General features: G+C 37.3%; 4 protein-coding genes across 5 annotated transcripts in view; 2 read left to right on the top strand and 2 right to left on the bottom strand.

The window, feature by feature from the left end:
- Nucleotides 1–16,135: 16,135 nt before the first annotated feature.
- Nucleotides 16,136–25,888, top strand: LOC128231607 (leucine-rich repeat and WD repeat-containing protein 1-like). Its single transcript, XM_052944635.1, has 16 exons — nucleotides 16,136–16,326; nucleotides 17,760–17,988; nucleotides 18,269–18,388; nucleotides 18,925–19,077; nucleotides 19,264–19,406; nucleotides 19,541–19,730; nucleotides 20,962–21,085; nucleotides 21,320–21,508; nucleotides 21,706–21,828; nucleotides 22,151–22,226; nucleotides 22,401–22,544; nucleotides 23,174–23,271; nucleotides 23,460–23,621; nucleotides 24,586–24,689; nucleotides 24,971–25,042; nucleotides 25,373–25,888. The coding sequence occupies exons 1-16, from the start codon at nucleotides 16,250–16,252 to the stop codon at nucleotides 25,472–25,474; spliced, it is 2,106 nt and encodes a 701-aa protein (XP_052800595.1). The 5' UTR covers nucleotides 16,136–16,249; the 3' UTR covers nucleotides 25,475–25,888.
- An 874-nt stretch (nucleotides 25,889–26,762) lies between these two features.
- On the bottom strand, nucleotides 26,763–43,070 carry LOC128231608 (F-box/LRR-repeat protein fbxl-1-like). 2 transcript variants are annotated; one of them, XM_052944637.1, is made up of 20 exons: nucleotides 43,011–43,070; nucleotides 41,518–41,648; nucleotides 38,744–38,838; nucleotides 38,409–38,492; nucleotides 37,980–38,157; nucleotides 37,526–37,718; nucleotides 35,644–35,757; nucleotides 35,145–35,283; nucleotides 34,851–34,926; nucleotides 33,551–33,616; nucleotides 31,855–31,965; nucleotides 31,601–31,643; nucleotides 30,623–30,666; nucleotides 30,379–30,458; nucleotides 30,058–30,160; nucleotides 29,067–29,154; nucleotides 28,674–28,814; nucleotides 28,215–28,337; nucleotides 27,367–27,429; nucleotides 26,763–27,160 (listed from the first exon to the last, which is right to left on the bottom strand). In XM_052944637.1, exons 2-20 carry the CDS (start codon nucleotides 41,620–41,622, stop codon nucleotides 27,051–27,053), a joined length of 1,956 nt encoding a protein of 651 aa, XP_052800597.1. In that variant the 5' UTR covers nucleotides 41,623–41,648; nucleotides 43,011–43,070; the 3' UTR covers nucleotides 26,763–27,050. The 2 variants fall into 2 exon arrangements, with proteins under 2 accessions (XP_052800597.1, XP_052800596.1); XM_052944636.1 differs by lacking the exon at nucleotides 43,011–43,070 and adding an exon at nucleotides 42,916–42,937.
- A 1,908-nt stretch (nucleotides 43,071–44,978) lies between these two features.
- On the top strand, nucleotides 44,979–53,405 carry LOC128232299 (serine-enriched protein-like). Its single transcript, XM_052945779.1, has 6 exons — nucleotides 44,979–45,078; nucleotides 45,649–46,007; nucleotides 47,924–48,098; nucleotides 50,458–50,699; nucleotides 51,514–51,674; nucleotides 52,046–53,405. The coding sequence occupies exons 2-6, from the start codon at nucleotides 45,851–45,853 to the stop codon at nucleotides 52,160–52,162; spliced, it is 852 nt and encodes a 283-aa protein (XP_052801739.1). The 5' UTR covers nucleotides 44,979–45,078; nucleotides 45,649–45,850; the 3' UTR covers nucleotides 52,163–53,405.
- A 4,881-nt stretch (nucleotides 53,406–58,286) lies between these two features.
- The window catches only part of LOC128232521 (macrophage mannose receptor 1-like), a 17,294-nt gene continuing 3,491 nt past the window's right edge, over nucleotides 58,287–72,089 (bottom strand). The window contains exons 4-14 of the mRNA XM_052946111.1: nucleotides 70,730–70,854; nucleotides 70,372–70,541; nucleotides 70,001–70,128; nucleotides 69,671–69,801; nucleotides 63,862–64,019; nucleotides 63,409–63,533; nucleotides 63,095–63,225; nucleotides 62,729–62,928; nucleotides 62,373–62,503; nucleotides 62,056–62,201; nucleotides 58,287–58,550 (exon numbers count right to left, since the gene is read on the bottom strand). Of these exons, the coding sequence (XP_052802071.1) occupies nucleotides 58,486–58,550; nucleotides 62,056–62,201; nucleotides 62,373–62,503; nucleotides 62,729–62,928; nucleotides 63,095–63,225; nucleotides 63,409–63,533; nucleotides 63,862–64,019; nucleotides 69,671–69,801; nucleotides 70,001–70,128; nucleotides 70,372–70,541; nucleotides 70,730–70,854 (1,510 nt within the window). The 3' untranslated portion in view covers nucleotides 58,287–58,485. The remainder of the gene's footprint in view (nucleotides 58,551–62,055; nucleotides 62,202–62,372; nucleotides 62,504–62,728; nucleotides 62,929–63,094; nucleotides 63,226–63,408; nucleotides 63,534–63,861; nucleotides 64,020–69,670; nucleotides 69,802–70,000; nucleotides 70,129–70,371; nucleotides 70,542–70,729; nucleotides 70,855–72,089) is intronic.

The following is a 72,089-nucleotide window of genomic DNA, read 5'->3' as shown; positions in this document are numbered from 1 at the left end:
ACGCTTCTGAAAGCATATGTACGTGAACATTGCTTCAATATTTAGCTGCTATTTAATTGTCGGCCCTGTTTCTCAAGAGAGTTGCAAATGAAGGACATGAGCAATGAGATTGCAATACATTATAATTCTTTCTCCTGATGAAATACTGTAGAATGTGAACTACGTGAGTAACACTCTAAGGTTGGTTAAAGTCTGGATAATGTGACCATCGATGTTTGTCTTTTCCGAAGCAATGCAAAATTTCACTTCCTCAGTGTTGCGCGTATTAGTTGTTAGTGGGATGTTATCCTTAAGTAATCTAACCTAAACAAAACTACTATTAGTGTGTGATGACTCCGGCCTCTGCATAATAGCTCTGGGGAAAAAGCAGTACTAAAATCTTGCACCTAAAATCTGAGAGCTAAACCTCAGACCCTGCGGACGAAATAAGTAGGTTTCTTGGTAAGGGAAGCCAATTGTATAATGCCGCTTTGAAAGAAAGAACGGCAACAAAAACAAACAGTCTCTTCTGTATGCTCTTCGGTGAAATATCGATGTTTATCAGTGAAATTCAAACAATAAATATATCTTTAAGGACTTCTTTAATATCGATTGAAGTTACTGCCCTTGGATCAAACTTTACTTCACTTATGAAACACCAAAGCAATGCGGTGATAAGAAAAAGGATACAAAACGTTTAAAAACACATTTTTGGAAGCTGAATGTGCTCGATCACTTGATCTCGTCTGGCCAAAGTACAAATTCATTACAAACGAAGGAACAAATTCAGCGGACTTGATATATTAAAATGTGTTAATCCACACATGTTAAACTTGTTGCACCTATTTTAAATAGATAGTGGTGACATGCTTGTATTCTCGCACCGTTGAAATATGTTTTATCGTTTGTAATTTGAATCATCAAAATAATAAGGAAAGATGAACTGTCCAATGTATTTTTTATATAAAACAGGAATCAATAAAACCGAAACAGTCCGCGGAATATCATTTTGGTAGATGTTCCGGTAATGATGGGAGGCCCCCCACGGGTATGCAAGTAAGCAAAAACTAGTTAAATAAAAAAAAACAGATTTCCGAGAATAAGATTAAAAGAAACAAAACATTTCTTTACTTCACTCGAGAAAATATTTTATATGAAAAAGTATACGATCCTACACTGAAATTATCCTCTAGAAATGAACATGAATTTTGCTACATTTTGCCATTTGACACCAAAGTTCGTCTTACTTGCAAAATGTATGTCCAAAAACGCCTGTCAGTGTTAAAAGCATCAAAACACGGCGCTTATGGTTCGAGGTATGTGTAAGGTAGTGACAATCCAGACAAATGGCCATGCAGTTTTTTGTAGGTAGACATGATTGACGACAGGCTGAGTTCAATGACAGTCAATATTCGTTAGTGTTTTTATATCGCTACTGTTTATAATTTAACCACGTCTATCATTGGTTCATGAGTCCGATCACTTTTTAGACTTAATGGTATACTGCGGTGTAACAATATTGACTGTTTGCCATACCTCTTGGCGGCTGCGCGGGAGAAATTTTAAACGGACCCTCAAGTTAAATCAGTGTTGGTAAGTATTATATAATAATAGTATTGAGGATTATGAATGTTTATAACAAGGAAAACTACAGGGACATGTCATACCCAGAAGCCTAAACCTTTACTAATAACTTGTTTAAATACACAATGATCGAGGCCAACCAACCACAAGAGACCCAAAGCTGCAAGACGACTATCTAAATGTCGTACAGTTGGAACGGTAATTTTACTCTAAGTAAGAACTCAATTGCACTTTTACCGGTTAGTGGCCGATCTCAAAGATGGTTTAAGACTAATTCTCACAGATGAATATGGAATAATTCTTATTTAGTTATCGTTTGTAATAATTCATTACAATACACCGATGAATAACGTATTTGCTAAACGCACACCTCTGGCCTCGATGCGTCGATTATCTTTCGGTGCTAGAAGTGTGCATGCACCTGAACACCATGGAAGGTAGGTGTTGTCAGTTGCTGTGTATTGTCCAATATATGCTAAATTCCAAACTCATAATTCCACTTTAAAGTAAAAATAGTATCCATGTTTTCAATGGAATATGTAAGAAACTCCACTACTTCCTGCAAGTAGCATGCTCGAAAGTGCTTTGACTATGACGTAAAGTTATAAACGTAAGAATATATTTTAGCATTTAATTAATGTTTCCAGTGCTAAGTGGTTAAATTATTGCTGTAACACCAACTTCCGTTCAGCATGAACAAGAAGCGATCACAATCCCAGATAATAAGCTCATATTAACGGCACTTGACTTCCGGTGTCATTATTTAATGTTGAACAGTAACAAATGAATGGGATCAATATTAATACATGTATATCAGAAATGTACATAAAAAACTAAATATGAAAATATAGGAAGAAGCGAACTAATGATGTCGTCTTGGCACGAAAGTAGGCAGGAGTGTGACAAGAGTGTTTTCCCAACAATAGCATTTTGGATTAATTTATTCTTGGTTGTTATGAGATATATTATGAAAGAAAATGTTTAAGGCAAATTAAGATAAACAAATTAAATCTTCAATTTTATTTCTGAAACTCGCTTAGCATTCAATTAAAAGTCGGGACCTTACGACATTATGGCGTACACTCGTTAATAAGATGGCCTCATTGTCGATGCATACGTAAAAATACTAAGCTACATTACTTATACTGGCCCACTTAAAAGCTAAGTTTCGCGCAACGGTGACATTTACGGTGATATTGGAAAGTGGAACGAATTATTCTTAAAAACAGATGTCATGGTCAAATTAAAATAATAGATGAAATAAATAAAATATATGAAACAGATCTCAATTAACCATGCCAACCGTAGATAATTTGCGAAAATCTGGTTCGATACATCCCTGGAGTAGTCAATCCAAAAGCGGTTGAAATAGGGGACCCAAAGGTTCTCCTCCTTTAATGGAAGTATATATGTCTATACAAATTAGATTTGTGTCTCTCGATGATGTTAATGGCCATTTCGTTTGCACGTCAAGCCAACGGCTTTCTGATATTGTCGCTGTCTTTATTGTGGCAGTTCGTCTTGCGAGCATTTCCCAATAAAACTTCATAAATATTTGACAATGTCTCAAATTTTACGGAAACTGTGATATCGTTTTAAACATTTATGGGTTTTCAACACCACGCTTGTAATCTCCGCGAATTTCGCGTGACGTTGGACAATACATCAACACCAATGTGTATATAATTTCGGACATTCTCTCTCGGACGGTGTTCATATTAAGGATTTTCCTTTTTTATTTGACACCCGTATTCACTTGTGTCCTCCATAACATGGTATTATGGTGATGATATCTGATAATAAGAACCGTAGATAAGGAAGATTGATATGTCTTATTTCATTCAAAGTTTGCCCCGGACTGTGATTTATGACCGTCAGCCTCCGAAAATAGCTGTCTTGTCCACTGTCTTTGAGGTAATAAGAATGCTTTGATGACGCGTCGAAGTGACATTGATGTGAAAAACATAGTTTAAGCTGCAGATTTACTTTTTAATCGTGAATAATATGGGATTTATGAATATGATATTTGCATATAAACCTACAAACTATTGTTTAAAATGGAATCTCATACATTGACACCAATAAGTATTACCCACTAAACCAAGATTGGGACCAATCCAACTCCCAGATCCCATCTTACATGTCGTCAGCACCGATCGGTTAACAGATTTGAACTGGGCGCGAGCACCTGCAGTTTTATTAAACGATATAATGGGTTGTAGATATAATGGGTTGTAGTTTAGTACGTACTGTATTAAATTCTGCTTTTATTTTATTAGTACCACAATCGCGTATCTCAAATGATTTAATGACTTCAACCACACTATTTGATCTTTTATAGCCATTTTCTGTATGGGTCTTATATTCCGACCAAAATCCTTCGCGATCTAAAGGATAAACATAAAAAACGCAGACAAGAGACACATGCGTATCCCTAATCCTGTCGATTGTGCTATAGCAGTGGATTCCAGTGCCTGTGGACAGTTACCGTACAATCGAAAGAGTTGAAACTCAATGTATCGAGGAGTAGATATTATAATATATCGATGAAACTGGGGAATACCACTACAGTGCCAAGTACATTTTTATAACGAGGAAAATGGGGAATACCATTACAGTGCCAAGTACATTTTTATAACGGGGAAAGTGGGGAATACCACTACAGTGCCAAGTACATCTTATAACGGGGAAAGTGGGGAATACCACTAGAGTGCCAAGTACATTGCTAGATCAGTGAAACTCTGTAATACCTATATACTGCAAAGTGCACTGCTGCACCTTTGCGGGTCAGTCTTGGAATTATTTTTTTAAATCAATAAATCTTTATACAGTTTTACAAATATATGTATAAAACACAGATTAGAATTATTTCATAAGCTATCTTTATTAATTTTAAATTATGGTTGTGAGGTCTGGGGATTTCACAAGGCAACTAATACGAGGGTGTTCATACTTGTTTATTGTTGGAAGATGTTCCTTATTATGAAATACTGGTTTAACTTAGTTAATAAGGATCATAAGTATGTGGGCATTGTATATAAAATACTAAGAATTAACATACAATTGTTTCTAAATAAGAAATATTAGGCAAGTCTTTTACGTGACATGTAATCATCATTACGATTTTATGATGTTTGGTATTTCCAAAACCATTTTATATAAGCAGTGAATATATGTGCATATTTAAAAAATAAGTAAACATATTCCAGTATGTAGCACTTGTCTTAAGAAGTCAGAGCTAATCTTATAAATACACTGCCAAGTACATTATTATATGGTGGAACTGGGGTATATCATTACATTGCTAAGTACACCGTTATATCGAATGGACTGGGTATACTTCAATGACAAATACATCTTTTTTTTGTGAAATTGGTGAAAATCACTAAAACGCCATTTCTCTGGTCATAGAGCTTTATAGTTAATTTCCAACATTTGTGTGTGCTGATTCTAGATGGTGTACTGTAACAGGGTCGGCTTTTAGTGATTCATAATCATTATTAAAGGCGCACAATATAGGTTGATGCCAATTTTAATACATTTTCATGTTTAATCACCTTAATGTTTAAAACCAAAAAAAACATATGATTTACCACTTGACAGTCAGAATCCCACGTTATAGTGCAGAGTTCATTTACTATTGCACTAGCGTGATTCGTCGTCGAATGAACATATACACACACTATCCATGCAGTCTGTAGATATTTCCATAATCCGTTGCAAACTTCCTTAGACTAACAGTCATAAAGGACACCCTTTTTATTCGTATTTGATTTCGTTTTTTTATTATATGTTTTAATCACTTTCGGTTGGAATTAGAGAGAATATATAATAAAATAATTAAAATTCATTTTTATTGTTTTCGGAAATACTAATAGTTTGGCAATTAAGAAATATTTGTTTCTGGTTTTATTGGTTTTCGCAACCCGAAATATTATAAGCAATTTTATATCCTTTACTTTTTTCCTTCACAGTACGTTATACGTTTTTACCTTATCGCATGTAATGCTACGTTTTTCTGTTTTTCTCAGTTGTATTTTGATATTGCTTTACTTTGCTTACATTTGCATATACTGTAGAAAACATATCGAGTTGTGTTCACTTTGCAGTGGTGCTTGTCTTTAATTTATATGCATATCATATTATACTGATTGAATGTAGTCAGTATAGTGCTGGATTGTTTTGGTGTACATCGCATTTGTTTACATACATCTGGCAGCAGCACAGTAGTGATTTCAATATAACCATATTTTCGTGGCACTATGCATTGTACATATAGATATTCCGTGAAACTTGTCCTAAACAACTGGTTCACATTTCTTTGTCGGTATAGACAGGTTGTCGGTATAGATAGGTTGTCGGTATAGACAGGTTGTTACAGACAGGTTGTCGGTATAGACATGTTGTCGGTATAGACAGGTTGTCGGTATAGACATGTTGTCGGTATAGACAGGTTGTCGGTTTGAGGAGGTTGAATCACTATACAAAACAAAGTAAAGGATATATTAATGTTTGTTATTGCGATAAATGCACTTTTCCTTAAACTGGGGGTTAAAAAATGTCAAAAAGATTAAGGGAAGTCAGTCTTTACATTAACTTAAAGATACTGGCACTAAAGCTTCAGCCATATAGGGTACTAGTGGCTAACTTGAGATAAATAAATGAATAATATTTCGATTACAATGTTAAAGCAGTGAAAACGTTTTGCAATTCTTATATGATTTTGGAAAATCATATTTTTTTTTATTATTATTGAAAATATTTAAAATTTACTTGATGCTTCTTTTATATGAGCCCTGATGTTCTTCTAACATATGGAATCACACACTATCGTTAGAGCATAATTATAAATTTTTATACATATCCTGCTTGTATGTTTATAAAAAAGTGTTTACCATGTGTTTCGTCTCAAAAGACAGTACAGTTTGTTTAGACAGACCATTACATTATTGCTAATTGTTGAGTATACAATCATGTGAATTTTATTTAAATTGTCATAAATGCTCATTTATGATAATAAAAATTACTTTGCTCATTTGTTTTTACATGTCCCTTTAAAAGTTGAAGAGTTTAAAATTTTCCTTATTCGTCCAAAATTTCTGAACAATTAACTCATAACTAAAAAAATAAGCAATAAGTTTAAAGTTGTTAGTATTACATAACCTATGATTTGTATGCCCAAAAAGAGTGGCACATAGTTATCTTATCGTCTGTCCGTCCATCCCAGTCATGGCCAGTCATGACCAGCAAATAAAGCCGTCTGATTTTGAAGTCATTTGGTCAAAGGTGACTGCCGTGGTGACCTCAAGAATACCTTCAGCTGAAAATCAGTTTTCGATCAATATATGAAGAACGCTTAAGTTCAGGCATCTGAAATTTTCTAGGTAGGAAGGTAGGTCATGCCATGATGTGAACTCTTATTTTGAGGTCATTGGGTCAAAGGTCAATGTTGGGTTGACATTCAGTTGAAAATCAGTTAATATTCAATATCTGAAGAATGCCTTGGCTCAGTAAACGCAAACTTGGTAAACTGATTGGTCAAGAACCATACTAATTTTGAGGTCAGTGGATCAAAGGTCAAGTTGGTGGTATCCTTAAGTTGAAAATCGGTTCTGATCAATAATTCAAGATCGCTATGACGCAGTGACCGTTAAACATTGTAGGCAGATTGGTCATGATCAGTTGATGAACCCTTTTACGTTTGGGCTCATCGGGTCATCGGGTCAAAGTCGTGGTGATCGTAAGATGAAAAAAAGATGAAAATACGCAGTTTCCTATCAATAATTAAAAAACAAACATCTTAACTATTTTGACGTCAGTTGGTCAAAGGTCAAGGTCACATACTGACCATGAGCTGAAAATCCGACTTCGTTCAATAATTGAAGAATGTTCGTATCCAGGTACCTCAAACTTATGCTGGTATACTACATCTGCTTCCTATTAGTCATGTTTCAAAACAAAAACGCGGCTACTTAAGACATGGGAATTTCAATTTTGGCGGCAATAAATACATAAATATTTTCGGTCCTAGCTCATTCTTTTTTTATATTTAAATTTATATTACAGTAATATGTTGTGCAGAAGAACATCAATATGTACATTTCTTGAAGAAAATGATAATTGATTAGGTTGATATTCGAAAAACTTATTAGCTATACATTTTTCAAAAAAGGGCATTTGAGCATTTCACAATAAATTTTTCATAATAATATGAAAAAAATATGAAATATGTAGAACATAGTTTATCATAGTTTATTCTGTGTATTATAAGAAGAGAGAATTATGATCACAAAAAAGGGGGATTTGGGCAGGTGATGATTAAGACTCGTTAATATTAGAACGGATGTAAAACCATTTATTATCATGCTGCTTCGTTTTATCATTTATCAAGGCAATTTCTTTCTCTATATTATGTCTAATTATCATGTATTTCCTGTACTGAGTGAATTGAGGCGTTGCTTTTCTATACTTTGAATTTCTTCAGCACAATTAAGAAATTAGTAATCGCTGTGTGTTTTTCATTGCTGACTATTCCGAAGCTGATATTTTTTTAATGTTAAATTTATATTAATATGATTATCTTTTAAGAATTGGTTTAGTCTACTCCATTGCGGTTGTATTTTCGGGCACTCCCAGAAAAGGTGTTCCAGTGTTTCAATATTAGATTGACAAAAGTCACACAAACTTGTTTCATTGATTTTACATTTATAAAGGAATTAATTACAAGGAACGATTCTGTGTAAATATTTATATTGAAAACTTCTTATGTCTGTGTCATTGGAACATCTGTATTTATATTTTCCCACTCTTTATCTGTTATTTCATTTCAACCTAGTTTTTGTACCCACTTCTGTTTAATTAATATACATGTGTCAGTTGAAGGGATAGTCTTTGCATATAGAAACTTATTAGGTATTTTACTACACTTTAATTTGTACAATATTGATTTTGAGTCATTGGTAGGGATTTGATAATTGTCTGTAGATAAGTATATCTTTATTTCATTTGGAATGCTATGTATTATGGACATTTTTTTAGATAGTCGTGTTGATTTACTTGGTATATTGATTGAAATGTTTCCAAATCATACCATGTTTTTGACCGAAAATCAAATAGTTGCCATATAAATTTAATCCCTCTTTCATACCAAGCTTCATAAAATAGGCTTTCGTTATTAAGTTTAATGGACTCGTTATTCCAGATTATGACATTTCTTTCTATAGACTCCTGATCAGTTTTTGTAATTTGCTTCCATGCATTTAATATATCGAATAAAAAAGTGTTATTTTTTGAATTTCTTTTTATTAAAGCGTTGTCCAAGTTGCATTCAAAAATTAAACTCCCTCCATTTTTTATGAACCTTTTTCTATAGAATTCTTTCCAAAGACTTGTGTTTAATTCGTCAATATAACGCCTTATCCAGCAAGCTTTTAGTGAGTAGGACAAACTCTCTATGTTTGGAACTTTTATACCGCCTTTTTATTATAGGTTGAATTAATGTATCTCTTTTGGTTTTGTCTGTTTTTTTTATCCCATATGAAATTAAATATTTCCTTTTTAATTTCTGTTAATATTTCATTTAGTGGATTTGGCAGAACAGATAAAGGCATAATCAGTTTTGGTAGTGCAAATGTTTTTATTACAGTCACTTTTCCTAGGAGTGTTAGTTTTCTATGTTCCCATTGCTTTAGACAGTTTTTAAATGATTGTTACTTTGGTAGGAAATTGAGGTTAAACATATCTGTGTTGTAGTTAGAGAATACTGTTCGTAAAGTTTTTGCATTTGCAGATGTCCATTGGAAACGAAGTTCATCGCAGTGTGTCAAAGTTGTGCTTTTTGTTCCTAGCTCATTCTTGTCAACACATTTATTGTTTTGTTTTTGTAAAAGCTTTTGTTAAACTGGTTTAAATCTTTAATAACTCGAATTACAAACTCGCCCCTCATGGTACCAAGTCACCAGCTCTGTTCACTAGTCTAATTCGCAATGTTCCCTTGACCGGATACTTGAACTGGAACACTAGAAACCCCTGAAATCCTCCGGATATGAAAAGAGGTGGTATGGTATCTGTTATCTTTACAGTACTTATAAATTCAATTTATTCAAAATAATACCGGTTTTAGCACAAAATACGGGTATATCCATACAGAATCTTGAAAGTAATAACTTTTTATTTCATGTCATAAATTCAATGGTTTTGATCCAATCGGTATAAAACTTGGCCAGAATACTTATCGGCATGCTTTCTTGAACGATAAGTCACTTCTGGTAAAAAGTAAGTCACTAGGTCAGATCTTAGAAAGTAATTTCCCCGTCATAAATTCAATAGTTTTGATCCAATTGGTATAAAACTTGGCCAGAATACTTATCGGCATGTTTTCTTGAACGATAAGTCACTTCTGGTAAAAAGTAGGTCACTAGGTCAGATCTTAGAAAGTAATTCCCCCGTCATAAATTCAATAGTGTTTACCCATTTGTTATGAAACTTGGGCAGAATACGTGCCTGAATGGTGTCTTGAACAGTTATAAATATAGGTCACCACAGGTCAAAAACTATATCGCTAAGTCAAATCTTCCCTGGCATAAATTAAATAGTTTTAGTCAATTGTTATGAAACCTGGCAAGAATACTTCTCTGCATGTTATCTTAAACGGTTATGAATAAGGGTCACTTCAGATAATAAAAAAACTAGGTCACTAAGACAGATCTTATAGAAAATAATATCCCCGTCATAAATTCATAATTTAAAAAAAAAACATCAAACGTGTACATAATGCACGATTTTTGAATGTAGACTTAAAGGTATAATGCATAATGCATTTAAACCCTATCGAACGAACGAACGAAAGTTTATTCAATAAAAGGCCTCCAGCCCATAATACATGTTACAATGCAAATCAAATATAACAAAATACATTTACATGTAATTGAATAAGAGCTGTGTCTCTTGGTTAACAAAGTTAAGTGTTATCTATAGCTAACATGAGTTAATGAACGTATAGATCATTCAATATTGAACACTTAAAAAATACATGATATTCATCTTCAATAACAAGTATGTCTTCGTCGAATAAACAATAAATACAGAAGCGATCATATTTATCAATACTAAAAAATCGATCAATTTCAATATGGAGTTTATGACTAGAGGTTCTAAATCCAGCCAATGATTTTCGCACAGGAAACTGTAAACTGATATTAAGGTACCTTTATACATTCTATAAAGACTTAAAGCATTTATAAGTATTACAACGTGAGGAATTATTTACAGTCTCAAGCCAAGTTTGTCTACAACAATCAGCAGTTTTTGTTTTAAAATGATACATAAATATATTTATATCTCCAACATCCTGGGCAATCCAAGCATACCCAAAGCCATATGTAAACAATATTTCTTTGATATAGGTTGCCCAAGTACGCCTACCTATATTATCCAGATTTTTTATCATGATAGATGAATTTCTAGGGAATCTATTTTCAGGCATTTGTAGTACTTTGCACCAATATTTTACACATTTTGAGACATAAATAGTAATTATTGGTAATCTACCACATTCACCTAAAGCCACACAATTATTTACAGAACTCTTAAAGTGACACTTTTATTCAAAATCAATACATACACATGTATAACAAACATAGATTTTGACTGATCAACCTTAAACTACTTACTAAATAATGCATTTATGGAAAATATTAACTACTGATTTAGATTTTATAACCGTGAATTTAAAAGCAGAAAGCGCAAAAATATTAAATGATTGGTGAATGCTAAAAGATTTACGGTAGTCCACTATAGTCTCATGAGGTAGAAATACTGTGTTTTATGCTCATTTCTTTCAAATTAAACTCGATATCCTTCATAAGAACCATTGTTTTTGACATTTATTCATCCTTTTTGGAATAATAAAACAATATTATTAATTTATGTAAATCGTATTTGGGAGTAAGAGTGCATCTTTAACTCCTAGAAAATATTTACAAAAGAAAAGCTTAATATCGGGGAGACAATTGTATCAAAAAGTTAAAAAAATCATTATGGTTAAACGTACCAAATGACAACTGATAGTTTTAAATTGAAAACAATAGCTTTCATTGTCTGAGGTGCTAATTTAGAATTAGCTGCAGATCAGGATACTGTTGGAGTAAACAATAAACCCATATATTTGTACATCGATGTAATTCTGACGATGTTACCATTAAGTGTCCAATTTTCACAATGGCGTAATGGGCCTCTGTTTCTAAATACAATAATTTCAGTTTAATTCAGATTAATCTGCATCCTATATTCATTACAGAAGTCGGAAATAGCGTTTAATTGTTGTTGAAGGTTTATAGCACAATTTGCCACATCGTCTGCAGTGTGTGTATACAACGTGATAAATTGCGTCGTTACGTCGGAAGTCAATATTTTGCTTCGAATGATGACTTTAAACAAAGATATATTTCCTATTTAAGGATAATTTAAAATGAATCATAGCGCAGTCTACGCCGCTTACGGAGCCCCGCCGTCGGTCTTTTACTAGAGTTTGATTGAGAGTGTAGTTTCTTAAAACACTTCGACAAACCTTTCATAATTTACGGCCGTCTGACGGATCACTGTCAAAGCAATACTTTAGAAACAGGTTTGTCGAAGTGTTTGTTGAAACTAATCAACTTTTCAAACTCGGTAATAAAACGCAGGCGTGGCTCTTTAAGCGGCATACACTGGCCTTTGTTTCATTTAAAATGGTATTGTGAAAACGTTTTCTTTCATGCTTTACGATGAAATATGGGGTTTTAACAGTGAAATAACAACAGTGAAAATATCGATTTGATATTTTCACTGCAAAATAAGGAGTGAAAATATCAACTTTCAGAACTACTTTTAAATTCCTTTGTTGTTACATGTACTTGCCTTGATCAAAACAGAACACTGGACTTCAGTAAATTATGTTAAAAAATGTTAAAAAAAAGAAAGAAATATTTTATAAATTTAAATAGATATATAATTGGAAATTAACAACTTACCGTTTATTACCGGTTATCCCGTTTATCAAACATTTTACTGATCTTTGAAGCTTAATGTTCGAACATTTGCTTTCATAACAAACAAATTACAGACAAAAACAACTGTTCGAACATAAATAAATTTTATATCATCGTTCAACTGTATTTTGAACTGTTAACCATTCTTTTACGTAAAATGAGCTTCCTGGAGAATTCACACAACAATTTACAGATAGATCCGATATTTTTACCCCACCCACACCTCAAAATGTGTCAACAAACTAGCGTGGCATTTACTCTTTATCTGGAAAACAAACATTTTAAAGCGAAACAGACTGGTCTCTGACAGTAAGATGACTGAATATTAACTACAAATATTATATTACTATAAAAACACGCGTACATGCAGTCATAAACTAAGAAGAATGGTTAAAATCCAATGAGTATCCACATTTGTTTTGCTAACACATTTGACCTTCCAAATTTTCATTCTTTAAATAGCGGCGTAGTAATTTGGTTATGTATTCATGCCCATCTTAAAATAAAAAGTGTTTTCATTATTTTTTGGAACATATGTGCACTAATAATACTTCATTGTTTACTGTTCATAAAGCTTTGCAATAAAAAACGAGCGAATATTAAGCTATAAGAATGAATAGCAGAGAACTATTTCTCAGCAAACCGAAAGTAGAAAAGTTGACAGCTATAATTATGCATGAGGGGCGCCTCACGGGTAGCGGCGTAAAGCCCACCCTTTTCAAAAAGGGGGTAATTCAGAAATAAATAAAAAAACAAATAAAACTCCGAAAATAAGAATAAAAGAAACAGAAAAATTGTTTATTTCAGTGTAAGATCGTATTTAATTTCACTCGTGATCATAAAAAACTACATTTTCACTCGTGGCTTCGCCACTCGTGAAAATATGTTTTTCTATGACACTCGTGAAATAAAATACGATCTTACACTGAAATAAACAAATATCCTCTATATCTTTAATTGAAGTCTTCATTTTAAGCCAAAAGGTGCCTTCTGACGTAACATATGTGACGTAATTTATCACGTGTTATACACACACTGATCTGCGTACAGTAAACAGTGTATATCAGGAATATTGTCCGTGGTAAAAACACCCTGGTTACAATTATCTTTAAGATATTGACATAGATCATTAATAAAAAGATTGAATAAAATTGGAGAATACAAATCTCCCTGCCTTGTCCCTTTTTTACAATAAAAACCCTCGGTAGTATATTTTTGTATTTACGAAGTCATTTGTTATGGCGTCATCAAAAGAGCAACCAATTAACATGAGCCTTGAGTTTCAAATACATCGAAAGTATTACGTTTATTACTTTACCTTGTATTCCTTTATTTATAATTAATATTAGTAAAAAGTTTGTAGTGACCCAAAGAATCAAAGGCCTTTTGAAAATCAACAAATACAGCACGTAAAACCTGCCGCCTGGTGTTGACATATATTTTTGTCATAAGGCATTGTAATGTAAAAAAATCAACAACAGAATAACCTGCTCTAAAACCAGCTTGCGATTCATCTAAAACACTGTATTGCCCTGAACATTTTGTGTTGTTTTTTTTTGTTCTGTAACAACACTTGAAAGTATCTTAATTTATATAACATTAAATAAAGAAATACCACGATAGTTGGCTCGGTCATTTTTAGCACCAGGCTTATGTATAGTTGTATTTGAAATCAATATCAGTCAACAACTGAAATCACTTGCTTTTCTATGAGCAGTTTAACACAAATTCCAAATGCACATTTTCATTTTTCTTTTATAAGTTCAATCTTTATGACTTTTGGTCAGAATATTTGAATTCAAGACAAATATTTTACCTATAGTTTTGATACAAACAATACAATAAATGGAAAAACAGTTTTAATAACCGCCCACAAACCATACATCGATTGAAAAAAAATCGCCTTTATCGAAGTGAAAAATCCGTTTTAGGTAAGGAATGAATTGCGGGCTTGGTGTCATTATCGGGGTATGAACGAAATTGGGCTGGTCAAAGTGTGTGGAGTCCACGCGTACTTTGACCAGCCCAATTGCGTTCATATCCCCAATAATGACATCAAGCCCGCAATTCATTACTTATATTTACACCATTAGTTTATTATTTAATTAAAGGATTGTTAAAAAACACTTCTTTTCATTTAATAAACCTTTCAGTCAGCTTGTCTTACCCATTCTGTAAATAGAACGACCCGACTGTAACCGGAAACGTTTTATTAAATGACGTCACAGTAACGCGGGAAAAGATCAACCACTCTAAATTACTTTTAAACGTTGAAATTGAGACACTTTTTGCAACAATGTATTCAAATATCATAAATTAACACTTTCTAAAATGTTGATTTATAGTTCACGGGATCTGCTGACACAATACCAACACTGACAGGATCAACAATGTTCATGTATATTGTTATGCGATAAATTGCGACCCGAACATATCCGTAGATGTTGCGTCCATCGGATGATAACCGCAATTGCCGAAAGGTTGTTCATTTAAGGAATGGAAGTTGAGGTGTAAATATTTACTGTTAATTCAAATAATACCAAATGTGCGGTCATCTGAATCGTCGATTCCATATTTGTTTTTGAATGTTCCCAAAAAGTACAACATCAATAATAACAGACACAATACCCCATGAAAGCCAAAACGAAATGGCGATTGTTGCACTTGGTACATGCATTTTTTAATTCGATTAACGTTACGAAAGAAAATATCAAAAACATGAGCGTTTGTGTCATGATATCAGCGTTGTCGTTCATTCATGTCTGTGGTCACTGGATTTATGTTTCCACCACAGCGGTGTACAGTATAAGGGTATGAAAGGATTTTGATAACTCCAAATGTATCTTTTTAAAAGCATTACTTAATAACTATCTCAATTTTGCGCAACTATCATGACTCAACTAATTTGTTCTCTTTTGTTTAATGTATAGTTAAAGACATTATTAAGATAGCACACATAGAAAATTGATCAACATTTTTTCATAAAGTGCAAATCAGAATTTGAAACAATGAGAATGTGTTCCCTTTCCTTTTTACAGCCATAGTGCGACTGAACGTATTATGCATGGGAACATGTGCGGCGGACGTACGGGGTACAACTTTCCTGGGTTAAACCAGTAATGAGTACACCACTTTTCCAAGCACTACCCTTTAAATACCGAGCGTCAGGCAAAGGAGCTACTGGTACCAACTTTAAACGTCTTTCGGTATGACGCGGCCCGGGATCGAATCCACGACCTCCCGCTCCGTAGGCGAACACCTTAACCACTAGGCCACGGAGACGGTATGATCAAATGATACCAACACTATATGGGGTCACCAGTCATTACAAAATTCACATGTTTGTGTTTCATTTAACATAACTGACAAATTCAGCCTGATAAAATGCATACAAACTGCGTTAAAAATATATCACTGCGTCGCATTTAAAGCCGCTACGCAATCGAATTTTATGTTGTTTGTAGCCTTTTTGCTAATTTTGCGACAACCAATATCAAAGCTTGACGGAGATAGCCGAATTGTACCGATTTGGCCAATTGGATCACACTTCGATGATTTCCGGAGATTGGCGAAAAGTTACAATCGGAAATTAGCGGGAATTGAGTTTGTAAACAAATATTGTTGTTGTTTTTTTAAAGAAAATTGACGAATCTTACGAAATGAAAGGACCACCAACAAAAGAATATCTTCTCAGACTGGGGATGTCCGATTGCCTATCGAAAATTCAAAATATAGAGTATGTACTGATTCCTTATTGAGTGTTTTGGCTTTTTAGATTGTAAGGCCTAGCGGCTGTCTTGTTAAATTACAACTTGACTAATCAAGAAATATTCTAACTTCTAGATAAGATATAACCCTTTATTATTGGATTAGTAAATCACCTTCTTGGTATCGTATGCAATGTTTTGGAAGAGCTTGAACAGGGTCATAACACGTTCGTAAACCATAAAATGAAAGTGCCCATTTTTTGGTAAGGCCTTTCACCAAATAGCTGGACGTACTGACCTGTACATGGTCATAATACATTTCATTTTGAAATTTTGTTATTTAAAAGAAAAAGTAAATTGTGAAGAATTTTGCACATGCCCTGTATTGCTTTTTGGATCCCTTTTTGCTTTTAGTTTTAATAGCTGCAAATTGCATGTGTGTGACATCAAACACTACTTATTACGGCAAGTTATGAAATTGAAAGGAAGAGTTATGTCTTATGAAATACAAATGCTTTTTAACTCTCCATTGTTTTGTGGTAAAGTAAACCCTTCCATGCAGATGTAGTACTCGTCACATTATGGCACAGGCTGTGTTAATCTTTGAAAGTTTGCTTTGTGGGTGTTTCATCATAATCAATAAAATCATATATCTACATGCCAAATCCCAAGGTGAGATAAAAAAATCCCTGCGGAATTCCAGCCCATCCCCTGGTCCCCCACCGGGGGATCCATATCCCTGGGTATCAAAAAATAATTATTTTTTTAAACTAGCTCAAAGTTGACAGTTGAAAGCATCCATAATATTTAGTCCAAGTAATTGTGTGTGGACGGATCTTTTTGATATGACAAATCCTTCATTAGAAGAACCCTGTATAACATGCCTATTATTTTAGCCTACCATGATATTCATGAAGGACTATGATGAAGTCCAAAAATAATTGTAATAAGAGTGTGTTTCTGTATTTATTCTTATATCATAAATGTAGATATTGTGCTAAATTTCTCTGTGTAAAAATCCCCTGGTGTAATATCAGAATCCCCTGGAATTCAGACCAAAACCCCATGGGAAGCCTCTCAGAAATATGGCATGTATGCATAATGGATCTATGGTGTGGGCGAAAACTCATGTTGCTTCTTAGTAGACAATGCAAAAAACCCACTTACTTTTGATCGAATTGTTGGCTGAATCGGGGCAATAATAACAGGATTGGGCAGTATTTTACAATTGGGCAAGTTTAACCAGCCTGTTATAGTTATATGGTTAACACAAACAAACCAATGGTCGATGATACAGCTCATCCCTATTATTGCTTTAATTCAATGTCTATATCTCACATAATATTTTACGAAAATTCCCTTTTTGTGTGATGTCTGACATTTGTAGAACCTGGGACCAATAAATCCTACTCCCAGGTAGAACTGACAAATTTTGTTGTATTATTGAAATATTTCTTTGCAGTTTGTCACAGCACAACCTGACAGAAATTGATACATCACTGTTTAATGAACTTTCATCTCTGGAATGTCTGGACATTTCCCGCAATTCTCTTACTTGTGTCCCTGATGACCTGCACTTGCCAAGCCTCCGCATTCTTGACATTGCCGACAACAAACTGACCTCTGTCAACTTCGTGAAGAGATTCAAGAAACTAAGAGAGCTGTATATTGAAGATAATAAATGTCTTCGTGTAAGGATGAGTTTATGAACATAATTGTAATGTGATGAATGCTCTATAAGCCTACACAGTCTTTTATATTTTTGTTTCTGTATTGTAGATGCCAAACCTTTTTTTTGAGTGCATGTTAAACTCACTCTAGTATGATGTTCAATCAGACTTAAAAATCTTAATATTAAATAGAACTTAGAGGTCATTGTAATTATAAGAACTTAAAAGACATAGTACTCAGTATGGTTGGCATGACATGTTTCTTTTGATCTCATGGTGTGACATGTATCTTTCTTTACAGATGGAGGATGACTACATTGCGAGGGTTCTGTGTCCGAGCCTACAGACGATTGACGGTGCCCATGACATCGGCCATATTGACCATGTGGTGCGGCAGTACACTGACCAGCTACAGCCACAGGTACACACACTCACCCACTACCACAGACATATGTTTTGTTAAACAACACAGAACAAATTGTCAGACTGAGATTTAATTAGTTTACATATACTTGAAATATGTCACCTTTCAAGGTTAAATAGTAGGGATGGCAACCAGTACCCGATTACTTTATATTGGGCGTATTTTTGCAATGTTTATATCAATTGATTGGTGGATATCATAATTCAGGAATTATGCATATTAATGAATTGAACAACAATACTTCAGTATGAAAATCTTTCAGTTTAAATATTAATCTGCCAAGTAAACAACTTAAAAAAATTGTCTTTCCCGAAAACCAATTCAAGTTATCCGAGTATTTGAGTACCCGAGTACTTGATCGGAAGATTGTCCGAGTACCAATTTTATTACTCGTTGCCATCCCTATTAAATAGTATAAATGTGTTTCAATTACACAACACCAGGCATTGTTGATACCAATTGATGCAAATTATTTGTGATAAGATTGAATTTGAATGTTAATTGTGTGATTTTTTTCAATGTTTGTTTTGCAGATAGAGGCTGTATGGGTTGGGCGGTTTGGAGAGGTGTACCAGGATGGGATCCCTGTCTCTGAGATTGACAGCCTGCACAAGGAGTTTGTTGACACCATAGCACAGGGAAATGTTGGTGACAACCTCACTCTCACAAAGTTCAGGGACTTCATGGTGAGTAGCCTTGGTATTTACCGTTAGTTTTATAAAGATAAGTTCAGTACCCTAAATACAAAACATTAAAATAGCAACAAGACAATATAATATGCAGTTTAGGGGAGATCCCAAGACAATATAATGTGCATTTTAGGGAAGATAACAGGACTTTTTGAAGCCCAGTTCTTGCTTGTTGCACTTCAGATAAATCATCTGTGCCAATGCCTGCTGGACAGGGTGAACAAAGGTCAGGGGCCGACATTGAGTGGTAGGGGAGGGGCCACAGGGACACCTTCACGATATGGCACCAGGGTCTCACTGGGGGTAACACCAGGAAAGAACTGCAGGTACATAGTACATAGAAATGGAAAACATTGTGCTCGTCTATTGTCAGTATTCTTTTCTGTTATTAAATAGATGTTTCATGTCACCCATCTTTGGTTCTGTGCTACTGGTATAACTACTTCTCAACTTGTTCTAGCAATGGCACTCCTGTTGTAAAATCCACTGAGAAAGCAGTCCAGAATGTTAGCAGAAAGAAACGAAAGAGGGAAGATTCTCCACCCAGTGACCAAGTTAAATCTCCTGGGGCAAAACGGAGAAAGGAGACACATGATAGCCCTAAATTTACCCTGATCAGGCCCACCCAGGAAATGACAACTGGCAAACTGGTACATTATTCACACACTGACAGTGTTCTGCCAGGCATGAAAACATGGGGCCGGATAATCCATCATACTTGAATACCAGGGGCCATTAACGAAATGGTTGACCAGAAACAAATTCATACTAATCATAATTACTAGTTATTTTTTAATGCTGTCACAAATGGCAGCTCCTCCTAACAAAATGATGATAATACGAAGTTTTTAATCAAATCGGCACAAGAAAACACTGACATTTTCAGATTTTTCTTAAAACTGGATTGGTTACTGAGCAAAAACAATACACCATCAGGTCTTCTGAATAGCCCAGTGCAATGAAAATGACAACACTGTCATCTCTGTTTTGTTTTTGGCTAGTGTCAAAGACCTCGAACGTTAAGTCAATAGTCTGGTTTTCTTTTCTTGCAAGCTAAAATCATAATGATTGGCTATCAATAACTCTCTTTCATTTGAAAAACCAATGAAAATGCCATTGCTCTTGCACTACCAAGCTATAAAACCATTGCCCATCGGCAAGTACATCAAGGCATTTCAGGGTACACAGTTAAAACTTCCATATAAGTCAGCCATGTCGAGGAATTGTTGCCCCATTTATACATAAAAGCTTAAAAATAAAGCTTGTTGGCACCATACTAATGGCTCTAGGTTGAGCTTTGGCAGAACTCTAACTGGATAAAGACATATTGACTGATAATAAGGGAAGACCGTTAACATTTATAAAAAATGCATTCTGTACATGACTGCATCCATAAAAGTAGGTGCCTTTATCTTTTCTGTAGGTCACAAGTGCAATCAAATAACTAATGTTAACTGCTTGAAATACACAATTTGATTCAGAGGGATATTCTTATCAAAACCTTTGATCATTGTTTGTATATACCTCTGATCATGGCTGGTTAATACCTCGTAACATAGCTGGTATATACCTCTGATCATGGCTGGTAAATACCTCGTAACATGGCTGGTATTTACCTCTGATCATGGCTTGTAAATACCTCTGACCATGGCTTGTATTTACCTCTGATCATGGCTTGTAAATACATCTGATCATGGCTTGTATATACCTCTGACCATGGCTTGTATTTACCTCTGATCATGGCTTGTAAATACCTCTGACCATGGCTTGTATATACCTCTGATCATGGCTTGTAAATACCTCTGACCATGGCTTGTATATACCTCTGATCATGGCTTGTATATACCTCTGATCATGGCTTGTATATGTTTCCTTTTATAGCCAACATTACATGACTATGACCCATCCTTGTTCATACGATGCCACTCGAAGGGGAATAACCCAGAAGATGCTCACACCAAGGTCTGGAATTGTGCTTTTGAACCAGTCACAGGCGGAGCTCAAGGTAACACATATCACAAATGTAATGAAGTAATTTTCATAAATGAGTTTGTCATAACACTGCCAGTCAAGCCTTTTTAATCAATTATGATCTATGCTGTCATGAAGATGATTTTTTTTCATATTTCAATGATTGGTTTAAAATATACAGAATATGGATGATTAATTAAATGAAGTGAATGTACTCATTGTATACAGATTACCAAAACCTAAAGCAATACATATACTTGTGTGCCAGGGGAGACAACCAACGTGGTAGCGAGCTGTGGAGGAAAGCTGGTGTGTTTTGTTGACTGTGGCACTGGAAAGGTTGTCCGACGTTATAAGGACACCAGCAAGTCAGAGTCCTTCTTCGCCCTTGCCTGGACCACCCTGCCCGCTGACGGGGATGCCCTAAAGGAAGATACAAACATTCTTGCTGTAGGAGGTTAGAAAGATTTCTTTATTGTTACTGATGTTCTTTTCAGTCACACAACTATATGAAGTTCATTACTAGTAATTTACCAACAAAGTCTTTATGTTGAATCAAACTTAGTGCAGTATTTTTGCCAGTAGGATGTATTTCGGTGCCAATATTTATTATAAAATATTTTTCACAGAGCAGTCATGTATGATGTGTTTCAGGTCAGGATGAGGTGGTGAAGCTGCTGCACCCAAGCCAGCTGGTCATGGTTGGTCAGCTGATTGGTCACCGTGGTTACATCTCTGCCCTTGTATTCCACCCAAATAAACCCAACATACTCTTCAGTATGTAGCTTTGTCCTACTTGCCAAATAATGGTGAAGGGTTGCTGAATGGCTTCTGATCATTTTTTTTATTTAGAAGTCAAAATACTCATTAGCTGGGTTCTTTTTTATGATGAAAAAAAAGTTAATATCATAGCCATGGAGTCCGCATCTGTGTGGTATTGCAATGTTCAGTGTAGGCCACTGCCCAAAAAACTATTAAAGTAACTAAAGAAAGTAAATGTGGTACACATGCTGCCAGAGGCAACACAGCCAAAGCCATCTTCTGTTTGAAGAATGTTTTACACAGTGCAATTGTTTCAATCAACTGATGCTTTTTTCAGGTGGTTCTAGAGATAGCAAAGTTATCATGTGGAAAATAGGCACTCCTGATTTCAAGAGCAACTCTATAGAATGCACGTATGTTTTGCCACTTTTTGAAAGATTGATTTAAATGCCATTTATATTAATTTTCCTTCTTGTGTTAATTTCCTTCTTGTGTTTTTATCACACAAATTGTGTGTTCATGAATAACATGTTAGTTTCTATGTATGTCTGATAAAGGACCAATACATGTGAGCTATTTGTTTTCAGCCAACAGGCGGTGTTGAGTCTGCCAAAGACTGACACAATATCACTGACGGTGGAGCCGACCTCAGACATGCTGCTGGCAGCATGTGAGTCTTCGTGCTTTGCTTGGAACACATGTAAACTACGCACAGGAAACAAACACACTCAGTAAGCTAGGCCTGCTACACTTGCTATCAAAATCTTTCAAATTTGAATGGGTGTTCTATAAGTGGTTTAATACTTTTATATAATCAGAACACATATTTCTTTCTGTAAAATGACATATTTGTTTTATTTCTTTATTGCCCTTATCTTACGCCACTTGTGTTAAGGAAACGGTTACTAAAAAGAGTATTTTATTTTGTCTTTAGTCCAAATTAAACTGTACTGCCTTTTTATGCCTCTTTTAACTGTGGTATTTTTATGCACATTTATTAACTACCTCGGTTTTGTCACAAAGGTGGGAAATGGGGGCATCTCTGTCCTCTGGACACATATCTAGTTTCTTAAACATTTTAGCATTTCGTGAATATTACTGCAAAACATGCTCCCATGAATGGGAGACGTCAGTTTTTGAATGAAAACAATTTCTGTTTGGATTGTACCGATAATCAATTGGTTCTTCTACTTTTCCCTCACCTGCAACAGGACCAGTTTTTTATGGTCTCTGCAATAGTAAGCATGTCTAATAAATGAGTGAAGAAATGTTATCAATTTATTTTCTACAAGTAGTATTTTATATACAGAAAACATAACATGAGTGATAACTCAAAACAATTATATAATTGTGTTGGCAGGCTTCCTCATTATGAGTTTGTTCACCCGCGAGATGAGAGGGATGACGATAAGGGACCTATGATAGATGGACTGGAAGTCTTGCCCAATGGATGTGTTGGTATGTGTTATACAATGTCGTATAAAGTTTTACTTTCTACCTGTTTAAATCATATCTGGATTAGTTTAAGTTTCTGTCAGCTGTGAGAAAGCAGTGTTTTTTAAATTGTCTCGATGTGTAATTAATGTCTCACATTTGCATGATTTGTAATAGATCATTTTTGTACCAAATAATATAATATAATTCAGCTACTAAGTGTGTTGGTCATGGGCGAGTGTATGTTTGGAACGTTGGAGCCCAGATGAAGAAAAAGGCCAGGTCACATCCCCAGAGGGAACAAGTGCAACTGCTGGCCCAGCTGGAATACACCCTTACAGAGGTCGACTACCTTTATCTTCACTCAAACAAAGGTGGGTTTAGTTAGGAATCAGAATGCATGCTTCATACTAAATTCTTAATGTATACATGCATCTTTTGTGTCTTACAATACATGTTGTCATTGTTTGTGACAATAGAAGTTGGCCTTTTTCTGAAAACAATTATTAAATTTCAATACATGTTCTCAATTTGTCTTACAATTCAAGTTCCTGTTGATTTGACCAAATGTCAATATGTGCTCTTGTTGTGTCTGACAATACATCTCTGTGTCTGACAATATCTCATTATATCTGACAATACCTCATTGTATCTGACAATACCTCATTGTGTCTGACAATACCTCTCTGTGTCTGACAATACATCTCTGTGTCTGACAATACATCTCTGTGTCTGACAATACCTCATTGTGTCTGACAATACCTCAGTGTGTCTGACAATACCTTTCTGTATCTGACAATACCTCTTTGTGTCTGACAATATCTCATTGTATCTACCAATACCTCTCTGTGTCTGACAATACATCTCTGTGTCTGATAATACATCTCTGTGTCTGACAATACCTCATTGTGTCTGACAATACCTCAGTGTGTCTGACAATACCTTTCTGTATCTGACAATACCTCTTTGTGTCTGACAATACCTCATTGTGTCTGACAATACCTCAGTGTGTCTGACAATACCATTCTGTATCTGACAATACCTCTTTGTGTCTGACAATATCTCATTGTATCTGACAATACCTCTCTGTGTCTGACAATACCTCATTGTGTCTTTAAATGTAAGTTTTCATTCTGAAAATTCATGTTCTTATTATGTCAAACAAAACAAGTTATGATCATGTCTGACAATGCAAGTTTCCATCGTGTCAGACCATACAAGTTGAAGATACCATCTGATAGTGTCTGACAATACAAGTTCTCATTGTGTCCTAATTGTGTTTGGCTATACAAGTTTTAATTGTGTCTGTCAGTTCAAGTTCTCTTTATGTGTCTTTAGGTCTGCTGTGTGCTGGGGACGACCAGGGCCGTGTTTACATGTACAACCTTGGACTCTTAACTAGGCATTCGACACCTTCCTCCCATCTCCTTCAACCATCCAGGGTAGGTATCATTAATGCTATATGTTTTCAGCTGTTTTTACTGTGGCAACATCTCAAAAACTGATAAAGATATTCAAATAAAACTAGACAAGCTGCCTGAGTCAAAATGTATACTTGTGACAAGGGCCAAAAATCTGGCAAAAGTTTGTCGATTAAACAAACGATAAGGGCTGGCATTATCTTAAAATGTCTTTATCTAAAATCTCTTGGATTTATTCCCGATTAAAATGTTAAGAGTTTAGCTTTTCTTTTTGCTTGAAGTCATTTAAACAATATTTATAGGTATTGGAGTCTCCAGATCTTGTGATAGACACCCACTACTCATCAAAAATGACTGACCTGCAAACAGACCAGGTTTGTGCCATACTCTATGTTTTGATGTTTATTTGGTGCCTTACATCAATCTAAGTTTTTGAATTAATTCAGATACATTGTAATTTACTCTATATACATGCAATTTACAGATAGCAAATGTCTTATGTATTGTTACAACTAAAATACTGATTGTCATGAAGTTTCCAACATTAATACCAATAATGATGTAACAAAGATGATGCCAGATGGGATCTGAAAAACAGCAACAATATGACAAGATTTTTTCCATGTCTTACATATACACTTTAGCAAATTTTGAAATGCTAGCCAGTAATATGTATGCTAGTGAATAGTGTTTGTTGTATGCAGGAGTCTGTGGTGAACTGTGTAGCTGTGAGCTCTAGTCAGGAGTATCTAGTGTCTGGGACGGATAACAACCTTCTGTGTGTGTGGAGACGAACAAGCCAGTGAAACACTCCACACCTCATCGTGATGAAATTAAGTCCACTGCTCCCCTTGTAGCAATCTAATGCAAAGCTGATTTTAATTAGATTCAATTTTTTATTATAAGTTTAATAAAAAAATATGTGACATACTTTTGACTGAAAATAGTGGATTGGTCATAAAATGATTGCATTCTAACATGCCATACATTGTTCTGAAGTTATTTTCACTTGCATTCAAAATGTCTTAAGCTGATTCATTCCAGCTTATAAATATTAAGATATTTAATGAAAAGAAATGTTTTACAAGAAGAATGATTTTTATCAAAAAATATACTGTTATTTGCTTGTCTTTAACAAATTTTATGAAATCTTGTTTATTGATGTTTTACGAACATAAATTTTATCTTGTCTTTTGTTTTACATAAAACTTCAAAACTTGTTTTGTTGTTTTCCATACATATATTTTTCTAAAAATTCAGATATGTAAAAAAATGAGGTTATTAGAGAGTTGGGAGGGCCTCAATATAGTGGTTTCTCCTCTAGTGCTACAAGCCCACATAATGCCAACTTGACGCACCTTGTTAAGCTAGTTGTTACTTAAAAATGCGCTATTACTCCCAAATAAGATTAAACACATTTAATACAATTGTTTTAATATACCAAAATGGATGAACAAATGTCAAAAATAATGGTGCTTATGAAGGATACAGAGTTTAATTTGTAAGAAATGTGCAGAAAACACAGTATTGCTACCTTATGAGACAATTAATCATTTAATATTTTTGCGTTTTCTGGCTATTAAATACACGGTTATTATAATGTTATCAGTAATTAATATTTTCCATGAATGCATTATAGTCAGTTGAAGGTTTATCACTCAAAATTTATGCTCATTATACATGTGTATGTTAAGAGTCACTTTGAGGTTGTTACTAAATTTATTAAATGTGCCAATAATTTGCTATAGGATACTTTAAACCTTCGACAATCATTCCGACTTAAAGGGAAAAAAGCTGCCTCGACTCGGAACATTTATAATTCAACCAGGCTGATCATAAAATGTAAAATCTGAATCGACAGTTAAGCCATTATTTCAAGGGAAGTTATCAGTTAACTACAAAAAAGGCTCAAGTTGAAATCGGGCCTATCACAGATGTGATGTACTCCAGCACACTGCATTGAAACTGTGTAGTATTTATTTAAGTTGTCATTTAAGGGGAACTAATTTTCATTGGCAACAAAGCATAAGAAAATATAATATGATATATACTAGCCACTGTCCTTAAGTTACTGCATCAAAACTGAAGAAATGCTATTCTTATCATTTCTTTATTATTCTTTTATACGAAAACAAAATAACCTAACCAGAAACACAGAACTAGAGATCCTTGTCCTAGGCATTAGTGATATTTGTTAAATAATCGGTGTAACTGGTAACAAATTGTATTAAACATTCACAATTTAAAGGTATATATATAATCAAATAAAAGATTATTCTTTCATTACTACAAATATAACACAACACTGTCAGTGTTCAATAACAAAGTGTGTCCTCTTAGTTCACGTATCACAGTCTCAAGGATTGAACACAGCAGCTGTTGTCAGGACATACTCCATCGCTCTAGCTCTAGTGGATCATCGTTGTCAAGGTAACCGTCACCATAGTAATCATCGTCCCAGTCATCATTGAAGTCCACATGCTCTTGGTAGGCTGAAAACATACAAGCCTTGGTCAGGATTGTATTTACATAACAAATTATGCACATGTGAACAAACTAATATATTTAAAAACATGGAATAAACCGGGTAAGTTTCAATATAGAATTACAACTTTATGATGAATAATTTGTGGAGAACATTGCCTGATATTACTGGTGTGACTTTTTGGCATTGATGGTTTTGTTCTATATAACCCACCTGGGATAGGCAAGTGTGGACTGTAACTGTCGTCTTCATCTTCCATCTCATCCCCATCGTAACCTGAGACAATGTAAAATACAGAACCACTTTGTATGAAACAAAACCATGTCAACTCTTCTGTAATTACCATTAAATCTTTGAATTACTTCTTGAATCCCTTTGACTTTAAAAAAAGAAGAAAGGAAAATGGCAAAAAGAAAGAGTTCTTTTTAAGATTGGCAGCATTCAAACATGTCATGTGGATTGTAAGAGGAGGCCCTTACTGCTTAACCAATTGGGCATAGATATGTATCAGGTGTTTTGTAATACTATTAACACAGTTCATGATTATATTGGAATTTATCAATATTACAGCAAAAGTTATCAGCATGCAAATGTTTGTTTTACAGGGTAACTGAGCAAATTCATCATTTTTGGGACATCATGTGTCAAATGTTCTCATCTCGAAAAGCAATGCAACACTTACACATTGAGATTTATATCAGTCCTTTGTTAAAATGAATGGAATAATAATCAAACTTTTTATTTAAATATATTTTAGATACATATAATACAGATCCACAAGGCCCAATTGTGGACATTCTTGATTTCTATGATTTTTTTTGCATAACTTACACAGTACAGTACTTTTAGTATTTTCAACAATTCTCAAATTATTATAGAAATAAGGATTTTTATAAGACTGTTGACCAAGACCTACTAATTCTTAAAGCAATGGGGTCAAGGGCTACGGACGGCTATCACACTTACAAATATTTGCAAACCTAATGCCCCTGTTTATCATGTAGAGAATGAATAAGAATATTTGCATATTTTGAACGTCTGGTACAGGTAGGTGAACCTACTTGGGAGAATGATGTCCCTGTCAGGTTCAAGTTCTCGCATGACGAGGTTGTGCATGCTGATGGTCACATGATCGAGCCCCATCACCGCGCTCATGTCCTCGTCTTCTAGGTCTATTGATGTCCCTGCATGACAGCGCAATCAATAAGATACATCATAAATGCCATTGTTTTTTCTGTTTCATTTTAGTTCCTTCAACTTTGAATAAATTCAGTTGCGCTATGAAACGAACCTGTATATAAACCTTAACAAAATTAAATGGCGATTGAGGAATTTTATAACAAATGCTAACTGACATTACCAATTCTGTGAACTTCATCAATAGAAAATTTAAATAAGGTAAACAAATATATATCTTTCATATTGCTTAACTTAATCAATCATTTCAAACATAAGAAAACTAGTTAGAATTTTTTTTATTATGGAGTTTGCATAACGTCTGAATATAAGAAGGCACCTACCCCCAATAATGAGCTGTATGTTGGTATCCCCATTGAGGGCCGGTGTGTTTTTGAAGGCAGGGAGAATTGCCATGGTTATCTGGAAACATCCACTCACATCGAGGTGCTCCAACGGGCAAAGTGTTACCAGGGCAATGATGGCTGAATTAAGAAAGCATGATTTAGTGATCTATGAATTGAAATAGACGTCTTTGTGTCTTCTTCCCAAGATAAATATGACTGTCATACCTAGCAGCAGCCTTGATCTGTCCAATTTTTGGGTGAATTGATAGAGAAATCTAATGCAGTCTTACGCAGCTTACTTGAATAGTATCTTTTTTCAATTTCTTGATTTCCATTAAGATAAGTGACAGAAAAATGAAAGACTGGTAATAAAACATGAAAAAACAGTACCATCATCTGTTGTGAACTTTGTAGCTCTAGCAACCAACTTCTTGAGGTGGCCAGCCTGGGCTATCTTCATCACACTATCTTCAGTCACCTGTAAAGAATGCAATTACTAGCATCAGATCTACACACATAATTTATACTTATATATGTATTTAGTTCAACCTTGAGAGACTTCTGCCACAGACTCAATAAAATAACAAGAATTTTGATGGAAGCGATGGATGCTCCCCATATGCCCATTTTCTATGAAAATGCAGAAATTGGAATACCTAATGTCTAAGATATGGCCTGGACAAGTACCCATTTTTGAAAAAAAAATCAGGTTGAGGGGAGTTAAGTCAAAGATATGCATAATAGAATTAAGATTCTTGTGCACTGCACTTTCTCTCATTGCCATCTATCTATATTTGAAGTTTCATTTCAATCTGTTTAGTATTAAACAATTATGAAAACATGTTTCAGGGGATAGAGCTTAATTATTATACATGATAGGATTACGATTATTGTGCACTGCACTTCCTCTCATTGCCATCTAAGTCTATACCAAGTTTAATTTCAATCACAGTAGTGGTTTTTAAGTTATTCTCTCGAGAAGGGTGTGCAAGCATTAATTATGAAAAAAAGGGAGATAGTAAATGAATATGCATGACAGGTTGTTGGTTCTTGTGCACTGCACTTCATCTCATTGCCATCTATATATATAACTTGTTATTTCAATCCCATCAGTAGTTTTGAAGTTATGGCCCGGACAAGGGTGTAACAGACAGACAGATTGACAGACAAAGCTGCAACTATATGCTCTACTTCGGGGAGCATTCTTACTTGAAAGGGGTTTGTAATTTCATTTCATTTGTTTTCTAAACCCAACTTAAAAAAAGGAGACATTTTTGAAGAATGCTCATTCATTTTTACAGCAAATAACTGTTTTTGAAATAGATGCAAGCATTTTCAACAGTGACACATAAACATGTATGCATGCTGAAGACTGGGATACCTGGCTGAGATAGCTTAAGTTGAGACTGGTGAGCCGAGGCAACTGGGCAAGGGACATCACTCCAATATCCGTCACCGACGCACACCCACTCACGTCCAAATCCCTGATAAACAAAGTTGAAAATTCATTGGATGTAGGCATATTGTTTTAACTTAATGAATATTTATTTAATATATATTTAAATATCAAAAATCACATGTACTCTTTTATTTTTCTTGATAATTTTTCCATCAAAATTCTAGCAGAGGCAATATACATGGAAGTATCAGACAGGAAAGAATCTGAGAACAATCTGAATGCATGTAAAAATCTGGGTCAGACCTGAGAAGGTGACATCCTTGAGCAAGTGATATAAGTGTCAAATCCAACACAAGCCTACTGAACGAGATGTTCAAATCCTCCTGAAACATATGAAGAGGTAATAAAATGTTTATTTTAGGACAAGCAACAAAATTTGATTTCAGTTGAAGTGCAACTTCACTGTCAGGTCTACCTCTTTTAAATGCAAAAACGCAGTATATATTGTTTATTTTAGCAATAAATGTTGATCTATATGTCTACTTGCCAATGCATGAAGATTGCCTATCACTTCAACAGCACTTTCATCCACTGAAATTAAAAACACTTATAATACTATCAGTTATAAAACTCTGTTATTATAAAACTGCAGATATCTGCAGAATTGTATGTTTTGCCTGTTCGGCGTATCCATCCTAATCAAAACAATATATAACAATTTAACTGTAAAAGGGGTAAAACTAAGTTGACAATTTAGAGCTAAGTCTGTTTATTATACAAACTCAAACAAAATATAAGCCACCTGTTTTTGGATGAAAAGATTCATTATGAGTTTATTGTAAATACTTGAATATTGTATGCTCTAGCAATAAACCAACAATAGTTTTATGTAATGGAGAATGTCTTTGGTGATTCAATTAAACTGAAAACTTAACCTGGCCTTGACATAATGCTTATAGACATTGTAACCAAGTTTCAAGATGATTGGATAATCTAGCACTAGAGATATAAAGATGCTATTTCTAATGTAAAAAGGCTTTACTCCGGCATCACTGAGGCAATTTGTCTCACAATCAAACTTGACCTTAATTATTGTCTGCACAAGAAAAAAATAAAACCAAATACACTTTTATGTAAAAGTTTGTTTTAATCATCTGGGCATTGTGACCATAAATACTGTCACAAAGTTTCATCATGACTGGATAATAGATAGTAATTGTCTTCATTATGTATAGCCCTATTTAAGGGGAATAAGTTCGAGTTACAAAGGCACTTAATCAAACTTGACAAAGGCAATATACCCACAAATGCTGCCACCAAGTTTCATTATGAATGGATGATAAATGCAAAAGTTATTGTCTGCACAATATTTAGCTCAGCTGCTACCGTCTTGGACCCTACAAGCAATACCAAAAATTATAAACTATTCACGTATTCTGATCAAAGTCAGAAACAGTATCACTGATGAAAGAAATATTTTTTATGAATGTCAAAATATGTTAATTCATGTTGTGGTCAGACTCACATTTGATTCCTGCTGCATTCAATACCCTAAGATTTGACAAGGTCTGAAACAAAACAGATACAGGTAAGTTAAATAAAAGAAGTGATGGAAACTAATAAGAAAACATTTTATGTGTTTTTATAATATCAATAATACTATGATTTTAAGAGGTCTGTATGAAATACTATTGAAACCACCAAATTTACCACAAAAACTTGCAACATATTTTGCATCTATTAATAGCCATTAACTTATCAGACATTGGTTATATTGACCTGGCAGATCTGGGTGTGTGTTGCTGATGAGATGTTGAGACAGTTAGAGATATTCAGCTCCTCCAACTGGCTGCAGCGACTGACCAGCTGACTCATACCAGCATCACTAACCTAAAATATGACATTGATCAGATGTAAAACTGGTCACAATCACTGACCAGCTGGCCCATTCCTGCATCATCCACCTGTAGCATGACACTGGTCAGTTGTTAAAGTAGTCACTGTCACTAACAAGCTGACCTATACCATCTTCACTAACCTGTAACTTTACACTGGTCAGTAGTTAAAGTAGTCACTGTCACTAACAAGCTGACCTATACCATCTTCACTAACCTGTAACTTTACACTGGTCAGTTGTTAAAGTAGTCACAGTCACTAACAAGCTGACCTATACCATCTTCACTAACCTGTAACTTTACACTGGTCAGTTGTTAAAGTAGTCACAGTCACTCACAAGTTAACCTATACCATCTTCATTAACCTGTAACTTGACACTAGTTAGTTGAAATAGTGGCCACAGTGACTGACCAGCTGACCCAAACCAGTATCACCAACCTGCAACAGGACACTGTTCAGTTGTAAAAGTGGCCACATCCTATGACCAACTGAGCTATACTTGCATCACTAACCTGTTACATGACACTGGCCAGTTGTAATAGTGGCCATAGTGACTGACCAGCTGACCCAAACCAGCATCACAACCTGCAACAGGACACTGTTCAGTTGTAAAAGTGGCCACATCCTATGACCAACTGAGCTATACTTGCATCACTAACCTGTTACATGACACTGGCCAGTTGTAATAGTGGCCACAGTGACTGACCAGCTGACCCAAACCAGCATCACCAACCTGCAACAGGACACTGTTCAGTTGTAAAAGTGGCCACATCCTATGACCAACTGAGCTATACTTGCATCACTAACCTGTTACATGACACTGGCCAGTTGTAATAGTGGCCATAGTGACTGACCAGCTGACCCAAACCAGTATCACCAACCTGCAACAGAACACTGTTCAGTTGTAACAGTGGCCACATCCTATGACCAACTGAGCTATACTTGCATCACTAACCTGTTACATGACACTGGCCAGTTGTAATAGTGGCCACAGTGACTGACCAGCTGACCCAAACCAGCATCACCAACCTGCAACAGGACACTGTTCAGTTGTAAAAGTGGCCACATCCTATGACCAACTGAGCTATACTTGCATCACTAACCTGTTACATGACACTGGCCAGTTGTAATAGTGGCCACAGTGACTGACCAGCTGACCCAAACTACCATCACTTTCCTGTAACATGACAGTGGTCAGTTATTAAACAGGTCAGTCACTGACAAGCTGACCTTTACCTGCATCACCAACCTGTAACATGACACTGGTCAAGTGTGAGTCAACACATGTTTGTCATTGCTATGTCTTGCAAACTAAGATCCATTAGATTACTGCAGCTTGGCCAATCTGTTGATGTATATTTTTCATCGATACAAATGTTATGTATTCATTACAAAACATAGATTTACTACAACTTATTTATTTACTGCAACTTATTTATCAACATTGGAGCTGTCTTTAGTCTTGTAAAGCTGCCAAGCATACTGCATAAAATATGAATAAGGTGTTGAAACTGCTGCATATGCAGCAATAAATGAAATTGTCTTAAAAAACCGTGCACAAACATTTAGAAGTACTTACAGAATGGTTGTTTGTCAAAATGACACTTTTCAACGCAGAATGTTCACGACTGACTTTTTTGAAACACTGAAATATCATAATAAGAGACAAAAAATAATATAATATGACATATGTAAATGTTGAGATTACATTTTTAAGATGTAGAAATAAACAAGGCAATTGAGTAAATTTATTTAGAATATGTTGTAAATAAGCAAAAGTGGGCTATCAGTTTTTGTAATTAATGATATTATTGTTGAAGCTGATGTAAGGAAAAAGGAATATCACTGGGAGTGATGTTTGCTCCTTGAATAGCCTATGTCTGTGAGAAAGCATCAATTAAGTTAATGTTCCTACAATTAAAAGAATAAGGACTACAACATCTTTGAAATAAGGCTTGATTTTTTTAATTGAGTTGACAAAACACAAAAAAATATTTCCTTTGCACAATTGATGTCAATACTTCAAATACCTCAAAGCATAAAAACTATTAAAGTGCCATAAAAAAAAATAGCATTTATAACAAGAGTAGTCATAGATTGCCATTTCCCTGTTGAATTAGTATTCACTTGGCCTTACGACAAAAGATTACAATTAAACAATTGACAATTCTGCACTTCTTCTGATAAGATGTATCTGTATATGTTTGAAGTCAATATTTGAAAGACTATTTGAGTTATGCTCAGGGCAAAAAATAGGTATGTCAATTAACAAAGGGCATTTACTAAAACAATACTGCACCCAGAGTTATGGTTCCTGTGAACCACACTTCCCCTCAATGTTATATATCTGTATAAAAAGATTGAAGTCAATACCTGAAGGTAAATGAAGTTATGCTCCAGACAAAAAATAAGTTAAAGGTATGAAAATTAACAACGGGCAATTACTCAAAAGAAACTGCAGCAAGAGTTATGGTTCTGTATATAAAGTTTAATGTTAATACCTGAAAGACTTTTCAATTTATACTTCGGACAAGATTGCCCAGTTGCGAGAAGTAAAAAAAGGGCAAAAATTAAAAATAACACACACAAAATAATGCTTATTTTGCACAGCACTTTTCCTCAACACAGTCAATATATTGTGTATGAAGCTTGACATCAATACTCCAAAACCATATGGAGTTATGGAGAAAAGTAGACTTGTCCTGGTGTCACAGGACTAATGGACTGACCTACAGACAGATGAACAGGACAAGGTGTTATCTATATAGCCCATACCACTACGTGGTGGAGGTATAATTTTAAGAGAGGGCAGCTTCAACTTTTTTTTCATGGTCTGAGCATTTGAAGCTTTTGCATAGAGCCCATTGTGGTAAGTTTACCTGTCCGGAGATGACCGGCATGTCTGAGAGGTCAAGGTAAGCCAGCTGTGAACACACACTCAACACATATCTAACCCTGTAACAGTATAATGTTTATTGTTGAAGACAACACCTATATGTCACTTTTACAGTAAACTTGAAATGTATTATAAAATATACCTGTTATATGAAGATTGAGAGATGTTATTGGCAAAATGTGACCAGTAGTGCTTAATACATATTCACTGTTAAGGCTTCTTCTGTATAATGCATTTGAACTTTATGAACCGTTAAACAATAATATTACAGTTTTACCCTTTGTCAGTGACATGGAAGCATTTTCTGAGCCACAACCTGCGGAGGTTTGTACATCTGGATACCAGATTCTTCAATGAAATATCTGTGACCTTGACAGAGGTTAGGTCTAGCTCCTGCAGGCTGGGACAGTGCTTTCCTGGATGTGTATATATGTAGATCATCAGAACACCAGCATGCAATATCAATTGATATATACTTTTTCACATATAAATATTTACAGACAATTGCACAGACTGATAAAATTTCATATTTCACCCTGGATATTAATGTGTTTGGTACACTGCATGAAACATGTTACAGTGCTATTCACTACTGGATATATATTATGCTATAATTATAATTGCTGTACATTCAGCTTATCTTTATTGAATGTTAAACATATTCCGTGATGTTGATGGTTAAAGCCAAGCCATGCGGAAGTCAGGTGAAGAATTACGCTCAAGTCATACATATAACAATCGTAATGCACCAGTTTTTTGTGTGAAAATGTTGTAACCTATGACATCCATGGCGAAGGTTGTGAGGATGCGTGGTGACGCTGCGACATCAAGGGATGTCAGGTATGACCCGCACCGTGACAACAAACAGCCTAGGTTCTTGTCTGTCAGCCCTACATAGAAATTTTATAAAACAATTCGAGTCCATTATCAGTAAGTTTCGGAGATACATACATATTATTTAAAAACAAGAGCAATGCAAACCAATTTGAGACTGCTGCTGATTTGAGATGAAAATGGGCATATCTCCATCACTGTACAAATAAGAGCTGTCACAGAGACATCGCGCTCGATTATTCCGCCGCTTTTCAGTGTAAGGATTGAAAAGTTTTGGCAAAACAGGCATGGATCACTGTTAGATTAGATTTCAATGTAATACATGATGTGCTGAGATATTAACATTAATGTAGTTACATGCAAAACTTTAACCAGAATTTTTAAGTCTAATCAAAAAAGGCTATTATTTGCAAAATACAGTTATCTAACTTGGTTATTCTATTAGGTTGGGTGGTTGAATACCATTGTATAAAGCCTCAATGCAATATATCAAGTAGTTGCTGAGATATTATCCTATGTGTGCTTACATGCAAGACCTATATAACCAGAATTTCTAATTCGCATTATAAAGGGGCAAAAATTATATAATATGAGAGATAGAGTTATCTTACTTGATTAAATAAGAAGGTTAAAAGGTTGGGAGCCTGTGTGTAAAGTTTCAATGCAATACATGATGTATTCGCTGAGGTATTGACTTAAGATTGGTTACATGCAAAACCTTAACCAGAATTTCTATGTTGAATAAAAAAGGGCCCATTATTTGAAATTAATGCAAACTAGAGTTATCTTACTTGGTTATTTAAGTAGATTGGATGGTTGAGTACCATTTTATAAATTCTCAATGCAATACATCAAGTAGTTGCTGAGATATTAACCGATACTAATGGCCAAAAGTCTTGTCCGGTTTACAAAAACTACAATATCCAAAAGTTTTGTCCTGTCTACAAAAACTACAATATCTGTTTTGTTTTATACACACTCATAAATTTGGTATCGATGGAAAGAGGACATTAATATGCATTCAATGAAAAAATGATTTTGGAATTTGAGCAACTACTGCCGGTACAGTAATGTGTTGAAAATTGGCATTGAGGATTTGCAAGGCACAAATGAAACCCATACCAGACAAGACTTTTGGCCATTAGTATATGTGTGCTTACATGCAAAACCTTAACCAGAATTTCTAAGTCAAATTATAAAGGCCCATAATTTGCATCACATTAAAACAGTGTTATCTTACTTCATTAATTTAGTAGGTTAGATAGTTGAGAATACAAATCTAAAGTTTCAATGCAATACATGATATATTTGCTGAGATATTGACTTAAATGTGGTTACATGCAAAACCTTAAGCAGAATTTCTAAGTCGAATAATAAAGGCCTATTATTTGCATTAAATGCAAACTAGAGTTATCTAACTTGCTTAATTAAGTAGGTTGGATGGTTGAGTACCATTGTATAAAGTCTCAATGCAATACCTCAAGTAGTTGCTGAGATATTAACCTATGTGTGCTTGCACGCAAAACCTTAACCAAGGTGTGACGCCGACGTGAGTAGTATAGCTCTCCTTATTCTTTGAATAGTCGAGCTAAAAACAAGAGTTAAAAACCTTACTGCAAATATGTGTACTATCTCTGGCAACGTAAGTAATAAGTTTCATGTGAATATCTTAATATTTTTTAGGAGTTACTCTCAAATTAAAAAAAAATCAAACATACTTTGACCACAACAATAAGGCTAGAAAAATATGTTTTCTATCAAAATACCCCTCAGATTTTCAACCTATTGTTTCCATCCTAAAAAGCATGTATATAAATTATGTACCTCCAAATCCCTTAAAAATGTTGCGGAAGTGCAGGTGGTGCACTGAGCTCCATGTTCGTTGTACAAGGTGTTTCCAGCGCCAGCACACTCGCTCCACGCCAACCCGTTCCTTCCAGGACAACAAAGATAAGATCCGCACCATCACCTCTTCGAACAACATATCAATGGCTGCACCATCACACGCCCTTGGCAACTTGAAAACATACATGCACAACTGTACTTTCAACTTCATTAGAGGTATTTTATTCTTTACTGATTGTAAATAGCAGTAGTGAACCAATTTTCATGTACTGTGAAAATGTTGTACATGCAGTGCATAATCAACAAAGTACCATAATTTTTTGTAGTTAAATAGGCAAATATTGAAGTCGAAAATTTTCAGCAGAATACTTCAAGATGATTAGGCATGTTAACTCTAAGGACTGCAACCGCTACCATGCGGCCTGCAACTCACAAATGTCTCTGCAGTGCTTTGTTGTGTATTCTGCTCACTGGGAGATTGATTCCCCTCCCCCTGAGATGGTGTCCTCTCCCCCTGATATGGTGTCCCATCCCCCTCTGATTCTTCCTCACTGTCGGCCAGAAGGTACCATGTCTTGGAGGAGAGCTGTGATGGTTGCACTCGCATCTGTCTGACTCAAGCGACCATTGTTATATGCATAAATGGAAATGCGTAATATAACTGTTATATAAACCACCATATTCAAAATTAATTGAAACGATGGATTGACAAAAGAACATAAGATAATTGAATATACAGAATCAGATGGTATTTACATGAGAACATTCATTGGATGTTTACAGCTACAATATCAAGAGACAAGTGCCTAGATGTTTGCGCTTCAACCTTAATATTCAGTTTACATTGCAAGCATACATGTACCTAGCATCGAGATAAAGCTCTTGATCAGAAGCTTGTAGGGCCCTTGTCATGCCATCTTCATTCTCAAATGTAATAAATGCTATCCTGCAAAAATACAACTTTAAGGTATGACCTAACTAATGTTTTAGATAAATTATTTATGAAGGAAAGCAATACTGATTTAATTCTTGAATATAAATCGTATAGATTTATGTCATTTTAAGTTTTAAGAGTACTTATCATCTGCCAGATTTACAACACGCATCTGATATAAACAACTCACTGCCTTAATTAAATGATGATAATAAACAGAATTTTTTTTGCTATTTATTTAGTGAATAAAACTGAGACTATACCCTCTTGACCATCCCTTCAAGTGGTCTTTAACGATGTAGCAGTGCTCTACAGAGCCGAATTTGCTGAAAAACTTGGCCAATTTTCTTGACCTGATCTGAAAAGTTGAAACATTTTTTGCTTAAAACAAGTGTAATTCAACCACTGTCCTTAAATATAATTACAGCTCCACAGCTATCACTGGAGTCATGATAATAATGCCCACACAAAGAATGATATTTATTGAATCGCCATAAAATAAAAAATAAGGGCCATAATTCTGTAAAAAACTACAACCTAACCCTGCCCGCGGCATGCACCGCTAGGCTTGATATAGGCTTGATATAAATCACTTGTATGAAGTTGGCCAAGGTTTTTTAGAAGAGGCACAAACAAGAACCCATTATGTACATTATAATATAAAAAAACACAAAGAGCCATAACTTTATAAAAATAATTCAAACCAAACATTGTTGATGCAATGCAGAAGACTTGATATAAAATCCATTCTGCGAAGGCAGCCAAGATTTTGCAGATAAAGCACACACAAAATCTTTTTGCACATTATAATGTGAACAAGAGGGCAAATATGGTGCTATAGTGCTCACCTGAATACCTGGAGTTACTAGGGAAATAAGCTTATGCCAAGACAGTCATTGGTTGCTAAGCTATGGAGTACCATGGGTGCTATGGAAGGTGATGGTTAATAGGGAAGCAAGCTGTTACCAAAGTAGTCACTGGTTACTTAAAAAATTGAGATTGCATTTTTTGAGTTATCAGTGTCTACCACTGGGTGCTAAGGAAAGTGGTTGTTGCAAGAAAAATAAGGTTATATGAAGAAAATGGCAGAGCTACAAACTGAATATCTCAGCTCTGGACATTGCAGTTTAAGAGATAGATTCTTGAAAACTTTCCTGTCATACATCAATGTAAAACAGGGAGAGGGCCAATGTTGACCACAGAGGCATGACCTTAACAGCCTTAGTAGATGACCACCAGACAAAGCTAAACCTCTTTCAGGGATAATTCTATATCAGACTTTCAATAATTATTTAACATTATCCATAAACAAGCAACCTCTGGGACTGGACCAATCTTAACACCAGGAGCATGATTTGAACAATCATGGTAGAGGACTTCTAAACAATGCTACATTTACAGGAGTAATATTTTACCTCTTGGCCTTTTCCTTTTAGGGAAAAAGACTTCAAATTTTACAATCTATAAGTCAATGTAAAACAACTCCTAATTGCACCACCAATTTTGACCCATGGGTCATCATTTGAACAATCTTGGGAGAGAACCATGACGGAACATGCCAACTATCTTGGCATTGTAATTTTAGAGAAGAAGAGTTTTTCTTATAGTTGCAAAGGGAACCAGGGTTATCAATGGAAAATATTTCTTTTAATAACTTTGAAAGAGAATAGAGACTATTGGTGAAATTCGACCAAGGTGTATAGAGGGATACATGTATGTTGTTTGAAATAAATGTTGATGAAGGATGACATACGCTGGACAACCCACCTACCAGTGCTCAGGTGGGTTAAACACAGGAAACAGCTCAGGACAAGATGTTATGTGGCGTATTTATACCTCTTGCTTGACTACATACATACACAGTGTGTGTATACCACGTGATAAATTGCCTAATAAATGTTACGTTGGAGGGCAATATTTTGCTTCAGATGAAGACTTGAAACAAATATAACTATTTCTTCACCATTTCAAATGACACATAGCGCAGTTTACGCCGCTTACAGAATCAAGCCTTCAGTCTTTTACCAGAGTTTGATTGAGAGTGTAGTTTCTTATAACACTTCAACAAACCTTTCCACAATACAGCCATCTGACAGAGCACTGTCAAAACATTATTTTGGAAACAGGTTTGTCGAAGTGTTTGATGTAACTAATCACCTTATGAAACTCTGGTAATAAAATGAAGGCGTGGCTCTTAAAGCAGCATAGACTGTCCTTTGTTTCATTTGTAAAAGAAAAGTTATCTTTTATCTAAGCCTTCATTTTAAGCAAAATGTTGCCTTCTGATGTACAATAAGACACAATTTATCAAGTGGTACAGACACTGTATTACAGTGATACATGTAATGCCAAAAAAACATGGTTTGTAACAGTTTTACTTAATTTGAATAAAAACACTGAAACAACCCATTCTAACTTAGAGATAATATTTTGAAAATTCCATGACTAAAGATCAATGAAAATATAGGACTATTCATTGTGTTTCTTGCATTGTTTTTTTTTAATTAGTTTCACTGCCTGTGCTTTCCAAATTGGAAAAAAATATTTAAGGAAAATTACAAATTCATACAAAACAGCTTATATAATAGCAAAAATACATGTTTTTCATTTTTTTTATAAATACAGAATGCTGTATAAAAACTAGTGCTAATAAATTATCAAAATTTTGTTTTAGATATTGTTCATGGCTTGTATTGCTATTTTTATTCATTCTGTATTTATTGAATTGGAAATACAGCTTTTAGAAGGCAAAAAAAAAATAGTCTTGGGTTCATAATTTATATTTTAATTTACCAAACATTTTAATCCTTATTTAATTTACTTGTAACAAAAAATGATAAATTTTGAGAAAATGCTACAAGCAATTTTGAAAAATTTATCAGTTGAAGCAATTGGGAAATAGCCTCATTTTGGACCCTTTTGTATAAGGTAAAAAAGTTCAGCTCTGTGAAAACTCAAAAAAAACAGCTGAGCTAAAAGCTGCTGCAAATTGGAAAGACATTGTATGATAGGGGTATACAATGTTTAAACTACATACCCGGTAGCTGACATTGCCAACAAAGACTTTTCTCTGGATGTTAAACTGAGTGTCCAGCTTCAGGCTGGTCTTTGGTGCCACCACTGGCAACTCCATGTCTGTCATTGGTTCCTTCCAAAACAACTGTCTACCTGTCAAAATTGTGCACTTACATGTAATTAAGGATTTATTTTTTTCTTGCTCGCATACAGCATAAACGCATGAAAATGTATGTTCAATACTTATATTTACAATTTAAAAGATATATTCATTGTGATTAAACATTAGCAGTATCTTCTGCAGTCATGTATTTGATTTTAATGAACTTTTACAGACAAGATATATTTGTATTAAAGAATAGCTGATTTTGTAACGTTGTATATCATTGGTTAAATGTCCTCACGCTTATCCAATTGGAGCGCAGTATTGAAATAAACAATGATGTCATAATTCCTTGCGTGTTATACAATACAAACGTCAAGTTTTATAAAAGGACTTAATTGAAATATTATAAATTGAATTGTTTTTTATGCATCTTTTACCTTTTAAAACCAAAAACTGATCAAAAAATTTGATGGAGATGGGCAATAACAAAAAACATTTCATAAAAATAAAATTATACTGATATCATTTAACCAGTTTATTTAAATTTTCAGTAATAAATTGCCTACATGGTTTCAGCAAAGCATCAACAAGTGCTGGGTAGTGATGTGTTTATAAACTGAATTATAGGAAAATGTTTGAGCTGGCATTAGTCCATATAAAGCCGCTTCAGAGTCTTTGAGAATTTTTGTTTTGGCGACTCCGCGTGTCCATATCCCACTTGTTGTTTTCTTTTCCAAGAATGACAGAGCCCTACGCTAAGTATATAGAGTGGAAAGATAACGGGCACCTGCTAGGTAGTTAAAAAAATTCAATGCTTTGATGACAGATCGATCTGAATTTTTGTTTCATGAAACACTATTAAAATGTGTAATAAGAGAAAGTTATTGGCTCAAAATATTTTATTTGTAACTTATGTGTTTTAATTAAACAATGCAGTGTTAAATATTGTGGAGTTACAATTGAAAAATATATTTTTCATTGGTATGAATCAGTCGACTAGTGGTGTTTACGGAACAAAATGAATATCCAAATGTTAAAAAACCCTCCCTAAACGTGCATTATTGTTGGGGCTATGCTGGCATTAGTTTGTGGAAGTCATTTTATAGTCCAAATAATTGTACATGGACGGATATATTTTACGATTTTTATTTGGCAATTTATTCACATCTGAACAGACTTCGAGCATGGTCACAACAACTTTTTGTCAATAATAACATTTCATTTCACAAAATCAAGCCACTGTGACTGTGTCAGTGTGTGGAAGACAGCTCTTGGGAAGTATACAGTATGATCGAAACTACTTTTATCATTTACTTTGCATGATCTAGCTGCAGATGACTAATTGAAATAGTCAAGGCGTTAGTGGAATGTTAAAGTGTTTATTTCCACAAAAATGTTAAAATACATACAATTTTACAGTGCGGCAAATCTCTGAATCAGAGAGTATTCATTGTATACCCATGAAAAACTATCGTACAGAAAAGTACAATCTCCTACGTAGTGATCTCCCCTGTGACCTCACGTTTCCCAATACATGCAAGCTGGGACCAATAACAAAACTCCCCGATGCAAGGACTAAAAATAAGCTTCCTTTCCGAATTTTGTCAAAACAATTTGTCAAAATACTTTATTTCATTACAATCTGGGAGTATGATTGTTATTGCTTCCAGTTACAATATTACATTTTATAGAGCTATATTCTATGATTAAGTTCTGGGTAGCTTAACCGGGACCGTAAAAGCACGTTTACATAATGTAAAGCATTCTCATTTATCAGAGGTTCGATCGTGTTAAACCTAACGTATAGCATCATCACTGGTGAACGAGAATGAATGTAAAGCTGCGTGGACTATTCTTTCATGGACCGGACGATCGTGGCAAACGGTTATACAGAACAGTCATTCACGGTGCATCCATCCACCCATCCACAGAAGTGCACTGTGTCTAAGAGGCTAAAAGTATTCGTATACCATAGGAGGAATGATGAGATACATAAGAAGATCTCCAAGACCATGTTCACCCATTGCCCAATTAACCTTTACTTTACAAGTTGTAAAACTAAATTCACTTTCAGATTATTTTTTATCTATTTCCCCTCCCCTAAAATCGTCCAAGTTTACCGACAAAAAAAAAATATTGAAAAAACACGCTCAAAATGCACCATTTCGGACTAGAAATTGTTAGAAAAATAGGGTTACAACATTGTAAACGGTTCCGGGGGAGGCCGGGCGAATGACAAAAGGTTATATCCCTAAGTAACGCCAACCCCCCTCTGACACCAATTCCTGGATCAAACCTGTTAATTCCTCAAAGGCCTTGGTAGCACAGACACTCGAAAGTAAACGGTGTTTAGAAATATTACAAGATCTTCAAGAAATCTTACTTTTCACCCAATTTAAAACACCCTTTTCACATGTATTACAAGGCAAGTGCAGGCATGTGCCAATTAATTGTGTTTATTTTTTGCGAATTCAGTTTAATTGAGCAATGGTGAAAACTAGTTATTCTAAAATGCCGTCCAGGCTTCTTTTTAAAACATCATTAAAAAAGAAGCCAGGACGACATTTTAGAATGACTAGGGTGAAAACGGTCAGGCATGTACAAAAAAAAACATACCTAGATAATCCGCCAAAATCGAATTCTTTAGCATTTACATAGTTGATATGCTTATTAAACAAACATGTTGTAAGAAATATGTAGATGACATGAAGTAAAATATTAACTATTAAGAATGGGCGGAATGAGCGAACCCTTCTTAAATATTAAGATTTAATTTGGAACATCAAACTGACTTAAAACACAACCTCAATTGCTGACGCATTGTCAACGCTTAATAGGGAACAAGTTGAAAATCTAAATGATTAAGCGTAGAAATTAATGATGCCTATCTACAGTTTCATTGGCTGAAAATGTAGGTTATATTCTAAACGTTTGTCAAATCCGATGAACCATCTTAAAGCTACCGCTTAAGTATAATTTATGTTAAAGTTCAACTTTGGCGATGATAAGAAAACATCCGATGTTCTGCGTCGTAGAACGTCGAAACTGGATTCTAACTTTTTTCGTGTTTGCTGGTAAAAGCAATAACATGTTTGTGCACGAAATTCTATTGATGTTTGCAGTTTGTGGCCTTTAATTTTTCATATTCTCTGTTCATTAATTTTATGTAGATCGATTTAAAAGAATAAAAAAAGTTTCATAGAGTATATTTCAGTTTGTTTCCACCAGGGCTATGTTGTGGTATGTTTCAAATATTCAAAAACATTTTTAAGTAACTAAGAAGACGGCGCTTTATTCGAAAACTATTCACCATTAAACCAGGAACAAACAACGTTGATCTGAAATCAAGGATAACCTATGAGGTCATCCTAAATTACACTTATCCTTGTTGAGCAATTTTATGATAAGCTTCTTTCTAGCAAGTGACCATGACATGCACGGGGCCTCATCATTTCAGAACTCCGCACTCTTATCAAGGTATGTATATATAAAGCACTCATTGTCGAATTGCCGTAAACACTGTAAATGTTTGTCGCCTGATAGACGGTTCGTAGTGTGCACAGGGACTTTAATTAGGTAATTATTTACTATTTAACTTTGTGTACAGCTTTGAAAAAAAAACCGTGTTTCATTGTTGAACAATTACCAAGGGTTATAATCGGATTAACTTGATTGTGCGTCCATGGCATCTCCGTATAAGCGTTAATTGCATGTATGAATGACTGCGCGAGCATGGGAATTACGAAGGCCAAAATGCAAATAACTGGCGATTGTTTCATAATATACACGAGGGAAGGTACTTGCTCGCCCATATGTGACAAATCTGTCCCGGGGAACGCATAAACAGTTCTCACAACTTAAGCGGCGTGCTTAAATATTTGCACAAGTGTTGTATTACTGTTTTGTTATTGTTTCCCCAAATAACTGTTCGATGAAAAATACATTTGAAATATTTGGCGGATCTTTAGCAGTATAGTTATACTTTAACCGGTGTGTGCTTCTGGTATAGTCGTCAAACACGCAAAATAGTGAAAAAAATATATTCAGATTCAGAAAAAGATGCGCTACACGACAACCCGTGAACTACGGAGGGACACATGCAGACTCTGTTGATGCTCATTTCAACAATAATAATCAACAACTATACCACAACGACTCCTAGACAACTGGAATAGACAAAGAAGACACTAGTTTGTAAGCAGCAGCAGAAATAGACCCAATTGGAAACAGTGCCCTGTTACATATAAACATGATGCGGTTGGACAGTTGTAGTTCGGCACCCAGCTCCTCCGAGAGCGACCTGCACGGCGACTCACTGGGAGATCTTTCGGACTCCAGTGTGGATAGGGAGCGGTCCTTCTTGTCCCGCCTGCCGCGCAGACACCGCCGACAGTCCGCCACTTCCGGTAAGTGTAAAGAAAGCCCCGTAAGATCTACGTAGTATATACACAATGCATGTTGTTTGGTGTTTACAATGTTGATGAAAGATAACAAGTCAGAGTATGGACGTCCCCTGGACAGGAATGGGGAAGAGATATATGAGTATGGACGTCCCCTGGACAGGAATGGGGAAGAGATATATGCCTTAATTTCAGATACATGGTGAACGCATCAAAATATGTTAGTATATTGTTACACTTGGTTGAGTTAATGTCAAATTTCATTAGAACAATAAAAAAGCACATGTTACTGTTTGATGTTTTATTGCATACAATGCATAGTAAAGCCTCGTATTAACCTTTAACGACGTTGATTGTTGTTCAAACAATACAACTCCTTATGTTGTTCCATAACTGTTGTGTTTCATAACGCTCCCATTATAGATCTTCCGTTGGCTCAACACCTGAATAACAGAATATACATAAACAACACTCGACCACCGGTTTGAATTTCAACAACCCGTAATTAAATACATGCATGTTTGGGGCCGTGTAAAAGTTAACCGTCATTTGAAATGAAGTTTTGTATTAGACGATCATGTTATAAAATGTTTAAGTAACATATATGTTGATACATTTGCATGTTGCAACATTTAATGCCGAACAAACAGAAAACACGTTTAAATCTATATAATGGCAGAACATGCAATGTATAAGCTTAACGAATCAAAATGGCTCGCTCAATTTCTTAAAGACAGATCCGCCAAACACGAAACCTTTTGTGATTCTAGGCTCTCTCAACAATCCGGTAAAATGCAGTGTCATCAACACAATGATAATTGAAACAAAACGGCGGGCATATTTAGATAAGTAGGAATTTAATTAAACACGGAAACATCCACAGAGACATAAGCTTATTTCTTCTTTACATCCGCAAATCAATCATACGTGGATCAGTAAATCTTTGCTCGCCTTCCCCATGTAATTATTAACCAGAAGTTTCACAATGTGTCCATTGTTCAGAACTTTGTTACAAATAACAACGCTGTTAACATTAGCTCTCAAATATGGTTTTTGCTCCGTGAGTTTATTGGAAACACTTGTGATCTGCAGTGTTCCTATCAAAATTTGAGGCAACCGTTTCAGCTGTAGATCTGCTGGTTTTATTTGAATATATTAACACATTAACAAATTGTTCACGTTTAAAAGTTAACAACAGTATCGTTAATGACGTTGTTTACTTTAACACAAATCGTCCCAATATTTTCTAATATTACTTAACAATTTCTCAGTCATAAAACACACAAAGCATTCTTCATAATCTGCATAAGGCTGTCATCTCTGCATTAGATAAGTATGCTATTAATTATTCCATATGTAGATGGCAAGACGTTTTAAACTGGTTTAGTCTGCCTTTTCTCCAGTCTTCATCCGTCAAAAATGTCAACAGAGGCCGTCAAAACGTCTTCTCGTGCAGAGCGGCCGTTTAAGTAGTCGTTAAACCTGTGTATTTTACATTTCATTAACCAAGATTATGATGATTGAAGTCATTACATTTGACATAAATGTTCAAGGCCATATAGAGAGTATTACTCATTCTGCTGACCGTGCAGTTACCGTGCGACACGTGCAGATTCGTAAAGTCGGAATTATACACCACCGTTTACAATTAGATAAATACTAGTACATAATTATCGCACTAATACACGAAGTAGATTTATACAGCGAATCAAAATTTTCAAAGTTATAATAAATCAAAAGTACAAAGTTAATTTAAAAATACATGTATATTTATGTACAAAGTACCTAATTAAAATTCAGCTGTTTTGCTAAATCATAATGCATTTGTCTATGAATGCACATACTATTACATGAACTAAAATCTTTTTAATATGAATATTCTCGGGGCCATTCATTTCTACTCTGCCTGTTTCATGTTTCAGTGTCGACGAACCCCGGGGAGGACGCGTACGTGATGGTGCTACAGAACCGGCAGGGTCTATGTGACGATCTCCGCTCAATCGTGACGTCGAGGGACGTGTGTGACGTCACATTTCTCGTGGGCGAGGAACGCAAACCTGTGCACGGCGTCCGGGCCGTCATCGCCACGCGCAGCAAGTGAGTGGGCGCATCCCCAAATCTAAATACCCATTCAAGATTACTTGACAACTTTTTTACAAGTTTAAATAAGAATCAAACTAAAAATTTGTTGATGAAATACTTTTCGAGCGCTCGGACTAGCTTCTGTTTATGTTATTTTGACGCGGTAAGATGATAAGATGTTGAACATTTGACCTGGTATTTATTGTTTTAGTGGATTGAAATGCGTTGTACATAGGGAATGTGCTGCATCTGTATAAAGAAACAAATCTAAAAGTGTATTTGCTTTGCTGTCCACTTGACAATGGGTAATAAACAAATTGTAATTCCATGATGACATTTAAACTGCTGCCAACTGATAAGTGCTTGGCTGATTTATAGCGGACAAATTATACTTTCAAAATTTATAAACCAAAACAATTAGGTGGTTGACTTTTCTACTATATAAAGTAATAACTAACACATTTACTCAGGTTGGTATCGTTTGTCTTGGGACTTGGGCTGTCAAGTTTCTAACACTTCCTCCTTTTTTCAATAAAAGCGCGGAAAGCACTGCTTGATATTCAATATATAAATTGGCTCTATCTCAGGATGGAACGATACTGTCAGTGCACGGTTTGTAAAGTCCAAAAGACTTCACGAGTAGCCGTGGTCTGACCAAATGTTTTCATACACAGATGGACAGCCGTTCTAAGATATTTAAAAGGTTTAGATTTACAATCATTATTTTCAAAAGTTTTCTGCGACAATGCAACTCAATACAAATGTAACTTAAAGATAACGCTTCAAAGACAAATTGACGTAGCATAATTGCGGCTATTTGAACAGCGTTTGCTTTAATGACGTCATTTCATCGAATATACATTTTTTTCTGCAATTTATTAAACGTCCTTTGGGCAACCACAAACATCGTTTTTGTAAGATTAAAGGTATTCCGAAGATGTTGTGCTTATCGAATATAAGTATGCATTTCATCGGAAAGAATATGCCTATCTAAGTAAGCGCAATTGGAGTGTAAGTTTTAGATGATGTTTTGTATATAACAAACATTCAAGTGAAAAGAGTCATACACCTAAAAGTTTCATTATCTGCACGCATTGCTTTACGACCATGCTTTATTATCATGCCTATCCGCCTGTCTAATCATTACTTGGAGTTATGGAGTTATTGCCACAGTGTCGGCATTTTGTTCAAACCCTGTCTAGTCTTGGCCCATATCCGCGAAACTAGTTCACTGTGTGCTTCCACGAGAATGTGGATTGAATGCGCATGCCGGGATGCGGGGACATTGAAAAGATCAAACGGTAGTTCACATACTTGGTTTTACGTATGCGGACCCAGACACCATACACATGGAATATCGGCCTATATATCGTCATTCATTTTTTAGACAAAGGAAAGTGATATGTTTGAAAGGTTGTTTTGAATACCAAGAAGAGCTTGAATACCTAAGCATTTCCTTGTAGACCGAATAAACAAATTGACTGATGATGTCACTACCATCTGCTACTGATAATCAAAGCAATATAAAAACACGCAACCATTGTAAATAAACAATGATAGCAGCAGATTTTTTATTTTGATAAAATGAGAATCGATCGACGATTCTTAAGATTTCTTGATATTCATATTTTGAAAATTATTTTCCAACTTTAATTTGTGCTCATTAAAGAACGATCAACACAAATATTTCGGGATTTCTGCCAATGGTATATTAGCTACGATGTCCTGATTTCAACCTCTTACATTATTCAAATAAAGCCTTTCCATTGTGTTGAATTATCAAAAGAAAAATGGCATCGAATATGAAGCGGTTTGAACCCACGACCTTCCGCACCCAAGGCATATGCGAATTCTCAAACGCTAGGCTATAAGGACGTTACTATATAACTCCTAAAACAACAGCAGGCGTTATATCCGACTTTACAGGATTGCGCGCGAAGTTAAATTTTTTAGAAAAAAACCGACATGACGCACCTGGTCATTCATATCAAATATGATGTTGTATCGTTGAAAATCACATTATACGACTGTTTTCCCGCATGCTCGTATATTGTCATTCTACACTCTGCTACAAAACGACCTACTTCGATCTAGTAATATTTAGTATTGGCGATAAGAGAGGGACACGTTAAGAAACTTTACGAGTGTCGAAATACTGGCTATTTTGTATTCATCTACTTTATAAGAGGCAGCGAATACAAAAACTCAACCGGCACATGAAAAAAACGTATCGTCCTCATGTTTGTAACGTATACGTCTTCATGTTTAAATGCGTTTTTGTAACACTCATGGAATGTAAGACTTTTAATACATTGTTAACTAAATGATTATACATGTATGTCTACATTTGTATAAAACATTTTTTTCTTTTCAGACTCCTGTACGATCTTATAGTTTCTCACGAAAAGAACAGAAACAAAGATTCCAAGAGGCACTGTTCCCGAGTGAAACGAACACTTTATAAACTGAACTGCGCCAGTAGCAGACGACACTTGATGAAAACGTCCAGTACGAGGCTGACGATTCCAATGACGTCATTTGACCCAGAATCCTTTCAGAAACTTCTAAATTACATTCACAGCGGCACACTGTCCGTAGACGCCCGCACAGTCATAGGTTCCTATGCCATATTATATATTTTTATATTTTATCCGACAAACGAGGTTTGAAGGGGGTATATTTTAGTCACCCTGTGGTCGGTATGTCGGTCTGTTGGTCGTTGGTCTATCGGTCCGTTGGAATTTCCCTTGTTCGGAACTTGAAAATCTCTGGTTATTTAAACATCATACAATGATAGAACCTAATGAGATGAAGTACAGTGTAGAAGAACCATAACTATAATATAGCTAACTACAGAGTTATTGTACTTTGTTGCCTTTTCTCGTCCGAAGTACAACTTGAAAACTAGTGGATTAAAATTAATAGAACTTGATACACTGTTAAAGCACAATGAGAGGAGCATCATAACTAATTTCGCAAAACACACAGATATTGGCCTTTGTTGTGCTTTTTTTGTTGTCAAACTTTTGTCCGGACAATTACGTGAAAGGTACACAATGGAATTTTTTAAAACTCCTTACAATGGTCAAATACAGGGAGTGGCAGTACAGTGTTCAATGACCATTACTCTTTCCACAGCATTGCCAATTTTAGTTTGGATTTTTAAATATTTCACTGCCATTTCCTATGAGAAAAGCGTTCGAGGGTATTAATCGCAAACCGTGATAGCTCGAGTTTCTTTTATCCGGCTTAGGCCTTGGTATGTTTAATCAGTTGGAAATTCAAGTTCATTATGACGTGTTTGTAATATAAATAATTGAAAACGCTTAAATGAAAAGTAAGGACAGCATTTACGTCACATTTTAAGATACAACAGTCAATTAATCTGAAATATGTCATACCTTGTCATACCTTTTGTTATCAACTGCAGGATTGCTGAACGCCGCCTACATGTTCGGCTTTCCGGAGCTACGTCAAGCATGTTGGGATTTCGCACTCGGCTGCACTGCACGTGCCGACAACTTGAGTGATCTGCTTGCATCTGCTAAGATGTACCATAACCACAAGATGACTATCTTACTTTTAAAAACGGTACAGGTTCACTTTTATGAAAGTTTAATTGAACCTTATATGAGTGAACTTTGACATTGTCCTTGTATTTCGACTTTAGTGTCACTATGTAACTCTCACTCTGTAAGTCGTAGTGCAATTTACATCAGTTTACCACTCAAGCTCTTGACTAAAAGCTAAAACAGCTGTATATAACATACATAATTGCAAAATTATAATGCCCGATTATTCATTAATTATGTGCTCGTACAAATATTGTCTTAAATATACAATGCTGGTCTATCGAACTTACGACTGACATGAACAATCAAGGTCAATATACAACATTCGCATTTGATTTGACCTGGATGTATACTGATAGCTTGAATAAAAACTTGTCTTTTATTTTGTAGATAAAGAACTTTACAGAAGTGTTTCCAGAGATTAAAAATCAAATAGATGTGGTTGACAACATTCTGCAGAATAATGCTGAAACTGAAGTGATTCAGGGAATACTGGAACTGAAGTGATTCAGGGAATGCTGAAACTAAAGTGATTCCTGGAATACTGGAACCGAAGTGATTCAAGAAATACATAAGCAGCGGTACTAAGAAGATTGAGTGGCGTCATCAACTTATAGTGTGAGTGGGTGGTGTTTGGCCATTGACGCCGGATCCTTAGGGTGAGTGATGCGTGGTGTTTAGTCATTGACGCCGGATCCTTAGTGTGAGTGGATGGTGTTTGGCCATTGACGCCGGATCCTTAGTGTGAGTGATGCGTGGTGTTTAGTCATAGACGTAGGATCCTTAGTGTGAGTGGGTGGTGTTTGGCAATTGACGCCGGATCATTAGTGTGAGTGATGCGTGGTGTTAAGTCATTGACGCCGGATCCTTAGTGTGAGTGATGCGTGGTGTTTAGTCATAGACGCCGGATCCTTAGTATGAATGATGCGTGGTGTTTAGTCATTGACGCCGGATCCTTAGTATGAATGATGCGTGGTGTTTAGTCATTGACGCCGGATCCTTAGTGTGAGTGATGCGTGGTGTTTAGTCATAGACGCCGGATCCTTAGTATGAATGATGCATGGTGTTTAGTCATTGACGCCGGATCCTTAGTGTGAGTGATGCGTGGTGTTTAGCCATGGACGCTGGATCATTAGTGTGAGTGATGGGTGGTGTTTAGCCATTGACGTTTGATCATTAGTGTGAGTGATGCGTGGTGTTTAGCCATGGACGCTGGATCATTAGTGTGAGTGATGCGTTGTGTTTCGTCATTGACGCTGGATCCTTCGTGTGAGTGATGCGTGGTGTTTAGCCATTGACGCTGTATCATTACTGTAAGTGATGGGTGGTGTTTGGCCATTGACGCTGAGATGTGCGATGGTCCACCACGGTTTACAACTGACTCTGTGATACTCCAGTGAAGGAGTGAGGTCTGTGATATGTGTTGGACATGAGGCCATGATGGGTTTAAGGCTGTGTTCATGGATGGAATCTGCATTCCTTCCGTGTGGACATGTGTGCAATTGTAGTCTTGTATGTTTTTATGTGTATAGTTTATTATGTAATTAGATACTGTTATTTGATTGCTGTACATAATTTTCATAAATTGAATATAACCATTACCCGTAGTGTTAGTCAAAACAGTTTACATGCATCATCACTATTGTACATTGCTTATGTTTTTATACTTATCTTTTTATTAAAACTATTAACGTTTTATACAAGTGACACATTTATACAGTGACAATACATATATATATATATATATCAGATAAAACTGATTTTATTCATTATCTGTAATGCGTTTTTAACCTTGCTACGATGTGCTTGTGAAACTACATCAGCTGTGTTGGTGAACAACATCAAATGTGTTTTGGTTGGTCATAGGCCATCTGTACATATTTGCATAAAAAACCCGATTTTTTTTTAAGTTATGCCATTTAAGATTGTAAACGCCTAACGCATTTCAGCAAACAGTTTAATTGACATATTATGTACATACATGTAGTTGAAATATACGAACGTTATGCTAAAATAGGTGCGATTACAAACGACGAAAACGTACATTTATGTTTACACCTACATATACAAATTCATTGCATTTATAAAGCGCAACAATTATAAAATATTCTATTGAGTTTTACAATTACAGAATAACAGGTAACAGTAAATCTTTCCTCATCAAAACTATCATTGCCCATACAGCTGACTAAACAGATAGGTTTTCAATTTTGATCTAAAATGGCTTCAGATTCAATGTTTTTCAGATAACAAGGTAGATCATTCCACCATTTTGGACCAATGACATAACATAACATAACATAACATAATGTTATGTTATTTTGGACCAATGACAGCGATTGATCTGTCAGCTTAATTGGTTCGTCGCCTTGGAATGCTGAATTGAGTGTCACTATGTGATCTAAGACTGTATCTTGCTCGAATAGGTACAAACAATTTCCTGAAATACAATGGGGCTGTACCATTACATGCTCGGAAACCCAACACTAGAACCTTGAACATGATTCTAGCTTTAACTGGGAGCCAGTGTAGTTTTTTTCAGAAGTTCAGCACTTGGTTCTTCATAGGAAGCATTTAAGACCACTCTAGCTGCATGATTTTGGACTTGTTGTAATTTGTTGATATGGTAGGCTGGAATTTCGGTGAAGAGACCGTGGGAGAAATTAATGTGAGAGTGAACCAATCTATGCACTCATGATTCCGTTGATTTTATTGTGAGATGTTTACGTATAGCTTTATGATTCCGAAAATGCACATGTGATTTTTGACATTTTTTTCGGATGTGATGGTCAAAACCAGATCTCTGACATGACCAACACATTTTACACTGTAACCACCAATCTTTACTTTTTGTTATTGACGTTTGGTTTCATACATAATTATTTCAGTGTTGTAGTTATTCATTTTGAGTTTGTAAGTCGTCATCCATGTGATGATTTCTTTGAGGCAACTGTTAAGCTGTTGATAAGCAATTGCCTCATTTTGAGAATTTCCCGCTTGATTCTTTTAATGCAAGTTTGTGGTCGTCAGCGTATCCATACAGATCGGCTGGATATTTCTGCACCACTCTATTAAGAGCTGATATATACAGGGTAAAGATCACCGGTCCAGCGCAGGAACTCTGTGGGACTCCGAACCTCAGTGGCTCAGTGTCGGATTCAGACTGTTCAGCCATGACTTTCATTGTTCTGTTCGTGAGATAAGATTCGATCAATTTCAAGGGAGTGCCTCGAATACCAAAGTCGTTTTGAAGGATTCGAATAAGTATCGGAATGTCGATGGTATCGAATGCTGCAATAAAGTCAATCATGACCACAATTGTAACTTGTTTTTTTATAAATGGTTTCCAAGAGATAACTATACATTTTGACCATTGCTGGCACTTTGGTAAGTTCGAAGGAGTTTGGTTTACTGTAGTTTTTTCAAGAATCTTGGAGATAAATGATAAAATTGAGACAGGCCGATAGTTTTGCAGTTTCTGTGGGAGACTCTTCTTCTTTAACAAAGGTTTAACCACAGCACCTTTCCACTCATCAAGGAGCACACCAGATGTCAAAGACCGATTTATAATTTCAGTAACAACGGGAGCAAATTGCGTTTTTTTATATTTCAAATGTGTGGTTGGAATGACATCAAGTTCACGTGTTGTAGATTTTAATGCATACAGAAGCTTCTTAACATCATTTTCTGACAATGGTCTGAACGCAGTTAATGTATTCATGATATCAGGCGTATTCAGTTGGCAAGTAATACCATTGCTAGTTGTTTCGATTGTTACCTTGTCTAGACCATTCCTTAGCTTAATTATTTTATCGGCAAAGTAACGAAAAAAGTATTAGCTAATGATGTTCTACTAGTATGAAACGGAAGTTGATTGTCCCTTGACTTTCCCAGTAAATCTGATGTTACCGCGTATAACCTCTTCATATCTCCTTCCGCCTCTCCAATCTTGGGTTGATAGTAATCATCCTTGGCTTTAGAAAGTTCGGCACTGTACATGTTTCTAACACCACTGTAGACCTTCCTCCACAGGTCGGGTTTGTCATTCATATAGATACCATGGAACTGTCGGTCTACAAAGAATTGATCCTACTTTAAGATGAGCATTTTTATTGATTATATCTAATGTAGCTATTGTGAATTATGTATAATGCTGTTAATGTTCTCAAAATCGGCTCGCCACGTGTCCCTGGATACAGATTTCCAATTGTGAGATTTAATTTCTTTTCTGATCAAAGGAAGCCTACACTGTTCTATGTTACAACTGACAAAGCAGTGGTCAGAGATGTAATAGTCTGATAAGGGTTCTGAAACATTCACACTTCTGTCGTCTATCTTTGTCAGGTCAAGACAATGGCCACTGGATTGAGTTGGAGAGTTGACATGTTGAACCAGTCCATAAGATTGGAATGAGTTGGAGAGTTGACATGTTGAACCAGTCCATAAGATTGGAATGAGTTGGAGAGTTGACATGTTGAACCAGTCCATAAGATTGGAATGAGTTGGAGAGTTGACATGTTGAACCAGTCCATAAGATTGGAATGAGTTGGAGAGTTGACATGTTGAACCAGTCCATAAGATTGGAATGAGTTGGAGAGTTGACATGTTGAACCAGTCCATAAGATTGGAATAAGTTGGAGAGTTAACATGTTGAACCAGTCCATAAGATTGGAATGAGTTGGAGAGTTGACATGTTGAACCAGTCCATAAGACTTCGAGCACTGCTGGAATTGTTTTGTAAAACAATCTGACTAAGTGTCGATATGGATGTTGAAGTCACCCAGCAGCTTTAGAGGTTCAGTTCTGTGTGATTACAGAACAGAAAATACTGCAGCCAACACCAACGCATAACACGATTGCATTTGTATTATTAAACACAACAAAGGGAAAATGCTGCATTTGGTCGCAAGATGGATGCGTGTTTAATTAAACACAAAAAGGGGAATAGCATATGTTCGCAAAATATATGCGTGTGTTATTAAACATAACAAGGGGAATATGCTGCATTTGTTCGCAAAATAGATGCGTGTGTTATTAAACACAACAAAGGGCATATGCTGCTTTCGTTCGCAAGATAGATGCGTGAATAATAAAACACAGCATAGGGAATATGCTGTATGTTGCCGCAAGACAGATGCGTATGTTATTAAACACAAAAGGGGGATGATGCTGCATTCGTCCGCAAGATAGATGCGTGTATTATTAAACACAATATAGGGAATATGCTGTATGTAGCCGCAAGACAGATGCGTATGATATTAAACCCAAAAGGGGGATTATGCTGCATTCGTTCGCAAGATAGATGCGTGTATTATTAAACACAACATAGGGTATATGCTATATGTGGCCGCAGGACAGATGCGTGTGTTATTAAACACAACAAGGGGAATATGCTGCATTTGGTCGCAAGATAGATACATGTATAATCAAACACAGCAAGGGAAACATGTTGCATCTGTATTATTGAAGACAAGGGGAATATGCTGCATTTGGTCGCAAGATAGATTTGTGTGTAATTAAACATAACAAGGGGAATATGCTGCATTTGGTCGCAAGCTAGATTCGTGTGTGATTAAACACAACAAGGGGAATATGCTGCATTTGATCGCAAGATGTATACGTGTATAATAAAACACAGCAAGGGAAAACATGCTGCATCTGTATTATTGAAGACAAGGGGAATATGCTGCATTTGGTCGCAAGATAGATTCGTATGTGATTAAACATAACAAGGGGAATATGCTGTATTTGGTCGCAAGATAGATTTGTGTGTGATTAAACACAACAAGGGAAATATGCTGTATTTGGTCGCAAGATATATGCGTGTGTTATCAAACACAAAACGGGGAATATGCTGCATTTGGTCGCAAGATAGATGCGTGTGTAATTAAACACAACAAGGGTTGCATGCTGCATTTGTTCGCTAGGTAGATGCGTTTATTATTAAACACAACAAGGGGAATATGCTGCATTTGATCGCAAGATAGATGCGTGTTTGATGTAACACAACAAGAGGGCTATGATGCGCTTGGTCGCAATATGAATTTGTGTGTGATTAAACACAACAAGGTAAATATGCTGCGTTTGGTCGCAAGATAAATGCGTGTATTATTAAACACAACAATGGTGACATGCTGCGTTTGGTCGCAAGATAAATGCGTGTATTATTAAACACAACAAGGGTGACATGCTGTGTTTGGTAGCAATATAAATGCGTGTTTTATTAAACACAACAAGGGAGACATGCTGCGTTTGGTCGCAAGATAAATGCGTGTATTATTAAACACAACAAGGGGAATATGCTGAATTTGGTCGCAAGATAGATTCGTGTGTGATTAAACACAACAAAGGGAATATGATGTATTTGGTCGCAAGATAGATTCGTGTATTATTGAACACAGCAAGGGGAATTTGCTGCGTTTGGTCGCAAGATAGATTTGTTAATTATTGAACACAATGGGAATATGCTGGCTTTGGTCGCAAGATAGATTCGTGTACACAACAAGTGGAATATGCTGCGTTTGGTCGCAAGATAGATGCGTGTATTATTAAACACAACAAGGGGAATATGCTGCGTTTGGTCGGAAGATCGCGTTTCGACGTAAGTAAGTGGCACAATGAGAGTCGTATGGTCGTGTCATGTCATGTTATTCTTGACCGGAAAAGGCAACATCGTATTTCACTCTTTTTTGCCAAAACATGCGACACAAAAGAAAATAAATATACACTAAAACATTGCACATAAATATGGGTAATGATTGAAGTAAAGGACCAAGATGAGTTATTTTTCACATGTTCTTGGTAAAGATTCTGCCAGCAAGTGGGTACGCCTATACCATTGCAATGACCATCAATAGAATCACCATGGTGAACCAGCTCCCCGCAAATGGCGACGCTGAAAAGAAAAAAACACACAAGTTCGATGCAAAACATTTTTTTGGAAACACGTTTGTTGAAATGTTTGAAGAAACTAATCATCTAAAACTCCGGTAATAAAACAAAGGCATGGCTCATAGACTGCCCTTTGTTTCATTTTAAATGGTTAAGAAAAAATAATAGTTGTCTTTGTTTTAAGTCTTTATTTGAAGCAAAATCTTGCCTTCTAACAAGGCGAGTAACCAGTGGACTCGTGTACAGTTGCGTTTGATGCGTGGATGCGTTCCAGTTGTAGGCGTTGACTAGGGTTTGGTCAGCTTACTTCCAGTTTTAGGCGTGGACTTGGACTGGACCAGCTTACTTTTAGTTGTAGTGGACCAGGGTTCAAGTTGTTAGCGGGGACTAGGGTTCTAGTTGTAAGCGTAGACTAGGGCTAGACAAGCTTCCTTCCAGTTGTAGGCGTGGACCAGGGTTCAAGTTGTAGGCTTAAACTATGGTTCGAGTTGTAAGCGTGGACTAGGGTTAGACAAGCTTTCTTCCAGGTGTAGGCATGGACTGAGTCCAACTTGTAGGCGTGGACTAGGGTTGGACAAACTTCCTTCCAGTTGTGGGCGTGGACTAGGGACCCAGTTGTAGGCGTTGACTAGGATATGACCATCTAACTTCCTTTTTTAGGCGTGGACTAGGGTTGGAGCAGCTTAATTAAGTTTTAAGCGTGGACTAGATTTGAACTAGCTAACTTTCAGTTGTATGCGTGGACTAGGGTTGGACCAGCTTCCTTCCAGTTGCAGACGTGGACAAGGGTTGGAGCAGCTTAATTAAGTATTAAGCGTGGACTAGATTTGAACTAGCTAACTTTCAGTTGTAGGCGTAGGGTAGGGTTGGACCAGCTTCCTTCGAATTGATCGACCACCAGCTTCCTTCCAGTTGTAGGCGTGGACCAGTGTTGGACCAGCATCCCTCAAATTGTACGCATGGGGTTGGGTTGGGCAACCTTCCTTCCAGTTGAAGGCATTAACTAGGATTGGACCAACTTCCTTCGAATTGTAAGCATGGAGTTGGGTTGGACAAGCTTCCTTCAAGTCGTAGGCATGGACTAGGATTGGACCAGCTTCCTTCCAGTTGTAGGCATGGACCAGGGTTGGACCAGGTTCCTTCCAATAATAAGCATGGACAAGGGTTGGACCAGCTTCCTTTTAGTTGTAAGCATGGAGTTGGGACCATCAGCTTACGTTCCAATTTTAAGCTTGGATTTCTTCGTTAGGGGTTGCTCTGGCCTGAGGATGGTAAGGGGTAAGGGGTACGGGGTTCTGGCCTGAGGATGGTAAGGGGTTGCTCTGGCTCGAGAATGGTAAAGGGTTGTTCTGGCCTGAGAATGGTAAGAGGTTGTTCTGGCCTGAGGATGGTTAGGGTTGCTGTGGCCTGAGGAAGGTTAGGGTTGCTCTGGCCTGAGAATTGTAAGGGGTTGCTCAGGCTCGAAAATGGTAAGGGGTTGCTCCGGCCTTAGGATGGTAAGGGCTTGCTCTGGCCTGAGGATGGTAAGGGGTTGCTCTGGCCTGAGAATGGTAAGGGGTTGCTCTGGCCTGAGGATGGTAAGGGGTTGCTCTGGCTTGAGGATGGTAATGGGTTGCTCTGGCCTGAGAATGGTAAGGGGTTGCTCTGGCCTGAGAATGGTAAGGGGTTGCTTTGGCCTGAGAATGGTAAGGGGTTGCTTTGGCCTGAGGATGGTAAGGGGTTGCTCTGGCCTGAGGATGGTGAGGGTTGTTTTGGCCTGAGTATTGTAAGGGTTGTTTCTGCTTGAGGATGGAAAGGGGTTGTTTTGCCTGAGGATTGGAAGTCTTGTCCTGGCCTGAGGATGGTGAGTTGTTGTCCTAACCTGAGGATGGTGATTTGTTGTTCTGGCCTGAGGACGGTAAGGTTTGTTCTGGACTGAGGATGGTAAGGGGTTGATTTTGCTTGAGGATTTGTTCTGGGGATGGTGATTGGTTGTTTAGGTCTTTCGTACTCCTGCAATAACTGATTGTAACTTTTTAACGAGGGTTGGACCAGGTTCCTTCCAATAATAAGCATGGACAAGGGTTGGACCAGCTTCCTTTTAGTTGTAAGCATGGAGTTGGGACCATCAGCTTACGTTCCAATTTTAAGCTTGGATTTCTTCGTTAGGGGTTGCTCTGGCCTGAGGATGGTAAGGGGTAAGGGGTACGGGGTTCTGGCCTGAGGATGGTAAGGGGTTGCTCTGGCTCGAGAATGGTAAAGGGTTGTTCTGGCCTGAGAATGGTAAGAGGTTGTTCTGGCCTGAGGATGGTTAGGGTTGCTGTGGCCTGAGGAAGGTTAGGGTTGCTCTGGCCTGAGAATTGTAAGGGGTTGCTCAGGCTCGAAAATGGTAAGGGGTTGCTCCGGCCTTAGGATGGTAAGGGCTTGCTCTGGCCTGAGGATGATAAGGGGTTGCTCTGGCCTGAGAATGGTAAGGGGTTGCTCTGGCCTGAGGATGGTAAGGGGTTGCTCTGGCTTGAGGATGGTAATGGGTTGCTCTGGCCTGAGAATGGTAAGGGGTTGCTCTGGCCTGAGAATGGTAAGGGGTTGCTTTGGCCTGAGAATGGTAAGGGGTTGCTTTGGCCTGAGGATGGTAAGGGGTTGTTTTGGCCTGAGTATTGTAAGGGTTGTTTCTGCTTGAGGATGGAAAGGGGTTGTTTTGCCTGAGGATTGGAAGTCTTGTCCTGGCCTGAGGATGGTGAGTTGTTGTCCTAACCTGAGGATGGTGATTTGTTGTTCTGGCCTGAGGACGGTAAGGTTTGTTCTGGACTGAGGATGGTAAGGGGTTGATTTTGCTTGAGGATTTGTTCTGGGGATGGTGATTGGTTGTTTAGGTCTTTCGTACTCCTGCAATAACTGATTGTAACTTTTTAACGAAAGTTCTGTCCAATGCCGCCGAAGCAGTAATGGAGGAAAATCCTTTTTAAATAACGTTCTTGCTGTGTTGTTCGCCGTCTGATTTCTCATATGACCTGTGCATAGCGAAAGGAATGACTAGCACGTTCTCAAAGCCATAATTTGACATCTCAAGCGATACATAGTGGGTGCACACCAGCTACATCGGCGACGAGGAACTGATGTTCAACAACCCTGTCGAAATAGTAGCGATGACCTTACGACAAACGCACCGAACGCGTGTATGTATATCGGTATGTTTGTCACGGTAACGTTACCTATACATGCATTGAGAACGTGTGTAAGGGGTCCGGTAGGGATAGACCTAGGAATCGCAAAAGGACACCACCTGTTTAAATCAAGTGTATCTTCCTGAAGGCTAGTATCTCTTCGAAAATCTGTCTTTGTTATATATGTTAGTATGTGCTTGTATTTGCCTGTCTAACGACGTAGTGTGTAGAAGGGCTCTTAAATTCATTAGTTTCGTATAGTAAGTTGAAGCCAAAGATAAGATAAGTATATAACTGCGAGAGATATCCCAACTCATTTGAGCATCTACAGATAAATTAAACTGAGTTCAAGTACTCATAGCCTACCCGAGTTATTCCAAGGCTGGTGCGCGGAGCGCTCACAGATGAAACCCTCCTTGTCACTGCACCTTCGCACCTGGAAGTAGGCGCTGAAGTACACCTGCGCACAGTCCGTGTCCGCCGTAAGGGAGGACGGCTCCTTAGCCCAGTTCCTGCAAACCGCAAAACGATGGTACAAGAGCGGGTAGCATATTTCAAGTGATCAAAGAACAAAGGATTAAGCAGTAAACACTGTATTAACATTCGACTTAAGGGAGACCACTGTTTCATTTCCCAATCACTTTTCCCTACAGAATTACAAACACACATCATGTTCCACATACACGAGACTGGTGTCTATTAGCTGGTTCCCGCCCCACGTCCAGTACCCCTCGTTACCAGAGTCTGTGAGCTGGGTCCAGAAACCCACGAACGGGTCAGCGGTCAAACCACGCAACTGTTCGTTGATGAATTGCTGAAAATCACCATGTAAGTAAGACGTTATGACAATCACAGTATAAATAAATAGTAATTTACTCGATTAAAACCCAAGTTGAATGTGATTCTGCTATTCTGATACTTCTTATTCATAAATTTTATTGTGATATAAGGCGAACTTTTAATCTGCAATTATTGCGTGGCATTACATCCCGCTATGTGTAAAGCGACATAATCAAGAGACTCAGTTTTGAACAGTTACCTGTTCCTCCTTAGTGTCGAGGATAAAGAGCTGGGGGATCTGGTTTCCGGAGGGCGCCAGGCTGCGGCAGAAGGACTGCGCCTCGGAGAAGGTCATCTGTACGTCGATTGAGGAGAAGTTCCCGAAGAGGTAGCAGTCGTAGCCGGCCCCGCTGTCCGCGCTCCGCGACACCCATTGTCCGCCCTTTCTCGGACAACCCTCTGAAACAGAAATCCGATATTTAACCTAAATAGGATAAGCACGTCTGATTGATGGTAAATGGAAATCTTGCAGTATTGAAATCTGTGCCCAAGATAAACGACAGTACATGCTTACTGGAAAGCATACATCGGTGTGAGGGAAGTGGAGGAACAAATGTATACTCACGGACGTTGTCTAGCTCACAGAGCGGCGAGGCGAACCACGCAGTGCAGGAGAGATCGTTGAAGGTGCCATCCGCGTGGATCGTCCCGCAGTCCTCGTCCCCCTTGTAGTCGTTTGGCTCCGAGTTCCATGCTCTGAAAAATAGGCCCGGGAAACAAGCATCACGGACTGAACTCTTTTGACACAATACTAAACCAATACAACAATTGCTTTCTTCTTTCTTTATGAATATTGGACCAGACGTGTTAACACGAAGAGACGGAAATAAGAATAGAAAGACCCAGCCATAAAATAAACAAAAACAACCGAAAACTTACATAGTGTTAGGGTCTAGCGGTGTGCCATCTGACCAGACGAATTTTCCCTCATTGTCTCGGTCGTTAAGGGCCGTCCACATGGACATTTCGTTGCTCGGGTCCATCATCTGCTCCTGCAGCCACACCTACAACACACACACACACACACACTTTCGGTAGTTTCCAGTAGGCACACCTGCGGTTATGCACATTTCCGGTAGGCGGTGTCCGAACAAACTGATCAAATCTATCATTTGACATAATTTTTAAGCGTACAGTTTGAATTCTCGTAATATGCTATTTCGCGTTATACATATATGATGGAATGATATAAAGTTATAAACTGATTTTCTGATGAATATCTAGTTATATTTGTATCTTGTTTGCTGTTAGAGAATATTCCTGAAATTCTTGACACACTTTGAGTTCGAATGTCCTCATAGATCGACAGTTGTTTAAAAGATATGATTTTACCTTTAAGTCGAGATTTTTTACGTTGATAAGATCTCCGTTGAAAGACTGACACATGGCCTTGGCATCGGACCAGGTTTTCTTCGGGTCGGAAAAGAACTGGTAACATTTCTGGCCCGCCCGGATCCACGACCCGCAACCATTGTTCAGAGTCGTGTCCGCTGAACATATACAAAAGGGGCTTCAAATAGACTTCCAATCAAATAAAGAGAAGACGCAACAACATTAGCCCGAATAAAAGTTAGGCATTTTCTCTATTCGTAAACGGCCTGGAGGTGTATACCTATTCATTTAACAATGCAAGCCAAAAGCCTGTGATATCTGCCGTTAGCCTGTATGGCCTACTTTACGCCGTGGCCCTAACTGAACATTATATAATATCATATTACAAGCCTGTGGTTCATATTGTACGACTGTGGTTCCTATCGTAAGGCTGGGGTTCATATTGCACGACTGTGGTTCCCTTTGTAAGGCTGGGGTTCATATTGTAAGCCTGTGGTTCATGTTGCACGACTGTGGTTTCCTTTGTACGACTGTGGTTCCTATTGTAAGCCTGTGGTTCATGTTGCACGACTGTGGTTCCCTTTGTAAGGCTGGGGTTCATATTTCACGACTGTGGTTCCTATTGTAATCCTATGGTTCATGTTGCACGACTGTGGTTCCCTTTGTAAGGCTGGGTTTCATATTGCACGACTGTGGTTTCTAATGTAAGCCTGTGGTTTATGTTGCACGAATCTGGTTCCCTTTGTAAGGCTGGGGTTCATATTGCACGACTGTGGATCCTTCTGTAAGGACGGGGTTCATATTGCACGACTGTGGTTCCTATTGTAAGGCTGGGGTTCATATTGTACGACTGTGGCTCCTATTGTAAGGCCGGGGTTCATATTGCACGACTGTGGCTCCTATTGTAAGGCCGGGGTTCATATTGCACGACTGTGGCTCCTATTGTAAGGCTGGGGCTCATATTATACGACTGTGGTTCCTATTGTAAGGCCGGGGTTCATATTGCACGACTGTGACTCCTATTGTAAGGCCGGGGTTCATATTGCACGACTGTGGCTCCTATTGTAAGGCTGGGGCTCATATTGTACGACTGTTGTTCCTATTGTAAGGCTGGGGTTCATATTGTACGACTGTGGTTCCTATTGTAAGGCTGGGGTTCATATTGTACGACTGTGGTTCCTATTGTAAGGCTGGGGTTCATATTGTACGACTGTGGTTCCTATTGTAAGGCTGGGGTTCATATTGCACGACTGTGGTTCCTATTGTAAGGCCGGGGTTCATATTGTACGACTGTGGTTCCTATTGTAAGACTGGGGTTCAAATTGCACGACTGTGGATCCTACTGTAAGGCTGGGGTTCATATTGCACGACTGTGGATCCTACTGTAAGGCCGGGGTTCATATTGTTCGACTGTGGATCCTACTGTAAGACCGGGGTTCATATTGCACGACTGTGGATCCTACTGTAAGGCTGGGGTTCATATTGCACGACTGTGGATCCTACTGTAAGGCTGGGGTTCATATTGCACGACTGTGGATCCCACTGTAAGGCTGGGGTTCATATTATACGACTGTGGTTCCTATTGTAAGGCTGGGGCTCATATTGCACGACTGTGGATCCTACTGTAAGGCTGGGGTTCATATTATACGACTGTGGTTCCTATTGTAAGGCTGGGGCTCATATTGTACGACTGTGGATCCTATTGTAAGGCTGGGGTTCATATTGTACGACTGTGGCTCCTATTGTAAGGCCGGGGTTCATATTGCACGACTGTGGCTCCTATTGTAAGGCCGGGGTTCATATTGCACGACTGTGGCTCCTATTGTAAGGCTGGGGCTCATATTATACGACTGTGGTTCCTATTGTAAGGCCGGGGTTCATATTGCACGACTGTGGCTCCTATTGTAAGGCCGGGGTTCATATTGCACGACTGTGGCTCCTATTGTAAGGCTGGGGCTCATATTGTACGACTGTGGTTCCTATTGTAAGGCTGGGGCTCATATTGTACGACTGTGGATCCTATTGTAAGGCTGGGGTTCATATTGTACGACTGTGGCTCCTATTGTAAGGCCGGGGTTCATATTGCACGACTGTGGCTCCTATTGTAAGGCCGGGGTTCATATTGCACGACTGTGGCTCCTATTGTAAGGCTGGGGCTCATATTATACGACTGTGGTTCCTATTGTAAGGCCGGGGTTCATATTGCACGACTGTGGCTCCTATTGTAAGGCCGGGGTTCATATTGCACGACTGTGGCTCCTATTGTAAGGCTGGGGCTCATATTGTACGACTGTGGTTCCTATTGTAAGGCTGGGGTTCATATTGTACGACTGTGGTTCCTATTGTAAGGCTGGGGTTCATATTGTACGACTGTGGTTCCTATTGTAAGGCTGGGGTTCATATTGTACGACTGTGGTTCCTATTGTAAGGCTGGGGTTCATATTGCACGACTGTGGTTCCTATTGTAAGGCCGGGGTTCATATTGTACGACTGTGGTTCCTATTGTAAGACTGGGGTTCAAATTGCACGACTGTGGATCCTACTGTAAGGCTGGGGTTCATATTGCACGACTGTGGATCCTACTGTAAGGCCGGGGTTCATATTGTACGACTGTGGATCCTACTGTAAGACCGGGGTTCATATTGCACGACTGTGGATCCTACTGTAAGGCTGGGGTTCATATTGCACGACTGTGGATCCTACTGTAAGGCTGGGGTTCATATTGCACGACTGTGGATCCTACTGTAAGGCTGGGGTTCATATTATACGACTGTGGTTCCTATTGTAAGGCTGGGGCTCATATTGCACGACTGTGGATCCTACTGTAAGGCTGGGGTTCATATTATACGACTGTGGTTCCTATTGTAAGGCTGGGGCTCATATTGTACGACTGTGGATCCTATTGTAAGGCTGGGGTTCATATTGTACGACTGTGGTTCCTATTGTAAGACTGGGGTTCAAATTGCACGACTGTGGTTCCTATTGTAAGACTGGGGTTCAAATTGCACGACTGTGGTTCCTATTGTAAGGCTGGGGCTCATATTGTACGACTGTGGATCCTATTGTAAGGCTGGGGTTTATATTGTACGACTGTGGATCCTATTGTAAGGCCGGGGTTCATATTGTACGACTGTGGTTCCTATTGTAAGACTGGGGTTCAAATTGCACGACTGTGGATCCTACTGTAAGGCTGCGGTTCATATTGCACGACTGTGGATCCTACTGTAAGGCCGGGGTTCATATTGTACGACTGTGGATCCTACTGTAAGACCGGGGTTCATATTGCACGACTGTGGATCCTACTGTAAGGCTGGGGTTCATATTGCACGACTGTGGATCCTACTGTAAGGCTGGGGTTAATATTGTACGACTGTGGATCCTACTGTAAGGCTGGGGTTCATATTGCACGACTGTGGATCCTACTGTACGACTGTGGTTCCTATTGTAAGGCTGGGGTTAATATTGTACGACTGTGGATCCTACTGTACGACTGTGGATCCTACTGTAAGGCTGGGGTTAATATTGTACGACTGTGGATCCTACTGTAAGGCTGGGGTTCATATTGCACGACTGTGGATCCTACTGTACGACTGTGGTTCCTATTGTAAGGCTGGGGTTAATATTGTACGACTGTGGATCCTACTGTACGACTGTGGATCCTACTGTAAGGCTGGGGTTAATATTGTACGACTGTGGATCCTACTGTAAGGCTGGGGTTCATATTGTACGACTGTGGATCCTACTGTACGACTGTGGTTCCTATTGTAAGGCTGGGGTTAATATTGCACGACTGTGGATCCTACTGTACGACTGTGGATCCTACTGTTAGGCTGGGGTTAATATTGTACGACTGTGGATCCTACTGTAAGGCTGGGGTTAATATTGTACGACTGTGGATCCTACTGTACGACTGTGGTTCCTATTGTAAGGCTGGGGTTCATATTGCACGACTGTGGTTCCTATTGTAAGGCCGGGGTTCATATTGTACGACTGTGGTTCCTATTGTAAGACTGGGGTTCAAATTGCACGACTGTGGATCCTACTGTAAGGCTGGGGTTCATATTGCACGACTGTGGATCCTACTGTAAGGTCGGGGTTCATATTGTACGACTGTGGATCCTACTGTAAGACCGGGGTTCATATTGCACGACTGTGGATCCTACTGTAAGGCTGGGGTTCATATTATACGACTGTGGATCCTACTGTAAGGCCGGGGTTGGGGTTCATATTGCACGACTGTGGATCCTACTGTAAGGCTGGGGTTCATATTGCACGACTGTGGATCCTACTGTAAGGCTGGGGTTCATATTGTACGACTATGGATCCTACTGTAAGGCTGGGGTTCATATTGTACGACTGTGGATCCTACTGTAAGGCTGGGGTTCATATTGTACGACTGTGGATCCTACTGTAAGGTTGGGGTTCATATTGTACGACTGTGGTTTCTACTGTAAGGCTGGGGTTCATTTTGTACGACTGTGGTTCCTTTTGTAAGGCTGGGGTTCATATTGTACGACTGTGATTCGTACTGTAAGGCTGGGGTTCATATTGTAAGCCTATGGTTGATGTTGCACGACTGTGGTTCCTTTTGTAAGGCTGGGTTACATAGTGTTCGACCGTGGTTTCTATTGTAAGCATCTGGTTCATAGTGTAAGACATGTGGTTCCTACTGTTAGCATCTGGTTCGCACTTAAAGCTTGTGTGACTCATACTGTAAACCTATGACCTCTTCTGTAAGCATGTGGCTACTATTGGAGGTCTGATGCTCCTTCTGTACGCATGTGGTGTCTACTATGAGTAGGGCCCTACTTGAAGCCTGTGTTTCCTACGTGAAGCCTGTGAATCCAACTGTAACCTTGTGTGTCCTGTTGTAAGCATCTGGCTCCTCCTTATGGCACGTGATTGATACTGTTAGCGTGTCTTTCCTGCTGTAAGCCCGTGGTTCCTACTGTAAGCCTGTGGTTCCTAGTGCAAGCCTGTGGTTCCTACTGCAAGCCTGTGGTACCTAGTGCAAGCCTGTGGTACCTAGTGCAAGCCTGTGGTTCCTAGTGCAAGCCTGGGGTCCCTAGTGCAAGCCTGTGGTTTCTAGTGCAAGCTTGTGGTTCCTACTGCAAGCCTGTGGTCCCTAGTGCAAGCCTGTGGTTCCTAGTGCAAGCCTGTCGTTCCTACGTACATTTTGTGGCTCCTACTGAAAGCTTTTGAAGCCTGTGTTTCCTTCACGCATGTGGCTCCTAATATAACTCTTAGGTTCATATTTAAAGGCTGTGGCTCCTACTTAAACCATGTGATGCATAATGTTAGCTTGTGGTTGTTTTGTGAGCATTCTTAAGGCATGCAGGACGTACCAGATAGAACACAATGTACTACAGGCCTGCAATTGGTACCTCAGGCTGAAAAAAACGTACCAAAGGCTTGGCGTGTTTCTTCTCCAATTTTAGGCTACTTAAGCCTGTAGCTCCGTCCTTTAGCCTCATTTTCCTCAGTATAAGTATGTGATGCCTGCGTGCAAGCCTGTGGTCCATGCGTATAAGCCTTTGGCTCATACGTGTAAGCTTGTGGTTCCTATATTAAACACGTGGTACCTTCCAAAGGTACCATCTACAAACATTCGGTAGTTATTTTAAATCATGTGGTGCCCACTGTAAGCATGTGATACCCAGTGTGTGTCGCGATGTGGTTCCTATATATGTAAGCCGCTGTGGTTCCTCCGTGTAAGCCTTTGGTCCCTACATTTAACCTGTAGAACATTCCGGCGCCTGTCGTTCCAACTACAAGCAATCGATAGTTATTGAAAACATGCGGTACCTACCGTACGCCTGTGGTTTCTTGCAAACAAAATTTTGGTTGACGGAGCAGGAGCGGTCGCTGAACTTGCCGTTTGGGCGGACCACGGCGCAGCTCTCCATGTTCGCCACGTTGTCTGGCTCCTGGACCCATTGACTGCAAGCCACGTATAGAACGAAACCGTTAGCATTTTCAATGGTATGTTTACTTGAATAAGCAAGGATTATAATGTAAGGACTAATCGAATATTATAGATAACAAACATTTTTAAGGAGTAATATCTGCTTGCAAATTATAAAATTATGTTATGTATCATTATATGGGAGCGGTTTGCATGGACGACTGCGATACATACAAATAAGCTTGGTTGAAAGTGGCGCTGTTGAACCATTGCCATTTTCCGGTCAGGTATTGGAGGCCCGTCCAGTACAGAATTGGGCCGTTTACGTTGTTTGAGAGGGCAGGAAGAACGCTCACAAAGTCCTGTATGAAAAACAGCCGTTGTTGATATAATTGGAAGCAAATATTTGTATTTCATTTAGAAATGTTTTATGATTTCATTAGACAGCAAACTGTTAATCTAAGAACATTATTTTGAATACTTTAATGTGTTGCTTTAAATGAAGCCCCACTGTAGTAATTGAGAACTATATCTTGCAGTTTACAATGACGATTCCTATTATTATAGTTATTCACGAATATCTCCGGAATTCCAGAAATACAGACCCTGTCGTTCGGGTCGTCGATGGTGAGAAGGTGACTTCCGGTGGCGAGGCTCACACAGCGCGCCTTGGCGTCGTTCCATGAGAGCAGCTGGGAGAGGTCGCTGGTGTTGCTGATAAAGTAGCAGTCTGTAGACGTCGGCACCCAACCATCCTGGCACTTTCCGCCCGCCGCTACAAGTGGGGAGGGTTATTTAAGGCAACGTTTTGTAAATAAAGTTGCTTAACATGTTTTGATTAATTAAATTCATTCAATTTATTATCAGACATTGAAATTTTAACAACGTTAAAAACAATTGCAAAGCGGGTATATAAAATTATGATTGCCACTTTAAAGGCGTTTTAAGAGCACCTGTGCTTACCTGTGATTTCTATGTTGCAGAGGTATCCCTGTTTGGATGCACAGTCTACGTCCGCCATGTTGGTCATGGCGTTCAGTCCCCCGCACGCGTTCATACCATCGTTGGCCGGCGACTTGTTCCATTGGCTAAAATGGAACCGATCGTGAACCGGAACTTCATGTAGGCATTTATCGTTCACTCGAGTTCCATTATTTTTTCGTATTTCTTGTCCTATTTATTTTCCCATTTGACATAGTAACCTTACGTTAATTCCGATATGTCCTATAATCGAACTAAACCTGATTGCATATTGAATGATATTCTAACCAGGTTCCATGAAGAGTGTTTACAATACTTTTTTTTTAAATTTGATGTTTAACTCAAAAAATGCATTCGTGATGCAGATAAAAAGATACAAGCGATATTTTGGTGTTTTTTAACTGGGAGAATATGTGGCCACGCAGCTAGCAATTGAACTTTTTTTATAATGGCTAATAATTCTTTATCGGTTCTTGATTTTTTTATCGGTCATTATAAGTAACAAGTAAGTCAAACATACTACCTTTATTGTGCCCTTTAAGGATAAATATTACATGCAGAACGGGTTTAAAACATGGCCACATGAGAGCTTACTAGATATGGTTATATAATATTTGACCTAGTGACTAACGTCTTCACCCAACATATAACCCTTATTTGAAATCCCGGAATGCATATAATGAATAACCATTATTTGAAATCCTATATATTACCGGAATGCATATAATGAATAACCATTATTTGAAATCCTATATATTACCGGAATGCATATAATGAATAACCATTATTTGAAATCCCTATATATTACCGGAATGCATATAATGAATAACCATTATTTGAAATCCTATATATTACCGGAATGCATATAATGAATAACCGTTATTTGAAATCCCTATATATTACCGGAATGCATATAATGAATAACCGTTATTTGAAATCCCTATATATTACCGGAATGCATATAATGAATAACCATTATTTGAAATCCCTATATATTACCGGAATGCATATAATGAATAACCTTTATTTGAAATCCCTATATATTACCGGAATGCATATAATGAATAACCTTTATTTGAAATCCCTATATATTACCGGAATGCATATAATGAATAACCGTTATTTGAAATCCCTATATATTACCGGAATGCATATAATGAATAACCTTTATTTGAAATCCTATATATTACCGGAATGCATATAATGAATAACCGTTATTTGGAATCCCTATATATTACCGGAATGCATATAATGAATAACCGTTATTTGGAATCCCTATATATTACCGGAATGCATATAATGAATAACCATTATTTGAAATCCCTATATATTACCGGAATGC

The sequence above is a fragment of the Mya arenaria genome, chromosome 4, assembly GCF_026914265.1.
Source record: "Mya arenaria isolate MELC-2E11 chromosome 4, ASM2691426v1".
In the NCBI taxonomy this organism is placed as follows: domain Eukaryota; kingdom Metazoa; phylum Mollusca; class Bivalvia; order Myida; family Myidae; genus Mya; species Mya arenaria.
Note: the sequence above shows the minus strand (reverse complement) of the source record. Positions and strands in the feature narration are given on the sequence as shown.

Coding starts and splice junctions, on each gene's coding strand:
- LOC128231607 (XM_052944635.1), top strand. CDS start 16,250: ATGAAAGGACCACCAACAAAAGAATATCTTCTCAGACTGGGGATGTCC. Junction 22,545..23,173: donor ACAGGAAACAAACACACTCA/GTAAGCTAGGCC, acceptor TTGTGTTGGCAG/GCTTCCTCATTATGAGTTTG. Junction 23,622..24,585: donor TTATCTTCACTCAAACAAAG/GTGGGTTTAGTT, acceptor ATGTGTCTTTAG/GTCTGCTGTGTGCTGGGGAC.
- LOC128231608 (XM_052944636.1), bottom strand. Junction 38,158..38,408: donor GAGCTTTATCTCGATGCTAG/GTACATGTATGC, acceptor CGCTTGAGTCAG/ACAGATGCGAGTGCAACCAT. Junction 27,161..27,366: donor TCCACACTTGCCTATCCCAG/GTGGGTTATATA, acceptor GTATGTTTTCAG/CCTACCAAGAGCATGTGGAC.
- LOC128232299 (XM_052945779.1), top strand. CDS start 45,851: ATGATGCGGTTGGACAGTTGTAGTTCGGCACCCAGCTCCTCCGAGAGC. Junction 48,099..50,457: donor GTCATCGCCACGCGCAGCAA/GTGAGTGGGCGC, acceptor TTTTCTTTTCAG/ACTCCTGTACGATCTTATAG. Junction 51,675..52,045: donor CTATCTTACTTTTAAAAACG/GTACAGGTTCAC, acceptor TTTATTTTGTAG/ATAAAGAACTTTACAGAAGT.